Genomic DNA, 72,089 nt, shown 5'->3' with positions numbered 1-72,089 from the left:
TACCTTGCCATTTGTTCACTCTATAAGTAATCCCATCAATACCCTGGTAACTTGTTACATAATAATCAATCAAAATATACTTTGTGTATTCTGTCCCTTGATTTCCCTGTGTTAGCACCATTCGTTCCTATCCTTTTAGCCCATTGCATAAATACTTGGTCATATTTGGAATAAATTAATTAAATTCCCATCTAAAGAGACACACAGCGTGACAGGGTTACACTTGCAAAGTAACCTGTGTCTCAGGCGGCGTTCCTCTTTTCTAGCTATAAAATATAGTTTTGTCATGCAGGCAAACCAATGCTCCTTTTGCTTCTCGATTTATCCGCAGCATTCGACCTGGTGGACCACAACATACTGTGGCTCCATCTTTCTACTGCAGCTAACTTCTCCCCTAAGGCATGTGCATGGACCACATCCTTTCTTCAAGAGAGGGCCATCCATGAAAGTCTTCTCCAACTCAGCATGTACCACACCAAGCCACATCAAATGCGGAGTCCCACAGGGCTCCTGCATTGCGCCCACTCTAACCTCTTCATGAGGCCCCTGTTCAGCATTCTTGATACCCTGTGTATCTCCTATAGCAACCATGCGGATGACACACTGGTGCTTATCCCACTTATTAGTGATTACAATGCAGACATGAACACCCTCACTACTATGTATTCCATGATCCAGTCATGGATGGCAGATAACTGGTTATGCCTTATTAGCAAGAAAACTGAACTTCTGTTAATCGGATCAACCATCATTTTGGGCAATCTTGACAAGTAATACATGTCCTTCACTCTCGATAATATAGCCATCATGGTATCCCATAATGTCAAGACCCTGGGCGTCTACCTCGACTTGGATTTGACTATGGACTTTTTGACTATGGATAGACGGGTCAATGCTATTGCCTCCTCATCGGCCTATTACTCCAATGTACTCAATGCAGCTAGACCCTTCTTATCTGGACAGACTGGCTCACCATTGCTAGGGCAATAATTGGATCAAGATTTGACTGCTGCAATGCCCTCCTTGTAGGGACCTTCCGTAAAAACTTTGCTAAACTCCAACTTGTTCAGAACAACACCTTTAGGGTGGCTACAGGAACATCAAGGAAAGACCACATCTCTGAAGTGAGAAGGCAGGATCACTGGCTCCCCGTCAAAGAGAGAATTGTTTTTAAAACCTTATCCATCACGCGTGAATACGCTATACAAATAAATAAATAGATAAATACATACATTTTATCTATTTATGTAAAACTTATCATTTCCTTTCCAAACCGATTTTTCCTGTCCACTGCCCTCATTTAAAACCACATTTCCTTTCCCATTGAGAATCACATCCTGTCATTCATTTAGAGCCACCCTTTCACTTTCTTATTATTCCTGTGATGTGTATCTGTCCCTTAGCATAAAAACCGCATTCCGATTTTGTTTGTTGAACCGTTTTTCAAGCTGTTTTGACATTTAAACTCGTGAAAATAAGAAAATTCAATTTCTCCACGTGCAAATTGGCTGCACTGTGTTCTTCCTACCCAAGTCGATTGTCTGAACTATATGCCCGTTGTTAAGACATTGCTTGGTAGTTTTTTAGTGTTCTTACATCTCTGATACTGTTATATTCATTCGTGCCTTTCCATTCCTGTTTTGCTGAGTCTTCAGGGGAGCTAAATCCTATTCAGTGGGGGTAAGTCAAATTATAATTCCGATTGTTGCATAGTGTACCTGACTCCTTGCCACACCTCCCCATCCACGCACAGATTGATTAATAGGGGTTTGAGGGAGTGTTGCAGGGGGAATGATTAACTGTGATACCATTTAAAATTTCACTCAAAAGTAAATTTTGCTTTCTTTCAAGTGTGTAATATTTATCTGACTTGAAAAGATCAAACTAAGTGTATTCCATCAATGTACTGTGTAATTATCAACCCACTGGTGATTGCTGCCCACTATTAAATGTGTGTGATTTAATTTGGATTTTAAAATAAATAAATATTGCATTACCACCACCAGCCTGGTTAATGGTCCTTTGTGGCCCGGGTATTTGTAAAAGTGAGTGTGAGACGACGGGTTGGGTCCCATGTTAATCTGAATTCTTAGTAAATAAAGTAAAAGTGTTTTAATTGTGCGCTGCATCCTAGGCCAGTAGTCGAGGTGTGGTGCGACTTTCTTTACTCCATATTTCAGCGTATCATTTGTTGTTCGTACCTAGCTGTGATTATTTCGCAGTGAAAGGGGCAGCTTCAGTATTCAGTATTCTGGCACAGTCTTGTGACACGCCAGTTCCATCGTATCACCTCACTTCTTTGTTCTTTGTCTCAGAGCAGACAACCTTTTCGCTCTTACAATTCAGGATTTCATGGCAATTCTTATTTGCCGTAGTTATGTTTCCAGACCACAGATCTTTTCAAAAGTGTAGTCTTCATGTCACCGGCGTATTCCCACAGCGGCAGTCTCATTTTGCTTTGCAGATGCACCAATTTCAGCATTCATATGCCGCAGGATGTTGACGGATCAGTAGGATACACAACGGGACACGACTTATCCCATGGCTCCCTAGCCACTCCCCCACGTGTGTATCAATAGTGCCATCCCCTTGCATAGGAAAAATAACACCACCGTTCCTGGAGAGGCCAGTTTCAGAGTCCGACCTTAACTGAGTTTCATGAAGGAATGCCACATTTACACCATGACTTTTCATCTAAAGCAGAGCGTTTCTCACTTTAATCATTGTAACATCCTGGATTATTCAGGGCATACCATACCTGATCAAAGCATTTCTACAGCTCATCGTACCGCCAATTCAAATATTGTACAACTCTTTCTAAGTGAATTCATTTAACGTCACATAACTCATTCTACTGCATTATATAATATACCTCTACAATGTAGATGTACTTGGGATAATGAACAATATATATAAAGTAAACCTTTCATCATGGCACTGCACTGCACCACAATTTATCTACTGATGCTGTTTCCAATAATAACACATAAACACATTTTGCCATATATGTTGAAATCATTATGTGACAAATGACTAATGTCCTGGAGGGGTACAAGTATATGTAGTGCCTAAACCACCTATTCAGTCCTACATTTCTATAAAACAGGAATCCCAGTCATAAAGGTGAAACAGGTAGAGATGAGAGATATACCTCCTTTGCCTTTTGTGGTAACGTTGGACAAGCAAAGGCTATACTCTTAAGAGGGGTGTGAATATGTAACAGTAGGAACTCAAAGAGCAATAGCACAACAGTCCAAAATAAAGGAAAGTTCACTCAAGAGTCTATAAAATATGCATACTTCATTTAAACACACCAATATGAAATAGAAACGGCACTAGAAAAAGCTAACAAAAACCCATCCCTGTAAAGGAAGACAGAGAAATTCCAACCCTATAAAGGAAGACATAGAAATGCAGAATGCAATGATACAATCACTGTGGATACTTAGAAGGGAGGAATAGGCAATAAATCACTTCAAGGATGGTAAAAGGCATGTCTTTGGGAAAAGGGTGAAAATGGTGGCTTAGCCTGGGTGCCAACAAAAGGACCAGGGGGCTCTGACTTCCAGCAGTGCCTTTCTTATTTCTTTTGCAGTTCGACGGCGCTGTACCAAGCTTCGTATCATTGTGCAGGCAGGTTGAACCCAGCTGCTTTGGTTCTTGAGTTGCTTTGAGTTCCAATCCAGGGGTTCAGGGACAAGATGACTCCTTGTTCTCGTTTTTCTAGGGTGAGGGAGGTTCTGGGTACCAGTGTAAAATACAGAGCGGCAGGTCTTGCTCCTGCAGCAGCTCACCTGCAATGTTCCCTGGGGAAGGTAGAGTGCAGAGATGGACTCTGCACCATAGCACTCCTTCACCTCAACAGCTGAGGACTTTTAGAAAGTTCAGCTCTCACAAAAGAGGTTCAAATGAATTCTTCTTGCAATCCAGGAATGAATCAAAGAAAGAGGGGGAGGCCTCTTCCTTATAAAGTCACACAGAATTGGGTAAAACCAAGCCTTCTTTAAGGGGCCCAATCCTTGTTAAGGGAACAAGTGGTTTTGGCCTTGTTGCATCATACACAAAGGGTTTTGTGCTGCAGAAAGTGGAGGAAGAAAGAAGGAAAGAGAAGTCTAGAAAAAAGCAAGATAGTGGAATCCTTCTTCAACTATGCTGATCTCCCTCTGGCTACACTAACTCCGCCCCTTCCTATGTCCGCAGCATCAAAGGCCTTTTGGTTTTCAACACCCTGGTGTGAGGCTGGCCCTCTTGTTTTGGCTGTGCTCCCTGAAGCCTTCTTACCAGGCTGCTCCTGCTGAGACCTTCTTGGGCTGGAGAGCGAGGCTTAACCACCCTCACAAGGGATCAAAGAATGGCAGCTCCCACTGTCTGTTATCCTGCTGGTTGTAGCAGAGACAGCGAGTCTAGGGAGAATACACACAGCGTGTCAATGGCAGCCCTCGGCTCACATTGTTGACATGTGTATGATACAGATCAGGCTTTAATAATTATGTGAACTACCAGCCAACATGCCACAACACTCAGGTATGGCTTGTGTTTTAAGATTAAACTGCCAGTAGGATGATAGTTCATCATAATTATGTAGAGGTGTCGATTTTAAATCCCGCCTCTGCACTGCAGTGGCTTTGATGTCAGATATAGCACCTGTGACCTCTGATTCTGCTTTGTGCTGCTCGAGTATACTGATGTAGCACGGCACAGGTGTACACTATGCTTTGGCAAGGAGTTTAATTAAAGGGGGGAGTCTGTTTAGCAGACCCCCCTTTCTGAGATGTGTTACCCGCAAAATGTCATTTTTAATGAAAATGAAAAAGCGAAGGTTTCCCTACCCTTGCCAGCTGGCAATCCTTAGCACATGCCCCACCCTCACTGAAAACCCCAAACAGCCATTGCCTATCCCACCTGAAGAATCATGGCTGCACATGAGGAATAGCACATCCCGATCATGTGAACCCAGTTTATGCAAATACACGTATACACTAACACATAAAATCATAGCATAGCATCAAGCCATTGCCTTTTTTGTATTATTTAACATATTTGACCTCGTACACCGTCCCATGCTAAGATGAACCATGTATTACCTACTTCATTCAGTAATGCCCCCTAGACTGGTAAACAGGTTCAGCATCATATCAGAAGCTAGTCTGCAAATACCGATTTTTCCCAAGTGTTAGATCTGAAGAAACATGTCCATTCTCATGCAGTTCTCCTTAAGTCGATCTTGGCGATTTGCATGTGTCAGTGTTTCAAGAAAATCAGTCACCAATTCTGGGGGACTAAACAGGTTTACTTTTCCATCATATAGCACGCTCCGTTTAGCCAGAAGTAGAATTGAAAACCTAATGTTCCGCTTTTGTTCAGTTTGATACTATTAAAGGATCTTCTTGAATCTTGCAACACCTCCAAAAAGTCTGGTAAAATGTGGATTGAATGTCCCTTATGTTGGAGATTTGCATTCTCTCTTACCAATTTCAGAATTACATCTCTAGCTAAAAATGTACCAGCCTGGCAATTATCGGACGGTGCTCGGAGAGGCACCTGGGACGGCCAAGAAGCCGGTGCTCTGTGCACTCTTTCCACAATGAACATGACATGTGTGAGAATGACGCTCTGTCAAAATATCTTGCATTAGTTGTTCAATAAAAGAATCCATGGCACCATGCATACTGGCCCCACCAATCCTAACCAGTGCCCTAAATCCTCATCTTATTTCTTTGGGAGCTACTTTCCAATCCTCATTTTTGGCTGCCTCCATTTTCAGAAGTGTGCACATAGCATTAACACCGAAGACACATTAGACATAGAATTCTTTAGCATGGATATTCTGTCCTCCATGGTATCAGCCGTGACCCATGTGTGTCTAGCCTAGCCTTCAAATGGTCTACTTTGCAGATGAGGGAATCAATGTTAGTGTTTAGCGTAGAAAGCCCAGCCCATAATTGCAATAACATTTCTTTAATTTAAAGATTGCCCTCTACGTTAGCCCCAGTTGCAGTACAGGTCGGATGTGGTTCTCTATTCACTACAAAGGTATTGTTTGCTTCTTAGCAACTCTACAACTTGTGCCAAATGAGAGCTTCTGTTATTTTTTCTTAGATTGGTCTAGGGAAATCTAATCTAAGGAAAAATAACAGAGGGTTTTCTTTCATCAAATATATCCCTCACGTCCTTACTAACCTCACCTATTGGTTAAGATGATTAAATCTAATTTAGACATATTTTTGTCCCATCATCCTCTAAACAACTGATGCTCGTTGGAAATGTCAAATCATGTTTTGTTTTTTAAGATATTTTATTATGTTTTTTGTATATATTTTGTGTATAAAGATTAAAATATGTCAATTTGGAGCATTTTCTGTCTAAATGAAGTATGACAGCTCAGTGTTAAGTGTGGACTTTCACACCTGGCGTATGTGAAGGCATGTAGCTGTATTTTGGAACCTTTGTTGTAAACCTTTAATATAAGCCATACCAGAGTTTAAGGTATGGTGGCTAATATCTCCCATAATTAGTCACATCAAATTGGTATCATACTGATGTCAGCCGTGTGAGTCCAGCCCAGTCATTAACAGGCTATGTGCATTCTCCTGAGACTGGCTGTCTTGCTGCACCCAGCAGGATGGAATCCAGTAGAAGCAGCCTCTCTTTTGATCCGTATTGAGGTCGGTTAACTCCTCTCTCCCGCAAGACATCCCTTCAGCCGGAGAAGACAGCCCTTCAGCCGGAGGTGTCCTGGGAAAATGGAAACAAAGTGCACGCCCTACACAAAAGGACTAGCCTCCCACCAGGATGCTGCATACCATAGGGGCCTTTGATGCTATGGGTCTGAGAAAGGGGTGGAATGTTGTGGAGAGAGCTCAGCACAAGTGGGGAAGGGGTGCACACTCTTCTCTTTCCTTCCTGCCTCTTTCACTTTCTTCAAAACAAAGCAGTTTGGATATGATGTAAGCAGGTAAAGCCAACTTGTCACAAGAACATGAATTGGACCTCTTAATGCAGGCCTGTGGTTGTCCAATCACATATGGATATTTGCATATAAAAGAGGGGGTCTTCCAGTCCTTTGATTCACTTTCAGACTTCAAAACATAAGGGAGAATTAATTTGGACCAGTTTGGAGTGAGTTGCTCTTTTACAATGTCCTCAGCCATTGTGTTGAGAAGGAGTAGTCCAAGACAGAGGCAAGCTCTACTCCTTGCCTACTACCAGAGCACGTTGGGGGTGACTCTTGCTGAGGAGGAAAGTCTGCCACTCTTCACCAAACCTGCCTAGGCTTGGAGAGAGTAACATCAACATACTCATACTGTCCAAGAGCACCCTGCAGACGGTCTGACAGATCAGCCAAAGATCTCTATTCTATCACATCGTACCAGTCAAAATGCATTTGAACCATGTGCACTGCACTTGAAACAGAGGGACTCGTTGGTACTGCTTTTGGCACCCCATTGAACTTTGAACTACTGCTGCATTTCATCTGTTGAACCGGCTCAACGCCTGCTAAGAACAGTACGTCACCTGCTTGGATCGAACAACCTACTCACCACTGTGAACTCAAACTGCTGCTTCTACAAACCCTGCATCAGAGCACCACAGTCACTGGTGTAACAGGGGCCCCTGCAGCCCCTGTGGTACGGGGCCCCGGCAGCACAGGACCTGGGAGGGGGCTCCACTTGAAAAAAAATTATATATTATTTTTCTCAAAAAAAATAAGTTTCTTTTTGAATTCACTCTGCATTCATAAAGAAATTATTTCTGCAACAGAAATCATTTCTTTATGAAGGCAGAGAAACTACAAAAATAAACTTTCTTTTGAAGTCAGAGGGCTCCCCTGACCCCATGACATGGAAGACCCTAGGCTGGAGGCCTCCATCTCATGGGGTGAAGGGTGAGCCCAATGACTTCAAAAATAAAGTTTATTTTTGAAGTCACTCTGCCTTCATAAAGAAATGATTTCCATTATGGTTCGGTCCTTAACTGAATAATTTCTTATTGAATTTAGAGTGACTTCAAAAAGAAACAATGGGGCTCATTCTGACCATGCCAGTCTGGAAACAAAGGTGCTGGTAAGCTTACCGGCACAGTTGTTTCCGGACCGGTACATTACAGGTCTACCTGCTGGGGCCACCGTGCCCAATAGGTCTTACCCTGCCAAGCACAGCGGCCACGGTCGGCAGACCCGTCACGGAAGCACTGTCACCGTTAACAGAGCCGGTGCTTCTGTATCCCTATGGGACTTCATAGGAATGGGGATTACCGAAATTACTAGCGCCTGACTTCCCGGTGTCACCAAGCTATCCCAGTAATTTTTTACGACTCCAGCAGCAACCCGCTGGTAGCACCGGCACGGTTACCGCCAGACCCGTAATGAGCCCCAATTTCTTTTTGAAGTAATAGGGCTTCCCTCAACCCGATGACGTGTGCGTGTATGAGTGTATGGTGAAAGTGTGCACACTTAAATGTATAGGTGGCTGCCTGTGTGACCGTATGGTGAAAGGGTGCACACTTAAATGTACAGGTGGCTGCCTGGGTGGGGTGTGCCTGTATGGTGAAAGAGTGCACACTTAAATGTATGGATCCACAGTCGTGGCATGAAACCACTGGACATCGAACCGCTGGAGCATCACATCACACACCACGCTGAAATAGCGTTTACCTTTCAAATAGATTTGTCTCCTGATCCCACCCTGGTGAGCCATCTCCACTACAAAACTCAAATGCCACACTCAAACCGCACCAAGCTCCCGATTCAAACCAACTAGATGCCAGCTTCCTGCTTCAGCCAGCACAACTCGCCCAACCTGAACGTGCTTACGACCCGCACCAATGCACAGTTCGAAACCTGGTTTGATGCCGTTGAAGCACCTACGAATAGCAGATAGGTACTGTTGATCCATAAATCCCCCTAGTCTCTCAGTCCACTAGAACCAAAGAGTGCCTGGAAATAATGTACAAAGTGGACCTATGTTACACCCAACCCTTTTCCAATGAGAAAATATGGAAATAACATAGGTTATCACACAAAAAAAGCCCAGGGAACGAACACCTACTGGAAAATCTCCAGAGTTCGTTATAGGCCATTCCATCCCTGCTCCAGTCCATCTGTAGGCCCTAGAGACGGGTTAGGTCACTTCTGATCCCTTTCCTCGCTACAGACCTATCCTTTTAAATTCATTGTGGTTGCTTATTGTCTTGTCACCCCTGTTTCATTACCCAGAATGCTGCATTTATCTTTCATTTGCATATTCTGTCTTCTCTCTACAGTGGTGAGTAAATGTATTGTTTTTATAGTTCTTTGTATATTGGTGCGTTCAATTAAAGTTTATATGTTTTTATAGAACCTTGATTGGACATTCCCTTATTTTGGACTGTTGTACTTTGCTGTTTGGGAACTACTGGATTACAACCAGACCCCTTCTGAGAGTGTAGCCTGCCCTCAGCCCACATTACCACACAAGGCAAAGGAGGTATATCTCTTATCTCTCCCTGCTTTATCTTTATGATTGGGACCACTTTTGACTTTTGAAGTCTGGGGGCTGAGTAGGCGGTTTAGCCACTACTCATCCATATGCTCCTGCAGAGTAGAAGTCATTTTGTCACGCTTTACCTCCCATGCTCCTTTTGGGCTACGCTCCATGCAGATTCCCTCCACAATCAGAGGTATGCTTACAAGCCCTGGAGCCAACAGGCAAAGGAGGACAGCACCCCTGTGCTTGAGGGCCCCCGAGATCAGTGACAGGCAGCTGCACCAGCAGCTACTGCAGCAATATCCACACTCCCCCTGTTTCCTCCGTGGATGCAAGGGATCTTCATAAGGATCAACACCACTCCTGTGTAGTCTAATTAGCCACCTGCATGCGTTCCACCTCTCACAGTTCCTGGCCAGGCCGCCACACACCAAACAGCCCCCCGGTCTCTGGAGAAATCTCACAACTTCTAGTTCATTGCTTGTCCCCTATGCACATGATCACAAAAAGATACTTAGGATTTATTAACAGAAATGGGTGCAACAGAGCTAAAACAAGAGCAGCCATCTTGTCCGGGTGCACAAGCACCCCCCCACCAGAGATGTTGCTTAATGTGCCAGATATTCTTCCTCATTCCCACTAACTTTACTTCCTGTTCAGTAACCGTGACGGTACAATCAGCAGTTCATGACCTATTTCCAACTCCATTTCCAACTTCAGGCTCCTAAGCATGCAATTGAATGTTGTTTGCCGGGTTAGGAGGGTGTAGCATTCCATGCTATGTATTCAACAATCCATGTGAGGTCAGCATGGAGTGTGTAATGCAGAGCATGGAATGTAACTGGAATGATGCACGGAGGATACCGTTGGCGTATTAGAAGAGAGGCATATGAAGGAGTCCGTGGGATAAGAGAGAAATTACCAAATAAAGAAGGTTTATACTTCACCTGCCTCAGAGTATCATTTCAATGGCGACGAGGAATCAGAGCGGCAGCCCATCGAGTAGCCACTTTGAGCCAATCCTGATATCTGCATTCTGAAGGAGAGCTGCAGCAGCAGACACCTGACCCTTGCACCTCAAAGGAGCTAAGGAATCGCAGCGGTTCAACCAGGAACAAAAGAGAGCACCCCAGTGGGTGGGGCTGCCAGCATTCCAGCGTGACCGACATTTCGGGGAGAGAGAGCAGTCCAGTTCCTGACATAGAGCAAGTGGCAGGTGAGAGGCGCTTCTTCCCTGCATCTGCCCCAGCATCCAGGTGGAATCAGCAGGGGGCCACCTGGTACAGAGGGGCGCATCCCAGCAGGCACGAGAGCAACCTGTTACGAAAACAGGTGCGAGCCACCACCTCATCCCTGTCGGTACAAACCGGCACCAGAGAAAGAAACTAGAGTGAGTGCACCTGCCCCCATTAGAGGAAAGGACCTACTCGCATCATGTTACGTGCCACCATTTTGGTTTCCGTGGAAACCATCATCAACTAAATAGTATGCGAGTAACAAGATAACAACGCTATTGACTTCAAAGCAAACAGCACTGCAATAGGCAATACAACACATTTACAGTGAGAGACAGCCACAAAGACTGTAAACGGTCACACACATGTGAAATTAGGTGTGTCACTTTGAAACAGAATAAGACAACACCAGTATACAATTCAAAAGGAAAATAAACTACAAGTACAGGAAATGCAAGGCATACCTCCTCTTAACTACTTTTTAGATATAATAGGTGAACCAAATATGCCATGGAAACCCTGGACAAAATGTTGTGATCGTTATGTGTTCACAGTGCACGGCATGAACTTTTGCAAGTGAAAGAAAAAAATGTTTACTTATGCATTGTTTAGGCAATTATGGACAGGAACAATCTGAAAATCTTCCACAATTTTCAGATGAAGAATCAACAACCCTCACAGAGTATGAAAAATGTATCAAGATGCTCGACAAACACTATGATGACTCCATTAGTATAATATTAGAGAGACATCATTTTGGAAAAAGGAAACAGGAGAATGGAGAGACAGTTGAACAATGTATCACAGCTTTGAGTGGTCTATCTGCCTCATGTGAGTTTGGTACCACTCTTAATGAAAGATTATGGGATCAATTGATTAGTTTTTTGTGCTGGTCTTCTGGAGGGATTGTGGAAATTTCTTTTCTTTTCTGTTGTCTTTTCTTTGAAACAAAAGTTTGAATTGTGTTCAAACTGTAGATTATTTCAAATAAAAAATACAAAAATTAAAAAGAATTATGTTAGAATGCAGTGATGGGGAAAGTAAGAGAAGCCTTATGGTCAAAAAACAATCCATCTATTGACAAAGTAATCAAGGTTGTGAAGGAGGTTGAACATATAAACAGGTGCGTGAAAGAATTAGAGAAAAGAACTGAACCAGAAACGAGGAAGGAAGAAATTACACAAGTAATGGGAGTTTTGGCAATACAAGGCAAGAACATTGTAAAAAAGAAGCAAGGAACAAGGAAGGAAAGTACTGTAAAAAAGAAAACAAGAAGGTTCAGGAAAGGAAGAGATGAGAACGAAAGGAGAAAATACTTTTGTTGTAATAGCTTATATCACTTAGCTAGCAGAGACAAATATCCTGTAGTTAAAGTGATGTGCAAGAGATGCAATGAAAGAGGTCACTTCATCAACTGTTGCAAGACAAAAATTGAAAATAATGATTGTGTCAAAGAATTGTATGAAGAATTGGAATAATATACGTATACCATCGACAGCAGGAGTAATGAAATAAACAACATAGAGGAGGATGATGTTGATGTTGAGAAACCCATGTCGAACATAAGATTGGAGATATAAATATGTAATCGACTCTGGAGCCAAGTATACGTTACTACCCAGAGCAATTTTTGTGGCAAAAAAAAAACCATTGAATGCAGTAGATGTCAAGCCAGTGGCGTATGTAGGTAAACACATGGATTTGGAAGGTTGGTTCTGGTCTACCATGAGTTTCAAAGACAGATCAGCAAAAGGAAAAGTCTATGTAACAAGCAAAGGTACATATCCACTTCTCAGTTGGTCACATCAAACGACACTTAAAATAAAACCTGCCCCCAATGCTGAGGAAGCATTCTATGCTGTGGATGGGGATAAAGCACAAGAACTGATTACTCAACATATGGTGTTCCATGAGCAACTAGGACATTTGAAGGGATTTACGCACAAGATCGGATTAAAGGCAGACACCATTCCGGTGGTGCACAAAGTGAGGCCAGTACCGTTAGCCATCAGAACTGCTGTGAAAAATGAACTTGATCAAATGCAGAGACGGGGTGTGATAGAACGAATTGAATCATCTGAGGGGGTTTCATCATTAGTTGTGGTGCACAAACCCAATGGAAACTCAGATTATGCATAGATATAAGATCTGTAAATAAATGTGTCATACCAGATGGGCATCTGTTACCTCGCATAACGGAAATGCTGGGCACTATTAATGGAGCAAAAGTATTGAGAACTCTAGACTTGAAGACTACGTACCACCAAATTGTTTTGCACCCATCCTCAAGCAATCAACAGCTCCAGAAGGGTTATTCCAATGTAATTGCATGCCTTTTGGTCTGGTGTCCGCAGCAGCAGTTTTCCAACACATTATGTATCAGCTATTTCACTATATGGAAGGGGCTTTGTGTTTTCAAGATGATGTGTTAGTTTATGGGTTTCATTGTAAAAGCACCCATTTTGAAGGCCACATGTGTGGTACACTTGTCCCGTATAGCAATCCAATCATATCGCCATAGCTTCAGTTTCGCGTTGTTAGGGTTCTCTAAATGTAAAGCTCTTGATTATGTCAGCTTTTTGTAATGTTTGAAGGCAAACTTGCTTCCAATCTTTAAGAGGACCTGAATAAGGAGTTTCGAGTAGGGTTTTGAGAGCTGGAAATAGGTTCCACGAGGTGGTTGTAGAGAGTCAGCATTTCCTGTATGTGGATAGCATTAACCAGGATACTGAGGCAGAGAGTGAGATCAAGCCAAGCTTGAATCTACTTAATGAAATTGGGGTGTTTAGAGGAACTTACAGAATTGCTTTCAATATATTCCCTCTACAATGTCCCACCTAACAGATTTAGGGGATGTTTTCGTTTGACTGCCATAAGTGATTATCGGGATGACTTTCTGCATGAGACCACATCTCCCAACCCTTAAGACTCTGCGCTGGCTTCCAGTTGCCCGAAGGGTGACTTTCAAAACCCTATGCATCTGCCATTGAGCATTGCATAAAACCGGACCTCAATATATTCAAGACAAGCTATAACCCTACCACCCTCCTCGCACTCTAAGATCAAGCTCAGCCGGCCTCCTAGTCATACCCAAGAAAAACCCAGTCAGGTTAGGCGGATCATCTTTCTCAGCCTGGGCCCCCACACTGTGGAACACACACACCAAACATCCACCTAACTGAAGATCTAATGTCTTTCCGCAAACTACTGAAAACCTGGCTCTTCCCCTAAAACCAACCCGTACGCAAACTAACCCAAACAGAACAGCATCACAAATAACAGAATCATTGTACACATTTATGAACTCCAGTTTGTAAGTGTGGCGCTTGCTCCGTGTCTGACCTCACCCGCTTCCCCCTATACCTTTATATAGTTTCCATAGTGGGCCCAACTCTCCCAACCTTTGTGCCTGAGCCTATCCTGCCCATGCAGGTGTCCGTGGGTGGGGAGAGTGCTGTTTTTCTTGGGGAAGCTGAGCCTTAGTTGTTACCACCAGACGCAAACTAACCCAAACAAAATAACAGCATCTCAAATTACACCAATCCAACAAACTACTAGATGCGAGAAATTAACATCTAATAACCCCTAATATAAAATAAAAGAACAAACGGAATAGAATGAGTAAAATAGATCAAAGCAGTGAAATGGATAAAAAGAATAAAACGTACAAAAAAGGTAACAAAATTTAAATTAATGAAATGCATGATGAATGAACAAAGTGAATGGAGTAGATGAAACCGTTAGAATGGATGAAACGTGTGGAACAGATGAATGCGCTGAGCGGATGAATGCGTTGAGCAGATGAGTGTGTAGATCGGAAGAGTGTAGATCAAATGAGTGTATAGAACGGATGTGTATGTTGAGCGGATGAATGTGTAGAGCAGGATGAGTATGTAGAGCAGATGAGTGCGTAAGTACAGTGAAGTGTGTAGAATGCAGGAGTGCGTAGAGCAAATGAATCTGCAGAACGAATGAGTGTAGAACGGATGAGTATGTAGAGCGGATGAGGGTATAGAGCGGATGAATACGGAAGTGCAGTAGAATGTGTAGAACGCTGGAGCAGATGAATGTACAGACCGGATGAGTGTATAGAGTGGATGAGTGTATAGAGCGGATGAGTGTATAGAGCGGATGAGTTTATAGAGCAGATGAATGTTTAGAGCAGATGAGTGTATAGAGCATATGACTGCATATGAGCGAGCGACTTTGTAGAGCTGATGAGTGCATATAGCAGATGAATGAGTCCAAAGATTGAGTGCGGGGAGCGGATGGGTGCGGGGAGCGGATGAGTGCGGGGAGCGGATGGGTGAACAAAGTGTGATGGGTGAGCAGAACGGGAGAGTGCGCCGAGCGGAAGAGTGCGCCGAGCGGAAGAGTGCGTAGAGCGGATGTTTGCATAGAACAGACTAGTGGATAGAGCCAACGAGTGCGTATGAGCGATTGAGTGCGAAAAAAAAGAGGTGTGTGAGTGCGTGCGTAGAGCAGGTGAGTGGGTAGAGCGTGGTGAGTGCGTAGAGCATGGTGAGTGCATAGAGCGGGTGAGTGAGTAGAGCAGGTGAATACATAGAGCGTGCAAGGGCATAAAGCAGACGAGTGCCTAGAGCGGACAAGTGGCATAGAGCGGACGAGTTGCATAGAGCGGACGAGTTGCGTAGAGCGGATGGGTGCCTAGAACGGATGGGTGCGAAGTGCATGTAAAGCAGATGAGTGTCTAGAGTGAAAGAATGTGTAGAGCGGATGATTGCGTAGAGCGGATGAGTACGTAGAGCCGCTGAATGCATAGAGCGGACGGAATGGATGACGTATGCAGATCAAACAGGTGACGTATGTGGTTGAAACGGGTGATGTATGTGGATGGAACTGGCAACGTATGTGGATGGAACGGGTGAAAAATATCGATGGAACAAATTAAGTATGTAGATGGTACTGGTGAAATATGTGGATGAAGTCCATAAAACAACTTAGACTAAACAGAACAGATCAGATTAAATAGTACAGATTTGAATGCCTGAAATGGATTGGGGTGCGTGGGGCGGACTGGAGTGCGTGGGGCGGACTGGAGTGCGTGGGGCGGACTGGAGTGCATAGAATTGCGTGACTTACATGGAATGTTTGGAAGTGCATAGAACGTTTGAAAGAGCATATAACCCATCATATCACATCACCACGGTTACTCTCTTCTTTACACCACCGTTCAAGTAGAACACAGAGGTACTATGACACCATTCGGTATATCTGTTCACTGCTGGTTAAACACCCCCCAGCCAAGCGTTCTCCTCAGGCCTAACGCAGCCACATTCGGACTGGATAAATCCTGCCAGAACGAACACATACCTATGATCTCTCAACCACCACACCTACCGCTAAGAAGCAGCTATTATACGAATGCCACACCAGCTGCGCACATAACCGGTGCTCACGCGCACCTTTGACTCTCTACTCTCTCTACTGACTAGAACTCCAGTAAAATACTCTTGCTGGTAATATTGAGAACCTCCCATATTTCCTCTGTAGTGCTTTGCATTGGATGGCTAACAATCTCATTCTTGCACTAAGTTCATTTTTGTAAGGTTGGTCCGATGAGTGTGAGTTAGTATTTGCTCCAAGGTATTTATATTGGTTGTATTTGGGAAAGTGAGATCTTGAATAGAGACCAATTGAATTTATATCCCGATTTCCTGGTGCGATGATGGAAGACTAAAATATTAGATTTACTTGTGTTTATCACGAGATTGTTAGCTTCAGCATAGAGAGTTAAGGCTGTGAGCTTCCTTTTGCACCCAATGGGCGTTCTGTATAGAAGTACCAAGTCATCCGCGTACAGAAGATACAATATCTTAGTACTTCCTATTCTTGGGGGAAATGAACGAACAGAGTTAAAAATGCGATAAATATTGTTAATAAAAAAGTTTAAAAGAATCAAAGCAAAGGGGCAGCCTTGTCCTAGTCCGGTGTTTGTTTCTATAGGTTTTGATAAAAGGCTGCCCATCATGAGTTTATTATGTTTATTTTGCTTGTTATTTATTATGTTTATTTTAACAGAAGTGCTAGAGTAAAACTGGTAAATCAGAAAGCTAATGTATGAGGGGCAATTGGAATTAAAAAGATTGGTCCATAAAATCTGGCGTGGGACGGAATCAAAAGCCTGTTTAAAGTCAATTAAAGTGATAAAAACGGGCTTTTTTAATTGAAAGGCTTGAAGTTTTATTGGAGCGAGCATTGGGAGATTTAGTGCAGGGCCAATACCAGATACAAATCCGGATTGCTGTATGTCCAACCAATTGTTTTCTGTAAGCCATTTTAAGAAATCACGTATTAGCAGTCTAGCTAAAAAAATTCCCGGAGCATCTAAGTGTGTGGTGGGACGGTAGTTATCTGGATTGGACTGGTCTCCTTTCTTATAAATTGGAATTAGTATTGCTTCTTGCTATGTTGGTGGAATTATTCTTGTTATCAAAATCTTTTTAAATATTATGTCTAGAAGGTCCGCCCAGGCCTCTGGATTGGATTTGAAAATTGCATTGGATAAATCATCAGGACCAGGTTCTCTGGACAAGCTCAATTTTTTGATTATTATCAAGATGTCCAGAGCATCGAGTTTAAATTTGTTTAGATCAGGTGTCCCCATGAATGGGAGAATTGGTGGTATTCCTGGTTTCATAAGAAATAACTGGTCCAGGTTGTTTCCGCTTTTATGTTTATCTGAAGCGATTTGTGGGCATTAGAGGGGATATTGTTAATAACGTGCCATATTTCGCCTGGCGATTTGTATAAAAGGGCTTTTTGCACCGTCTCAGCTTCCGCTTGTCTTTGGAGCATCAGAATTTGTTTAATCTTTTTTCTATATCTTGTTTTCAGTGAAGATCTTTTAATACTAGGCAATGTGGTTGGAAGAGCTCTCAAAACTCGGCATAGTACGCATTTAAGATTTTGTTTACTGGGTTCGAAAGAAAACTTGTGCGCAAATACCGGTCGAGTCAAAGCAATGTTTGTTTGTTTGATCATCTGAATGCAATCACTGTAAAATATTTGGGAGGTTCCCTCATTGTTTTGATTGGTTTCAATAAGCTTCTGCTTCAAGATAGCTATTAATTGAGGATTCCATTTAAGTCGATTTCTGGAGTTGTTTAGCTCAAGAGCGCATTTGTAGTATTGCGAGTTTCCCAGGTTATGTAGTGGCCATCGTGTTTCTAATCTATTGTGATCACAAGCAGAGGTTAGAGTTACTTGGAAGGTGGCTATGTATTTGTTTGCATTAGACGAAATGAATACACAGTCTAGTATAGAGGAGCTCGCAGCTCTAGACCATGTAGCATTCAGTGGAAAGTCCTTGTCGGTGGAACCGTTTAACATAGAGAACTGTCTAATTTTCATCAGTGCAAGCCACTTTGACACCCAAGAATTGTTACTGCATTTGGGGGTAGGAAACAATTCATGTTAAAATCCCCTGCAGTAATGGTCGTCATGATGGCCGGTTCCAATAGGATCTGGTCTAATAATGTTTTCATTTTGTCCATGAACTGGCCTTCCGTGGGAGAGGCCAGGTTCCAGTAGATATTTATTATTGCTGTAGTTGGGAAGAAGGGATGATTTCTGTTTGTAGTGGAGATTTTAACTGCTTGGATACCTGGATCAGGTGATAACCATGGTTCGAAATCTAGCTCGGAATCGTTTCTAGCAGCCATCAGTAAACCTGCAGCCATCCTCTGGCGGCCTTTGAGGCCGTAATCATGGCAACTTGGTGATCAGGCCAGACGGAGGTGGTCATCATCCAGTTTTCTTTTAATAATACTAGTTTGAAGTTATTTACAGTTGTGGTTATTTTTGTTAATAAATGGGAAAACCCTCTTGTATTCCATGAGACTAGAGAACAAGCATGAGTACTAGTTGGGCAATTATGCTAATGTGCAGTAAGAATAAGTCCATTGTCTCTTGCTTGTGTGACCCAAGTTCATTTATATTCAGGTATCTGAACGTGTCTGAGGGTCATTTTTACAATTACAACAAGTTTGTATATTAGTAGAAGGATTCTGTTGAGTATTTATGTCAAGAGGCCATTGGAGTTGGTTTGCATGTTGGTGGTGATGTTCAATTGGTGGGGGAGGCACTACTGCTTCCAGGAGTAGACCGTTAAGGTGGAGCGAATGTCTTTCTCGCCAGACAAGATTTTTTACAATTAATGAGTCGATTGCAACTTCGAAAATGTCCTGATGGGCTGGGATAGGATACCTCACAGACTGGAAGTCAGACAAATTAATACATTTTAGAGCTGAGATGGCATGAATGACTGTTAGCAGTGTTGAACGGTTAGGAAATGGATCAGAATGCAATCTATCAATCATTGTAATTTGTATAATTTCATCTTGTAGCATCCTAAAATCTAGGGCATAGTTATAAGGATGATTAAGTTTGGCAACAGGTGGTTCTTAGATTTTAGCCTGAGAAATGGGCACAATCGCAGTGGAATCATTACTGTTAGGAACTGCAGTCAGTTGTACGTTAGGAGCAGTGAGCTCAGTCTTAGTGTTCAAGGGTGCAGTGCAACTAGTCGAGCTAGATGCTCCATTCACCCGAGGTGACCCCTTGGCAAGAGAAGCTCGATCAAGTATGTCATTGCATTTTTGATCAAGCGTCCTGAACATTGAAGGATCAATGTTCAGGTTTACACGGAAAGTCGTTTTTTGATTAGGTATGACTGCCTGAGCATTGTGCAGACTATGATGAACTGTTTAAGAAATTGAAATGTTATTAGAAAATACTGACCTATTCATAAGTTCATCATTTGAAATGCTCTTGCCATCAATATTTACATCAGCAATAGAATCTTCAGCAAATGGAATATTGGAAGTAAGAGCTTTTGCAGCTTTCTTACCTTTGGGTGATGCCACGCACGAACCGAGAGGGAGAGTATTTTTGGGAGGCACGCTGGAAATCTTATGTTGCTGGGCACTTGGTTCGCTCTCCACTGGTGACTCACATGTTGGTGAGTGGCTCGAGATGTTTGCTACAAAAGCTTTTGTCTTGGACTTTGCATTTTCTTTTTATTGCCAAAGGGAGATTTTTTTAGTTTTTTGTTCTGTTCATTGATAGTTTGGCTCTGACCCAATTTGGGATGTACATTTTCTTTTTTTTCTTTTTCTTCTTTTATTTTGGGTAACGCGACAAAATACATCATAAAGAGGGATTTGAGCCAAGCTCCTCATCACGGAGGCCTAAGGGAGTAGGTAAACTCGAGTTTTGTTCCGTGATGGATATCACAGGGGTGTTATACCATTGATCGAACCCCCCCTCTCAGTCAGTGGCATCTCCATAGGTAGATCATCAGAAGAGTCATGGATCAACAGGACAGGTTCCTCATTACAACGGGTGCTTTTCAGAAGGCTTGGTAAGTTCCAAACAAGCCAGTCTAATTTGTTAGTCAGTGAATTTAGCAAAGAGGCTTGTATTGAAGCTCTTTGATCAAGAACTTCAAATAATTTAGTCAATGTGAAAATAGTCGTATTGATGGACGTAAGGGCTGAATCCAGCTCAAAAGGTGCCGGATTTGTTATAGACGGAAATCCAAAAGAAGGGCGCGGCCTAGGCTTTGAATAGGAAGCGGCCAAGGATGATTCTAGGTCCGCTGGTGAAATAATATTGTTTGGACTGTCAGTGGGATATAATTTAGGTGAGTTAGAAAGTCTGGATTGGTAGCCCGTTCCGGACCATGTTGAGTAGATTTAGCATGCACGGAGTTAGCATGGAGCTCAGTTTCGAGTGGGGGTGAAGTTTGAGTCGAGTGTGTGGGTGGTGTGGGGAAGCTAGTAGTCATGTTAAGCATTCTTACATTCAGATTTGTTGCAAATAATTGAGCTTCACTTAGCTTTGGCTGGTATTGCACTACTTGAGAATTGAATAGATGATCTCGGTGTCCATGGGGTGACTTGGGGCAGGAGCCCACGCGTCATACAGCTTTGCAGGATAATAACTTGGCGTATGGAAAGAGTCCGGGTCTAGGGCGAGAGCGGGCGCTGTAGCACACTCTTGAATAGTAGTTCTGTCTGAAAGAAAAGGGGCTGAGCAGGTTTCGGTATGACCAGGGGGTTTAGTACAAACGGTAATCTTGCCTGGTCGTAGCCGACCGGCATGTTTGGAATTCCAGGAGCCGGCCCCTGAGCCTCCTCATTGATAATTAAGAACTTCCAGATGTTGGGCTTTGGAGGCGGGGGCCTCGAAGCCGCAGAAGCCAGCGAAGTAGGTTGAGGGAGAACATTAGAAGAACACAATAACAGGTTAAAAAGGGTGCTTAAAACTTTCAAAGAGGCAGGTTGACCCTGAGTAAGGACAAATACACATTTCATAAAGCAACCATACAATATTTAGTTAGTGAGAAATCAAAGCAGGGTATCGGACCAAAGGAAGATTTGGTTAATACCATCATAAACTTACCCAGTCCCAACAACAAAGAAAACGTTATTTCTTTCTTAGGTATGGCAGAGTATTATGCCAAATTTGTCCCGGATCTAGCAAGTCAAACCTTTAACATGAAAAAACTTGTTAAGAAAGGAGTATGGTTTCAATGGAATGATGATTGTGAATTTGATTAGATAAAAAGAGCATTGGTGGGAGCTTCCTTTTTGAAAAATTTCGATCCTAATAGGAAAAGCATTCTCACAACCGATGCGAGTAATCATGGGTTGGGTGCAGTGCTTTCCCAAAGAGAGGATCCCATTACATTTGCATCTAGGGTTTTGAGAAAAGTGGAACATAATTATTCCATCATTGAAAAAGAGCTATTAGCTGTCAGATGTGCTATTTGACTAGTTCAGACCTTTTCTTTGGGCTGTGAGATTTACAGTTAGGTCCGATCACAGGCCTTTAAAAGAACTTTTGATGACAAATGGTCTAGATAAAGTATCCTCAAGAATATGCAAGTGGGTGGCAGGTTTACAAGACTATAATTGGGAAATAGAATATGTATCAGGAGTAAAGAATAAGGCAGCTGATTGCCTTTCCAGATTAACAAATGTAGTAGAAGATGAGGTTGATAAATGTAATGAAGAACATCAGATTTGAAATATTAGTCAAGGAATTGTATCATAAAAAGAGTGGGAGGAAGCCATGCTGGCAGATGAACTACTTAGTGATGTCAAAGAGTGTCTTGAAAGTGGGGTCAAAAGGGGTGAGATCAAGAAAGGAACGATGCCTGATGCAGTGAGAAATGTATTTGATGAATTACTCCTAAACTAAAGTATGATTTTGAGGGGAGATAAAGTGTTTCCATCCTCAGGAGTGAGAGAAAATATTTTAGATATAGCTTATGGGGGCATCAAGGAATGACCAGGACTAAACAGCTCATAAAACACTACTGGTGGCCTGGCATGGACTTGCAAGTAGAGCGGTTAATTAGAGATTGCCACATATATGAAGATTCTTCAAAAGGGTGTGTTTCGAGAGTAGAACCTATGACTGTTATGTCCATAACATCCATACCCTGGGAGAGAGTGGGTTTAGACATTGTAGGACCCATGAGGAGTCAAGGGACCTTAAGGTATGATATCATTTTAATGGATATGTTATCCCGATGGGTAGAGATTTCGTGGGTGCAGAATATATCTTCTAAAGATATTATTACATTTTTGGAGGACATTGTTAAGAGGGAAGGTTATTTGACAACAATAGTGACAGATAATGGAGTGCAATTGCTGTCTGAAGAGATGGAAGCATTTCTTAAATTCAATTTATCATTCTGATACCTGTTGAGAGGTTCAATAGGGTCATTAAGAATAGCATCAATAGTGCCATCTCAGAGAATGTCGATCAGAGGACGCAGCAGAAGAGACAGTGGTGGCGCATAGGTTTACCCCTTCTGCCCCCCTATGCCACTAGACGTGTGTCTCCTTTTGAGATGTTAATTGGAAGGAAACCTAACACTAGAGTCTGTCCACCTTGGTTAGGCAGTGCCTGAGAGAAGGGTTTTGATTATGATATTGTCAAAGAGAATATCACCAAGAGACAAGAATGTACTAAATCTCATTTTGACGTGAGGAAAGCTGCAAAGAAATGTCTAGTTGAAAAGGGTGACTGGGTATGAATAAAGGCTCCTCATGTCAGAGCGGAAAAAAGGGTGTTAGTTGGTCAGAACCTATGAAAGTTATGGAAAGATTTCATGGAGTGGTGAAATATTCAGATGGGAGGGTGTGGAATGTTAATAGGGTTTTCAATTGTATGAATTATAAACAGAAAGAGACCGGTTCATTAAATAAAGAGATAAATAAGGAAGGAAGATGCTGTAAGGAAAATAGTCCAGGAAGGAGTCGGAGGTTGACTTGCAGTTGACGTGTGTGTAGAAAACCATCTTATTTGAGAGATTATGTAGATTGAAAGCAACTCTCAATGTCTACCAGTCATTTCGCTAACTACAACCATATCTGATGTTTCATAAGTATCATCAGTTACTTATAACTGCATCAACTTTGTGTTACAATGTAAATGTTTTGTTAGCACTGTTTCTTTTATCTTTATAACTGCATTACCTTTGTGTTAAAATTGAAATGTTTTCTTAGTGAAGTTTCCTTTCATCTTTAGAATGTATATAAGCACTTTGTGAACATTTGTTAAATCAATACAGTAAGAAAGGGATATGTATAGCATTCCATGCTATGTATTCAAAATTCCATGTGAGGTCAGCATGGAGTGTGGAATGCACAGCATGGAATGTAAGTTGAATGATGCACCAAGGATACGGTTGGGGCATTTGAAGAAAGCCAAATGAAGGAGCCGGTTGGCTAAGAGAGAACTTGACAAATAAAGAAGGTTTATACCTCACCTATCATTTCAGAGGACACTAATCAGGTACTGCTTTATCAGCAGAAAACACGAGATATTAAATAGCTTGTCCTTACCTTTTACTACACAACTGCAGATGTTTGGGTCACAGTTGTAATAGCAACTGCACATGCACTTGGACTTGAAGCTCCCCCTCTGTGTTTGTGAGAGATTGGGCAATATTTGTGTCAATGGGATGAGCCATTGGAGGCTATCCGCTCACTCTCACCTGTTTTTGTACTACTGTCTCTCTGCACCCCTGGCTGGTGGACAACTATAGCAGTACATACATAAGAATATACATGTGCAGCATTTAAGAACCGGAGAGAGGGAGAAACATAAAACAAAATAAGATTTATTTTTTTATTACAAATGTCATTGTAAAGTGGACGTCAGTAAATGCAACTAGAAGTGCCAGCCCGTAGACCCCGACAGGAAGGCATGGCTGTGGTTTCCATTTATTTTGGGGGCATTTTCTCAAAGTATGCATGGCATACGCAGGATAAAGCAGCCACAAAGATCATGAACTCGTTGAAGTCGACTTCACTGTCGCCATTTTCGTCCAGATCTTTCAATAGTTTATCCACGGCATCCTTGTCTTTTGCGTTCTAAGGAAAAAGAGAGAAAGAGAAGGAATAACTAAAAGGGTGGAATTGTTTATGTTAATGTAACTAAGTCTTGAAGCGCGCACTGTTTCCACTTGCGTGGTCTCTTGGCGTTCTGGCGGTTCTGCATTGGAAGGAGGGTTGCGTTTGTTACTGGGATTAAGAGGGAGAAGAGTAAGAGAGCCTTGATGTGCTGTTGGCAGCTTCAGTTCAGAGAAACTGTTCACTAACCGTTGGTGTGTTTTCTGGTTGGTAGCCATCATGTGGTGATGAGGTATGGTTGTGCATGGTTTGGTTTCATGTTGGGTGTGGCGAAGTGTGTGAAGTAGATGTATTGCTGTGTTTAGTTCAGTTTGAGGGTGAGCATGCAGAATAGTCCGTTTTTAGAATGGTTAGTTAAGAGCAATGCATTTCCTACATCCAACAATCCAACCAAGTGCGATACATTTCCTACCCTAACAATCCATCTAAGTGCAATATATTTCCTACCCCCAACAATCCAACTAAGTGCGATACATTTCAGGCTAGATGCAAACTATGGCTAACTGGCACAATTAGGCTGGATGCATGTGGTATAAGACATTAGTTAATAAGAGTGGTGGGGTTTTACTGGAGAGCAGTAATGGCTGGCTGTACTCTCCGCCCACACCACACTTACCATATCAGTTGCTGTAGGTGCTCTGCATCAGGTGCTCCAGGTGAACACAAGCAAACACTGAGTGGAGCTGCTCAGTAGGGAGCTGCCCTTATGATGCAGTTACATCTTGTAAGGAGAAAACAGAGTCTACACATGTATCACCCCTTACCACTGGCTTACCATTTGGTTTCCCTGGAACTGCTCCTATTACATCTGGGTCAGAGGTCCCAGTGGCAGTACCAGGAAGAGAAAGAAAACAAAGTATTCTCCGAGTCATGCTTACTTTCTGCTTTTCCAGTGCCTTCCCCCTTCCATTCACAACCAGCAGCAAACAGAAGGCCACTGAAAAGGTAACTCCGGGTACCTGACCCATTATCTTCCATATGATCAAAACAGGCAATAGGACATTAAGTGACATAATATGCCATTATAGGTTCATGTGATGCTGCTCTGAACATAGTACAGTAGCAACTGGACAAATGAGGTTGTACCCACCCATGATGACCCATGGTATAAGTCATGGATTCATATAAGATGGCTGTACTGGGCCTTTTGAGGCTGCACCTGTGAGATGATGGAATTGTCTGCACATATGGTGATGTATCTTACATTTTGTGACTATACAATGCATTAACTGGTATAAGATGTCATTACTGGGGTCTTAACAGCACCTATATTTATTTGTTATTTATTTGAAGAACAGGGATGTCAATTTTAATCAGAAATTACATATAACACTTGTACAGAAGGTGGAGGCATTCCTATGATGGTTGCCTGTACAATCGCACAAACATGAGAACAAGTGATGACGAGTTTATGAGGGTGTAAAAATGTTGGTCATATACGAAGGACAAAACAAACAGAATTATTTTTTATATAAGACAACAGTTGTCTTGCAAAAGCAACATGAACCCAAGGAGATCAGTGCATCAAACTAAAGAGTACTATTTAAATATACAGAATTACATTATTAAGCATCACTGGAAGCAGTGGCGGGGTCAGGTACGGAGGATGCAGGAGAGGATAGGGGGTGCTCACTCTTTAGCAAGTAAATTATGCCATAGACATATTGCCTATGCCAGACATATAAGACATTTACTGCCATAAAACAGCATTACTGTTTCCTCTGAAGCTGTATGTATGAACGAAGCACGAGAGGAGGGTAAGTGCAAGTTTAGTTTTATTTTTCAGGCTCCCTCAGACCTGCTCCACCAACGCCCTCCTCCAACCACCTCACCTCTACCTCGCGCCCGCAGTCACTAGAATGTAAACACAGACGCGAGGCAGACGTGAGACGGAAGTACATGACAATCTATTTCATGCCCCACATGAAAACAACTTCACTACATATCTCCCCCCTATAAAAGAAGCAAAAAACATATTATTATAACAATTTCTAGGGAATAAAACCCCAACACAAACTATATACACACAACTCAAACTATGGTAAAATAAGAACTCAATGCACATAGTCTCCCAGCCATACTGGTTCTTTGGTTACCCTTCCTTTTGTGGTAACACTCTCATTATGCACACCAGGTTCCTCGTCTACACCAGCACGATTAAGTTTTTGACTGCTCTCATTATCATCCATTGGTTGGTCTTTTGCGCTACCGCCTTGTACTTCATTGGCTTTTGCCAGCCTCCCTTTTGACCACACTTCACCTCCCTCTAGAACAACAACTGCATTCCTGACAGCATACATCTTCTTTGGTCCAAGAAATTTAATTCGCTCTCTGTCCACTTCTCCACTAACCGGGGATTCTTTATAAAGACTTCCTCACCCACACTCCATTCACATACTTTCACATTCTTCCTGGTATCAAAGTGCTCTTTATTCTTCACTTGCCCTTCTTCAATCAACCTCATTATCTCTTACCTATCCACATCAACAGCCTTTGCCATCCTGGGCAAAGTTTGGTGCCAGATTCTCTCCCTTTAACAGACACAAACGGAGCAATACCCGTTAATGAATGTGGAGTCGTCGCATAGCTCCAAGTTACATGTTTCAACACCTCTCTCCATGGTTGTCCCATCTGAAACACCATCTGGATCCCTCCTTTTAAGTACCTGTTCACTCTTTCTACTAAGCCATTCGCTCTGGGATGGTATAGTGCTGTTCTTGTGTGCCTATACCATAACTCGCCAAAAATGTTTTCATTCTTGCTGACACAAACTGCACTCATTTGTTCGTTACTATCTCAGATGGAACGCCTTCTCTCATAAAAACTCCCTCCAAAAACTGAATCAAGTCATTTGCAGTCACTTCTCTCACTGATTCCCACTCTATCCGTTTAGAATGGTAGTCTACCAACACCAGCAGGTATTTAAAACTTTCTCCTAACCCTGCAATGGGGCCCATTATGTCTACCGCTAATTTCACCCATGGTTGACCCGGAATGGTGTTAGGAATCATGGGAGTTTCACATACTACCTTACACTTACCACTGGACTAGCACATTATACAATTTTTCACCTTAATTTCTGCCATTTTGTCTATTCCCGGCCACCAATAACTTTGCCTCAACTTCCTCTTCATAGCTCCTTCACTTGGATAACCCTGGTGTCCCAACTCTACCAACATGGCTCGAGTTCCCTCTGGCGGTACACAGAACTGTCCTCTCCACAACTTACCATTAGTAAGATACAATTCGTCTTTGACTTCCCACCATACCTGGAAGTTTTTATCTAGATTTTTCTTTTCTGGCCACCCTTCCACAGTCCATAGTTTTAACAATTTCATGATGTAATTGTTTTGCTCTTCTTGTAACCGCGCGTCCTGTGCAACTGCACACTCTACTTCTGCTACTACACCTTCATCCAAAACATCTTCAACCTCTTCCTCTTTTTCTACAGGTAGTCTGCACAAATAATCTGCCACTAAATTCTTCTTTCCAGGCAGGTAACTCACCTCGAAGTTGTACATCTGCAATCCTAAGCCCCACCTGTTGATTCTTGGAGATCCCATTGCCCACCTAGAACTCTCAAACAGTTGAACCACGGGCTTGTGGTCAGACCTCACTACACATTTTCTCCCCCACAAGAAATACTTAAAGTGATGGATAGGCCAAAACATCGCTAGTGTTTCTCTCTCAATGACGGAATAGTTGGCCTCAGCACCTCTTAGGGAACGGGAAGCAAATGCAATTACTCTTTCTACATTACTCTTGTTATAATGTACTAGGGTTGCACCCAACCCAATACTACTGGCATCCACCACTAGAACACACTTGTCATAAGTCATGAATTTTCCAATTGAGGGTGCACTTATTATTGCTTCCTTGACGCTATTGAGTACCTCCTCACATTCTGAGTTCCATACAAACTTCACCCCCTTTCCCAGTAGTACTCTCAAAGGTGTTGACAGACTAGCAAAATCTTTGACAAATTTGTGATAGTATTCTGATATCCCTAGGACTGATCTTACTTGTTCCTTATTTTCCGGTCGGGGTGCATTCTTAATCGCCTCCACCAAACTTTCTTTAGGCTTCACACCATTTTTGTCTACAACATGCCCCAAGAATTCCACATACTCTACTTTTATTCTGCATTTGTTCCTTCTCACAGTCAACCCAGCTTCATCCAACCTTTTAAACACTTTCGAAAGAATCACATCCTGCTCCTTTTCGGAGTTAGCATGGACCAAAATATCATCCTGGAAGATTTCTACATTTTGTACCCCCTCCAACACAGTCTCCATTACTCTTTGAAATACAGCTGCCACTGACGCCAGCCCAAATGGCATTCTGCAGTACTTAAATGTTTCCAGTAGGGTTACAAATGCCGTCAATTGTTGGCTCTCTTCAAGTAATGGCACCTGGTGGTATGCCTGTGATAAGTCTATCACAGAAAAGATACTGGCCCCTTCGAGTGTTGTCAGATTCTCTGCGATGTTGGGGAGGGGGTGCCTTTCAACCAGGATGTTTCCGTTCAGGTCTCTTAGATCCACACATAGTCTGATTTCACCGTTGGAATTTGCTGCTACTACCACCGGTGAAAGCCATTCAGAGCGTTCTACTCTCTCTGATACCTCCTTGCAACAGTTTTTGTATTTCCCGTTTCACCTTCTCATGCGAGTGGTGCGGTACGGGCCTGACGTTATGCACCTTTGGCACAGCCTCCGTCCTGAGAACGATTTCATGCTCGAATTCTTTCAGCATTCCCAAATCTTCTGAAAATGCTCTGGGATATTCTTGTTCCCATTTATCTTTCACTTCAGCAACAGATATGGGACATTCAGCGATGGCCTGTATCCTTATTCCCAGTTTTCTTTGTTCCGCCCACCCTAATAGGGAGGACCCTTCTTGTGTTACGTACACATCAGCATCACAACTGCGACCTTTGTATTTTATGGATGCTTGGAACTTTCCCAGTACCTTGATGTTTACGTCCCCATAGGCATATGTTATGTTATGTTACTTTGCATTTATATATCGCCTTATGTACCATTGGTATGGTCTGAAGGCGCTGGTAGGTTGAACGCCATTGGGAACCGAAGTTCAAGTCAGTAGAGGGAGTAGAGCGGCATAGCTGCGTGTGATCACCGGATATGTGTACAGCTGGTGTGGCAATCGTGTAATCGCCACTTCTTAGCGGTACGTATTGCGGTTGAGAGATCAAGAGGATGTGTTCGTCTGGCAGGATTTATCCAGACCGATTGTGGCTGGGTTAGGCCTGCGGAGAATGCCTGACTGGGGGGTGTGTAACCAGCAGTGTTTAATTAGAGTGATGGGAAGTATGCAGCAGATGTTGGTATGAGAACAGCTATACTGAATGGTGTCATAGTACCTCTGTGTTCTAATTGAGTGATGGTGTAAGTAAGAGAGTAAGCGTGGTGATGTGATATGATGGGTTACATGCACTTTCCAACGTTCCATGCACTCCAAACCATTCCATGTAAGCCGCGCAATTCTATGCACTTCAATCTGCTCCACGCACTCCAATCCGCTCCACGCATTCGAATCCGCTCCATGTACTCCAATCCGTTCCGTGTATTTCAAAGTTGTTTTATGCACTCCATCCACGCATTTCACCCATACCATCCACATACTTCTTCACATACCTTTCGCATATTATCCTTATTCCATCCACATACTTCACCTGTTCTACCCACCTATGTCACCCATTCCATCCACATACTTCACCCGTTCCACCCACCTATGTCACCCATTCCATCCACATACTTCACCCGTTCCACCCACCTATGTCACCCATTCCATCCACATACTTCACCCGTTCTGTATGCTCTAGGCACTCATCCGCTCTAGGCACTCATCCTCTCCGCACACTCATCCGCTCCGCACACTCATCCAAGTAAGCCTTCCTAACAGCGCCACAATGCCCAAGGGCAGTGGGCGCTTTACAAATACAAATAAATGCAAAGCAACACAGGTGGGAAGTCCCGGAGAGGCAGAGAACGTATATAGAATCACTGTGAGGAACAGAGGAAGAGTGGGAACACGGAGGGCGGTCACACTTTCGCCGTGAAGGGACATTCTGCAGTTACCAAGAGTTTAGGGATTCTGGTGTTGACTCTGGTTATTACAAATGTGGGAGGAGGCCAGTACTCTAAGCTTCCCGATACCTGGATCCAATGGCCGTCGAACTCCTGCAGCGGTTGCATCCGCAGCCTGCACAGGCGCACGAGGTATATGCACGACAAAATCATGGCGAGGGACTTTATGTGTTCATCTAGTTGTTCCACCTTTCCTTGTACACATCCTTCAAATGTCTTCCTTGATATGATATGAGAGTCCACAGTGAACAACTATCAACCTTCATGGTCACAACCCTGCCTTCGATCAAGAAAACGTCTGTTGGTCCTTTCCCTATGGGATATAGCTCGGCAACTTCCGATACATGTTTGCCTTGGAAGGGAAAAGTATGAATATCTTCTTGTTCGGGAACTCCTACTTCTACACTGTTAACCTGCCCAGCCTCCTTGCAGACTCTCACAAAATGTCCCCTCTTCTTACACTTCAAACAATTTATATTCCTTGCTGGGCAAAACATACTCGAGGCAACATGACGATCGCTGCCGCACTTGAAGCACTTCATTTCCCTGAAGGTATTGGGCCTCCTTGAGTTTGAATTTTTGACTGCTGCAACTTCACATCCTGACTTATCTGTCCTCATGTTCAACATATACTTGTTTGTTTGTTCCATGCTTCGTGCCATCTCCACTGCCGCTTCCAGCGGAAGATCACTGGATAACAACCTTTCTTGAATCTTGAGACTATTTGTGCAACAAACCAATTGATCTCGTATCAGTGAGTCAGTGAGCGGACCAAAATCACAAGAATGACTCAAGGTCCTCAGTGCAGCTATGAAATTTTCAACGGACTCTTGGGGTTCTTGTACTCTTTTGACGAACTTGTGTCTCTCAAACGTAGTATTCTTTTTAGGCTCAGTGAATTGTCAACTTTCTTTCAGCTATGCTAAATGAGTCAGTTTCACCTCGACCTTCTTGCGGTGGCTTGGGCAAACGATTGTACACACTGCGGCCTTCAGCGCCCAAGTTGTGCAAAAGAATAGCTTCCTTCCTGGCAGGAGCAAATTTCTCCCCTCCTATTGCAACAAGATACATGTCAAACAGTTTCTTCCACCTATCCCACCTGACGATAGGTGTGCCAGCTTCCGGTAAGAATGGTGGAGGCACTGCCATGCTTGCTGCAGCCATGTTGAAGATTATGTGCTAGCACCTGACAACAAAATGATAAAAATGTACTTGACTGAATATATAAAGTCTTGTTGGATGTCACTTCTGGCTTTCAAAGGTGTGTAAACACCACTAGCATTAAGTGCCTTTCGAACTGTAATGCACTGTTTGCTTTGTTGAAGATCTTATTCTTTGTGTGGGCTCCTGAGATCCTTACTGTCTCACAGAGACCTTGTGTTGGGAAAAGATTTGGCAAGAATAGTAAGTCTGGGTGCTGAACATCTATATTCACAGTGTTTGTTTGTGTTAAAAGCCTTGTAGAAAGTTTTCTCGTGGCTAGCTTAGTTTAGTCAGTGACTCCACTGGTTGGTGAGGTCTTCAAGGGTTAACACTCAGAGAGCCTGTGGTACGTGGCGTGAATTTCGCTCTGCGTGAATTTTGTTCTTCCTTTTCCCTCCCCCTCGCCTCCTCACCTCTGTTTGGAGCGCAGAGAAAAATGGGGGGCGGGACCAGATGCTGGAGCCGCCCACACGCCGGCAGTACCTCCCTGCTATCCTTCGCAGGGGGAGGACGCCGTCACAACACGGCTGTTTCTCTTAGCCGGCGCTGCCGCCAGCCCGTTTGAGACCTGGGAAGAGCGGCTGACGAGTGCCGACAGGTCCGCACACATGTCTCCGGGAGTTGGGCAGGAGTCCACGCAGTGTCTTATCGTCTGGCGGGCCTGTAGCTAAGTACTCGATCCCATCCTCATCGCCATTGTAGGAACGAAGCACGAGAGGAGGGTAAAAACCAGAACAAAATGTATCCAACTCAATACTAACTCAATCTGTGGGTTTAAAGGACAAGAGAAAAGAACCATGTCACCTGGTACATTTAAAACAACTGGTGAGCATGTTGTTTTAGAGGGTATAGCCATGACTAGTCCAATAAGGTAGAACTCACTCGTGTGGCTGTAAAGTGGTCACATCAGTACAGCGAAAACTTTAGGGCTGGGGATGCCGTAAACAGCGTAATTTGAAGACTTCTATATATTCATACGAATTCGTTGTTGAGAGCAGACTCTAGAGACAGGGGTAAGCAAGTATGTGCTATTTAGTATCAATCAGGCATAAAACAGTAAAAGAATAATGAAATCTATATTCATGTAGTGTACCTGGCGCAGGCTAAATTGTACTTGTGTAGTGCATCGGCACCGAGTGTGTAGGTAGCTGCAGAGCTGACAATGGAAAATGTCAATCGTAAGTAGAAATGGCGATCGCTGTCATACCGGTGAGTCTATCGCTGTAATCCAGAGTATCTTAAACCGTGTCTGTAATGTTAAAAAAGAAGGGGGGGGGGGATTGGAGTTGTAGGGTTCGCAAATGGAATGCCTCCGGATGATGTCTCTAGATAGAACGAGTACCTGTCTGTGAACAGCGTACGCTGTGTCTGGTCGAGCTGCACTCTAGAGAGAGCGTGGCGGTTGCCACAGTGATGGGAGTGAATGCATCTCTTGTTAGCCGCCATATTAGAATGGTGATATAAATGACTGGGAAGGTCATAGAAACTAAGAACGGACTAAGCCCTATGCGTGTCTACAGTGGGCTCCATATTGGAGTGAATGTTCAAGGATAAGTATCAATGCGAAGTCTAGTGAATCCGCACTAGTGTTCTCAATTGGTGTGAAGTGGGTGCCCTTTTACATTTTAATGATGTTTTCATGTCATCTATTGTGTCTTTGTATGCAATGTCACATAGAGATAATCTAACAGTGGGGATATTACCTAATATTACCTAATTCCATATAGGGTCAACATCAGTTCAAGATAATAACTCATACCTTACCATGGTAATTATTATAATAAAATCAACATATCCAACTATACAGGTGTAACAAAAAACATTGTTGTATCTCGTTGTTGGTCATTCATGAACATTGATTGAAACAAGAAAAACCCACTTCAAGACTGTGGCCCTCATTACAAGTCCGGTGCTGACGATTTTAATGAGTTGGGCATGTTTGTGGTCTGTCCTGAGGTTGTTTGTTTGAAAAATGTTATGTTCAGGTTTGTTTCGTGTCGGCAGAATAGCAGCGGTTAAACGGCACCTTTCGTAGCTGCAGTCCTAAATCCACCAATAGGAGCTTGTGTATTTTGGTGGGTTACCATAACCCATGGACGTTATTTGGAGGTTGCTAGGGGTCGCAATTGTGACTTCCCTTGCTGTCCCCTTTGCTACCGCTGGCACGCCCTTTGAATTTTACTTTTTTGAAGCATCAGCTTTGCTAAAGCTGAGGGCTGCATTCTCTCTGAGCTATTAGTCCACAACGTCTATACAAAGAATGAGTCATACACGCTGTGCAGTGTACCGCAACCAGCTTGCACCAGTTCAACTTTCAACTTGCTGGGGCAGGCTTGGGCAAGTTCGGCAGACCCACATGCGGTGCCAGGAAGCCTGAACAACGCAGTGTAACACACAGTCAGCCACGACCCAAAGTTCCCTCGATACCACATGGTGCTGAAGTAAACCAATCCTACATTGCTGGACACCTCACCTAGAACCCTCACGTTCCGGTTAGGAGCTCACGGGAATTGAAATGTGTACCTCCAAATATAAAGTGAAGTCAGAAGTAGTGTGACGCACACAGCGTGTGAGTCAAACGTGGGCTGCTTCAAATTAAAAACGCAGCATTGTTTGTCCTAACTATTCCAGATCTCTGCAGCTTAGTACGCGTACATGGAGAGGAAGGACGCCTTCCCTCTGGCATCCGTTTATGGGAAAAAACGTCTTGTGATAGAAGTGGCTTTGAATCCCCATAATGACTAGTTGGAAGAGGCATTCTGGGGCTGATCGGGAACTACAGGAAAGGGGTAGATATCAAGACACTGGGGCAGACATCGGGTTGAACAAGAGGGAGATGAAACAAAGAAAGCAAGGTTGCTGTATTCGTTTGCCCTACTCCTACAGCCTTTTTTTGCCTTTCACTAATAAATGTGTATTTTTTATATGCAATGCTCAGCACAGAGGCGAGCATAATCAACTAAATCAGAAGGCCATGTTTGTATACACATATCTGTGTGTTTTGCTTTTGGGAGCAAGCTCTTGAAGGCACTCACACATGTCTCCGCCAATGTCCTCTGTCATTTGCATCGGAGATGACATGATAAACTCTTTGCTGGTAGACCCATTGTAAGGGAGGCCTTTTTCTGAACCTAATAATAAAAAAATCAGTGATTTTCAAATTGTTCACATAGTTTAACCACCGAAAAAGATCTAATTTGCAGCTACTTCTTCCATGAAAAGACTGGCCTGAGGCTATCTCGGCGCTCTGACATCAGAACTGAAAGCTCACAACGGACGTGATGAAGGTGCGAGTATCAAAAGCTTTTTTTTCCTTACAGAGCTGTAAAAATACAAGGCTATTGTAAAAAAGAGTTGCATTGACTTAAATCATTATTTCAGATATTCACACGGTCTCTGTGGGTTCAATATTTTTTCCATCAATTGGATGTGTGCACCTTAAACAACCTTTCTCGTTCATTTGTGTTCCTTGTGGCTCCCTTCCTTGGTTCTGTGGGACACTGACCATCGCCAGCTCCTAACACGAACCGCCAGTGTGAATCAGACAAAAAGCTGTGCGCACAAAGGTATTTTTAAAGCATCGAGACAGAAGACTTGCTCCCTCCCATACTCTCTTTGGCCTCGTTTATTCCGTTTTTATTGTCAGAAGCCCAAGCCCAAATGGAACATGTTCACTTGTGTGCTTTATCATATTTGTTCTCAGACTGCCCTACCCTCACTCATTCTAGACTCTTTCTCTCCAGTCTGTTTTTAAATGTTTTTTAGAAACTCCAACACTTAACATGTAAGAGTTTTGAATCCCTAAAAGAGAGTTTAGTAGGACAATGCACTTATTGTAGGCACCTGTTATAACTTTCAGCTCCCTCTCCCACCAAATCTCCCCCTCATCCCCATTTTCCCCTAACGTTCTGCCTCTTCCCTCCCTCGCTCCCACTTCCTCTTTCCTGCACCCTCCTTGCCTCTCACTCATGCTTAAACGCAGGGAATCCCCCGGCCTGGACTTATTTTTACCCAATGGTATTTAATGGCCACTCTTTTTACGTCCTTACATGGTGCCTTGTTCCTCTGTGAAAGGGCAGAACCTTATATATATATGTATATATATGCTGCATAGCTGGTGTCGGAAAGAGCATAGAAAGTGTTTTTCACATGTATTCTCTGCAGTTCATATTTTGCGGCCATATTTTATGCTTCCCCCAAACGTAATGTTTGGTGCATTGCCCATTTACAGACAGAAGCAGGTGCAGCATGTAAGTTGGTTGAGGAACTGGGTTGTGTAGCCTTCTGATGAAGGAAGGCTTTCAGGGTCTAACCCTGCACTACAGTAATGCTCAAAATCGCGTTTACCACATAGTAGCTGTACGTGCCATGCGTGTTCCTGGGGGAAGGCTGCCCTATATTAGTTGTTGGGAGAACATGTTCTGCACGGCAATCCTGACATGTTTTGTTACACAGGCATTGTGATTTTTCTTTGCGTTCAGCCAGAATATGTATATGTTTTGTAGCTGTTTTCAGCCGTTCCATTTTTTATTTATCTGTTGCGTTGGAGTACAGCTAGGATGGGGATGGGAATGATGAACGACCTACAACTTGTGGGTGTTGTATGGGTATTTATCCGCCCATTGACTGCCCCTCGCCATGCTAATCTCTATGACCATTCCCACCCACTACCATCCCTTGCCTGCCCAAAACACATTCTCCTTGGATCTCCTTGAGATAGCTCTGTCGGGCAGTAACACATGACTTTGGCCTACCAGTGTTATTTCTAATCAGCCTGCTACGAGCTATTGGCTTAATTTCAACCATACATTCACTACTAATGTAATATCAATGAATAACCATGTGTGCCATGTGTGTCCTCAAATATGCTCCTTGAACTGAAATAATGCAATCATGTAGAAAACAACCATTGACAAAGCCAAGAGTTTTGGCTTGTGAATATTTGTTTTAGCTGCACAGCTGTCATGGCTGATTAACTGGTGAAGATGCCTCCTGGCCCATTGCTAGAGAGGTTGGGGGTCTGTGTTGACAGCTCGTACCCAGTCAGACCCTAGCAGTAGTCTAACAAGAAATTGCATTTTTAATGGAAAAGCCAAAGTATCATTACTGGCATTAAAGTCAGCATGAGTATGTTCTTATTTGGCACATATCCGTGCAGCCACCATGGACCACAAACTGCTAGTGAGGAATGCAGGCGTGTTGACAGGCCTTGGGGGAAATTAATGAGGATCTTTCTGCGTTCCTTGTCACACGCAATATGTGAAAACTGCCTAACAAATGAAAATGCTTCAGAAATATTCCAACACCTGTAAATACATTTAACCTTCTACAATCTTTTGTTGTGTGTGTGTGTATATCCTGATAGGGGCTCACTGTAGATTTGCTGGGTTCTCGCTGAGTTGTTAAGGGTTGAATTTGTTGACACACCTTCTTTCATTTCATGCAACAGCCACATGTTTTTTCTTTCCACATTCACAGTAACTTGTTAAAATTGACTTCTACACACTGATATTAACGCTAAATATGGTTAACCATTCATGTATGAAATGCCTATCATATTACAGTGATATCGTAACCATATTTTTCTTAGTTTACTGAGGAACAATGCTATGCGATTCTATTTCCTGTTTTGTCACGGGATGGAAGGCTCTGTGTCCTCACAGAACCGCATATATATATATATATATATATATATATATATATATATATATATATATATATATATGCTGCATAGTGTAAGGTGTGAAAGGCAACTTTGTCTATCTGCCTCTCAATTTGCAAGAAAATAAACACTCTGGAAGTGAAATGTGACATTTATGATTCTTTGTTTTTGTGAATGGTGTTGCTGCAAAGGACAAACATTTTTGGCAACAGCTTAAATCTATCACTAAGGTAAAGGGAGCTTTAGAGTATCTAGAGAAAGTAGAGAATCACAATTAACCGTATAAAGGCAGTCATGAGACTTGTCTATACTTGATGATGGGTTAACAAACAAGAACAATAAAGATCAGTTTATTTTTGCCAAAGGTAACAGTTTGCATGAGCATTACAGTATTCATCCTCTACTCCTTTACCTTAACGAGAAGTGATGTGTAATACTCTTGAATTATATCAAATGAAACAAGCAAAAGTTGCACCAGTCAGTGTCTGGGAAAAACGTTAGACGTTTGTCGTTTCCCTATACTCTTCCCACTGTAAAAGGTGGCAGATTGGTTTATCAGAAAGTCCTAATTTTGTCCTCAGATTACCGTTGTATGTGTATGTATTCTAAAGATTCCAGATTCTGCATCAATATCGAATATATTTTACACTTAATATGTAAAATTTGATTTTCAACACTGTGCTATTCTGTTCTTCATCCACTTCAAATGGGAACTAGATTTCAAAGTGTTTCTGCAAATGAGATGCTTCAACAGGTAAAACAAAAGAACGAAGTTCTAGAAGGGAATATTACCAATATCCTTGCCACTGTGAGAGGATTTAAAGAATATTGGTATAGAAGACATTCTGAGGTTAGATGCATGCTCCGAAACCTGGATCCTCCAACTTGGTTTGGACTTTAAGTTGTGCCGAGTATGGCTGGGATGATCTTGCAGAGTGGATTTGAGAAATCAATCCAACTAAAGAAGGTATATTGCACGTGTCATCAGAATAATTGTGTGCCATGGACCTTGTTAGTGTATCTCGATTCATCGATCACTGATTTTTAGCAATGTTACATTTTATATGTAAGAAAGCTAATGGTGCACAAGGGACTGTGGAACATTACTTTTGGAGGATAGAGTACCAAGCACGTGGAGCGCCACATATACATATGCTTCTGCGGCTTAACTATGCCCCACAATTTGGTACAAAAGTGATAGCTATGTCATGCAATCTATTGATAAAATATTACTTTTTCAATACCTGCTCGGCATGTCAATGCTGTTCTAGGAAAAACGTGGAAAGGTTTCAAATGCACATGTGTGAAGTATTGTCAAACAAAATGTAAAAGTAAGGACAAGTACTACACTAAGTGCAGATTTGGATTTCCTAGGCCTGTTTCCCCAGTTGGTCAAGCAAATAGTGTTCTTACATCTGTTCAGTACCATGGACTGATACATCGCCTAATAATACGTTTCATGTAAAAAGAGACAAGGAATGCCAATCTGTAAATGATTACAATCCCGTCATTGCTCAGCTTTGGAATGCTAATACTGATGTATAGAATATTGCTGATAACACAACAGCTGTTGCTCGTTATGTTATAGCATTCTTGACAAAAGCTGAAAAGAGCAACGCAACTGAAGTGTGGGCTAATTTATCTACTCTTACAGCCTGATTTACAAAAATGTTTTTAAATGGGAAATCACGCCCCAAGTCAGAAACTACTGAAATTTGATATCAAAATGCTCTCTGACAAGGAGAGTGTGCAAGCTACAAGGCTGCAGATCGGCTAACTAGTTTGCCTCTGTCTGGATGTAGCCTCAACGTACTTTGGCTAGTTCTTGGTCCTGCAATTAGCAGAAAGCGTGCACTAAAGCCTATGCCTGAAATTGGCCAATTAGCTGAAAGAGTACCTTATAGTACAGAAATTTTGAAAACACTTTTCATTGATACTCATTATCCAAATAGGTCTACACATTTAGAAAACATTTGCTTGTATGAAGTAGCAAAATGCTAGCCATACTGAAATATGGAAGCAAACAATGACAGAATGGTTTAAAGGGCATGGGTGTACTGATTGTCTGTTGCGACATGAAAAGCCAAGTCTCATCAAACACATGAAACTATCTTGCCAAACTTCAGTGAATAAGGAATTGTTTTTTCCCTTTTCCAGTTGTTCTTGCCATGGCATGCAAAGAGTGATCTGCTTGGAAGTTGTGAAACGTTCAAACTGTCGTTTCTTGCAAATAAAGTATATATCATGTACCCAAAGTTTGAACAGTACTTAGACCTACTGGAAAAAGAAATCCGCTAAGAAGAACTTTTGGCAGCTGAATTGGCAAAGGAGACTCCTGAGGGCAGTCAGGAATATGCTCAAAGAAGTGAAAGTGTTTTAGGAGATCCAATTATTCAAGCAGATGTTGAACTTGCCATGGAAGAAGCCGAAAGTGCAATGGAACAAATAAAACATTCACGTACAAATGTGCAGACGTTAGTAAAGAGAAAAAGGAAATTTATGACAAAATGAAAGAGAGGTTTTTCATGGTCTTAAACATAAGCATGAATGTTCCTGTGCCCACTACAACCCTTTATTGATGTATGTTAGTGGACAGGCGGGTACGGGAGGATCTTTTCTAATTTATGCATTAAGAGCAATAATACAACACGTGACCAATTGCTCTGTGCCATGTTTTGTGACTGCTCCCACATCATGGGTGGTGTTACGTTACATTGATGATTGATGCTACTAGTGGGGCATGACAATTCACTTGAACACCAGAAACTTGCATCAAATGCAGCACAAGAAGTATGGCGAGTTCTGAGAAAATGGATTGTCTTGATTGTGGATGAAGTGGGTATGGTGTCTAACTTGATGCTAGCTTTATTTCAATTGCGAATGCAAGAGGTCTTGAGGAAATACTATGATGTTGTGTTTGGAGGCAAACATGTCTGTGTTTTTGGAGATTTGTTACAGTTAACTCCTGTGAAGGGTCAACCAGTCTTCAAGCTTCAATCAAAGGATAGTAAAAAGAAACTATAGGTAGCATTGGTAATGTGAACCATTGTAATTATTTTGAATATATGGAGCTTACCATTAATATGAGGCAGTCTGCAGATTTAGAGTATGCAGAAATGTTACAAAACATTTGTTTAGGTTTGCTAGATGATAAGAAAACTGTCTTCAAAGGTAGACTGGTTTCTAACATGTTTCATGCAGGTTGTACTAGACCTGATCTCATGGAGCATGTCCAAGCAAATAACATTCCTTGTGTTGTCTTGATGTGTACACTTGCAGAGCATGACAAGTTCAACTCTATAATGATGCACTATGAGAATCAAACAATTATAGAGATACGATTGTGCAATGTTCTAGGTGGGCACCTTGGGCCACTAGAACTACATTAATTAACTGAATCAGACACATTAATTTACAAACAGCAGGTCTAGAGTCGGTTTTAAAACTGTGCACGGGTTATGTTAAAGCAGAACCTGAATGTTGAAATTGGTCTGGTGAATGGAGCAATGGGGAGAGGAGATGCATTTATCACTTTTCCACATAGTACAAGTACAAATAAAGAATCTATTTGGTTAGGTTTGTGTAGAGGAACCCCACTTAATTTGCCGTATTGCATGCTTCATGATGTGTAAAGATATGTTTGTGAAAAGAACACAATTTCCATTGTCCTCTGCATATGCAATACCTGTGCATATATCACAAAGATTGACTTTAGAAGCTGCACTGATAGAAATAGGTCCAACAGTGTTTAAAGAATGAATGTCATATGTATTACTGTTATGAGTAAATAATAACAAAGGATTGATTGTTATTAAACTTTGATGAGACAGAAGTGACAGCTGACATTTCATATATTCAAGAGTACAATAGGTTACATGTACTATATGCTCCTCTTCTTGGCTTATTACCAACTCCTGTAACACTTATTTCAACCAAAAATAAGCAACAGGTAAAGATACATTCAAAGAAAATAGTTCTGATACATTCTGTAAAGGAGAGCAATATAACAGCGTTGGAAGGTAAAGTAGATTTGCAATACTTCCATTGTAGCTTTAGTAATGATACAGGAGTTGATTGATACTCAAATCTAAAATGCAGCTTTGTGTATGTTGTTTCAAAGCATGCAAATAGTAGCTTCAACAGTGGACAAAATCTATGTGAGGAACTTTCAAGTGTTAAACTGTCGGTAGATAAAAGACCACAAGACATACATTCGGCAATGTCAATTCAACATGTAGTAAATGCAGAAACGGGAAGAGACAATTTTTCTGAAAATACTCAACAAGATATGCAAGAAATTGCAGTGATTATTTTTGAGGTGTTATTTGATAGGAATCTCTTATGAGTGGAACCATGAGTGCCCACAATGTCATGAACAAGAAATATGTTGCGATCCTCTGGAAAGGTTTTTATATCTTCCAGTACCTGATCAGATAAGTGCACATTTTGCTGATCTGGTAATAAAAGCTTATCGTGATATGAGGTGTGATATCCAATCATCACTTCAAAATTGATACTATAATAATTACCTTTTAGTAATGTTACAGAAATACAGAATGGATGGAAGGAAAATAATACTCCCATTTTTAACTTTGTAAATGCTCAGGTATCAATTTTCAAGAAAACATTTAAAACATGTGCAATTAACTTTCAAGTGGGTGCATCCATTCATAGCGGACATTTCACAATGTGGTTGCACAGAGAAGTAGATTGGCTTGTGTGCAATGACTTTACAGTATCGCACAAAGCTAGATTGCCAAAGGGTTTAAAGAATGCCTATTTAATATGATTAGAACTCAGGTTTTAAAGTATTTGAAAGCTGAAATTACAATGTAAATACAAATTAAATAGGTCTATGAAGGACAAATGTATTATTTTTAGGGATTACTGTCTACACATTTAGTAATTCTTAATATGGTATCAATAAAACACATTTTTTAAAGCAGATGGTCAATATGCTAGAAATTATAACAGCGAGGATTGTGCAATCTTATATCTGTTTTATTGATGTATATTTGATGTATATTTTTATGTGTAATAGTGTTTCCTATAATCACTAGGTTGTATAGGTGGGTTCCATGTACATTATTGTGAATGTTAGGGAGTGTAGTTTGAGATAACTGCATATGAAACAAAAAAAACACAGTTGTAAAAAGAGCTATAAAGAAAGGTCACAGTATTAAAAGTATTAAACTAGAAGACTGGTATAAAGAAAGATTGTATTGTGAGGTATACATTGTAGAATATTGTCATTATGTGTGTAGGTGGCCAGAATAAGGACACACACAGATTTTACAAGAAGTATTCTAATGACAATTAAAACAGATTCAGGATGTGCTCTATGTATTTAGTGATAGTGTATATTGCATTTGTCTTGCTATTGTTTTATATAATAGTATGACTTTACAATAAAATGTTTCCACCCAAAATAATGATACAATGTTGCCATTGCTTTATATATTTGGTAAAACTGATGACATAGTTAGGTTATGGGTCTTGGTTTCCTTACTAAGGTTACATAAACAATTCTGCAAATCCCATATATCGTAAAGTGAAATATAGTTTGTACAAACATTAAACGTAAGCTTTTTGTATATAGTTACTTATTGTTATGATGTTGTTAGTGTATAATTTTGTGTACATACAATTTTATTTTGTTTTTAGTGTAAAATTATGTTAGGAATAACTTTCTGAAATGTTTTTAGAGTCATTATTTTCATTTGTGTGTGTTTTTGTAGAAAGTAAAATCACTTATAGAAAACTAATGTATTGGCAGTGTGTACATTAAATAGTAATGATGTTTTGTAGAAACAGCTAAATGACACAGACATTAGTATTAGTATACATTTAATACTTTAAGACGATTACTATCAAACTAAGAATATGTCACACATGTTAGTTTACTGAGACTAAAAGTAGAGTTTTTTTTTTCTCTGGAACAAGATGTTTTTTCCTCTACAGCAACATGATTAATAGTCACAACCTTAATTGGTTGAGTACTAAGAATACATTGAGTATTCCTACAGAAGTATTATGAAAAAAATTTGACCAGTCTACTTTTTATTTCCATTATAAAATGTTACATTATCTTTGACAGATTTCATGTTGATTAAACTACTAGAATTAAGAGAAGAGGTCAGGTAAGCAAAAATTACGACTGTTGATGTTTTATATGTTTTTTAAAATATTATTTGTAGTAAATAAGTGGTTTTGTAATTTGTTTACATAGCTTTATTTATTGTAGAAAATGTATAAACTGTAGAATAATGACATCTTTGAAAAATAACTGGAAAATGTTTTAGTTTGGAAACAGTTCAGGTGAGGAATACATCGTAGCAAAACATTTGAAATTCAGGGAAAAAAATTGTTGCAGCAATGTTAAGGTGAGCAATACACTGTAACAAAACCTTTCAAATTCAGGGAAAACACTTTAGTTGAAGGAATGTTAAGGTGAACATTTGACGCTCCAAACCCCCTGGAAGTCGGCAGACAATTCGAGCAAAGCCACCTTAACTTCACGCCCCCTGTTGAGCAGCATATGACCATAATGATGACATTGTTGTGTTACAATTTCAACTTAACATCCCTGCAACTAAAGTGTTTTCCATGTATGTATATATATATATATATACATATACATATATACATACACACACACATATAGGTATGTGAACAAGCTACTTGTGTGTAGTGAAACGTGTATTACGAGTGTTTCCTTACCCTGGGCTCAGGGCATTTATTAGAGTACCCAGTGTACCAACTTTTTGGATTTGCATTTTGCTTTTTTCCAATTGTGGGACTGGCAGCGGAGTGCATGTCATGCTGCTGTGCCGCATACCTTTCAAGCTTTTATATATATATATACACACACAAACTGGTGTTATCTCTTGAGCGGTATTCATTCAAATACTTATTATTCTCCATAGTCACTATTTTAGTGGCATTATATCGATTTACTAATCAATCAGATGTTAATAGCAGTCTTATTGGATTTGAAAAAGTGCAGTCTTTCTTTCATTCCAATTATTATCAGGATGCCCGTCTAATTTGTATTTTCATTTGTATTTATTGAATGAGTGCGGGAAATATGGTAGGAAGAAGAATGAATAGTGAGGGGAAGATACTTCCAATGAAATGGAGCAAAAAGAATAAAAGAACGAAAGCGAGAAGAGGCACAAGGGGGTTGGGAACAATAAGACGATAAGTGGTTTTAGAGCGTAAAGCTTGTGTAGGGGAGTAGACGGAAATATGAGAGGCAAAAGATAAGGTGGAGCAACCATGGAGACATTTAAAAACTATAGAAAGAAAATGAAACTGGAGACGATATTCAAATGGTAGAACAGAGGCATGAAGGAGTGATGAGGAAATTGAAGAACGGAAGGACATACCAATGAGAAGGCAGATAGCAGAGCTATAGATAGAACGTAGAGGGGTAAGATGAGAGATCCAGCAAGTACAATCAAGAGAGAAGACCAGTAGTCGATACGAGAAAAAGATTAAAGCAGAAATAAGAAGTTTAGTAGCATGAAAAGAAAGAAAAGGACAAGCACTATGAAGATTGAAAAGGAGAGGACGGCAGGAGATATGAGAAGAATAAGAGCGGGAGGAATCAAAGAGGATGCAAAGATTCTGAGCAGAGAAAGAAAAGGGGAGCTGAAAAGGCGGCAATGAAAGAAAAAAGGAGAAGGAAGAGGCGTAGAGGAGGAGGGGGAAGAAAAGGACTTCTGTCTTAGCTCGGTTAAGATGAAGGAAGTGAGATCTCATCCAAGATTGGGTGGAAGAAAGACAGGCAGAGACTTGAGAATGCAGAGAGTCAGAGAAATCAGAAAAAGAGAAAAAGATTTGGGAGTCTTCTGCGTAGTAATGGCGGGAGAGATTGGAGGAAGAGATGAGAGAAAAAAGGGGGATGGTATACAGTGAAAACAAAAGATGACCAAAGACAGAACCGTGGTGGATGGACACCATATATAGGTGGGCGTGGGGAAGAGAGCTGAAGCTCATGATACAAAATAAGATAAGATTTATAAACAAGAAAGAGAGGAAAGTAAAGTAGGGTGATCGACGAAATCAAAGCTGCAGATAGATGGAGTAAATCAGCATAGAAGAAAGCTTATTATGACATGCAGAAATTAGAAAATCACACATGCAAGAGAGCCGTTTCTGTAGAATGAGCAAGTGTGAATCCATACTAAAGAGGGGGAAGAAGAGAACGGGGATCAAGATAAGCTGGCATTTGTGATTAACCGATATGCTCCAATAGCTTAGATAGAAAAGGAAGAAGAGAAATGGGCGGAAAATTAGCAGGAGGTGAAGGGCCAAGTGAGGGTTTCTTTAAAATAGGAATAACAGTAGATTGTTTAAATGAATCAGGAAAAACAGAAGAGAAAAGAGAAATATTAATAAGAATAGTAAGATAAGAAAGAAGCTGATAAGTTGAGGGGATAAGAGTAGATGGGATAGGGTCAAATATGGAAGCGGTAGGATGAGCATGAGAAAGAAAGCCAGCAGAATCAGAATCAGTGAGAAGGCAAAAAGCAGAAAGGCTGTAGGAGGAAGCAGCACAAGGAACAGAGGAGAAGATGAGATCAAGAGACTATCCGGAGGAATGTGATGGGGGCATCAAGAGCAAAAAGATTATAGGAATCGAGAAGAGGCACATCACATTATTTGTGTGGCCTTAAATGCATCTATGTATGAATGCTGAAATAATAATTGATCTCACCACAAACCAGATATCAATATGAGATAATTATATCCATCCCATATGCCCTGCGTACATGAACTATGCCCAACTCTACAGTGATGTATGCCCCACTCTTCTCTAGGGTGCCCACATCAGGTGGTGCGCTGATAAATGTTTAGTGTAGTTTACTTTACATGACGTTGTGCTATTTTTTAAGCACACATCCACCACAATGCGATTCCTTGGTGTTGATACCTAATCGAGGCAGATGAAGTGGAGTGCCTAGACGCCTTCGGGCCGTAGTCTGCGCTTTATAAATCTTAAAATAATAATAATAACAATGGACAACTGGGGATCAGTGCTGGAGAGGCGGCGGGCCATATCTTCAGAGAACGAGGGACGATGTGGGAAGAAGGGCTGCCGGGTGAAGATAGTCAGTGTGTTCTAGAGCGTGGGGGCACAGAAGGAGAAAGCACAGCCTCCGATGTGGCCGTGTGCGATACAGGAGACATGGAGAAGTGAGTAGGTGGACGAGTGGAGGTGGCAGCGAGGAGAATAGAGACAGAGACAAGAAGAGAGAAAACCAGGCTCGCGGCAGTAAAGAACAATACACTGTGCAAACGGACTTAGACTCTGCCCGCTGTTTACTATGAGGCTAATGAAGTTTCTCCGGATAGGTTGAGATGCGGCCAGTACTTTACAGACCGGAAATAAGACGCAAAGCTGCTTTTTAAAGAACTTTGATTCAGAGGATACGAAAAGCTGGAACATCAAGAAAAAGCATGTTAGAGCTGTCAAGGTGGGCCTGAATGATGGCAGAGGTGGCAGAAATATGGGCTGAGAATGTAAGAAAAGGGACAATCTGCTGAAGAAATCCAAGATAGTAGTGGCAGGAAAAAGGAAGATGCTAAATGTATGGTTGTAGAGATATTTGTCAGTCATGCTTGATGCTACATTCTTTTGCGGAGGCAGCCTGGGCAGGACAAAGCCCCAAAGACTGCGGTCATAGTCATTCCAAGTATCTGCGGGCTACCGAAGACTGCAACCTTTCATTGGTCGGAGTTGGGCTTCAAAGAGTTCAAAGGCATGAAAGAAGCAATAACTGACAAAGGGGAACCTGGATAAGGTGGCACCAGCTCAGTGTCACCAGCGCAGGTGTAAATAATTAAACTGCAAGAAACAATGAATACATCAACAGGTTTAAGCAGTAGTGTGGCCAGAATTTCTTGGCGTGGTGGGCCTGCACCACATTCCCACTCTCCTTCTAACCAGGTGGTTATGTGAGCTTTTAAAGGGTATTTTCACAGCTTTGTTTTGAAGTGTACAAGACAAAATTCAGCCAAATATCCCTGCATCTTACTCTTCAATATTGCACTGTACATATTTTCCATTTTTTCTTTTTAAAAGGTAGGTTTTTAAAAATAATTTTATAGCAAGAGATACTACATAAGGAAATTGCTGTTTGCCCTTTTTGTATATTATCCCTAAAACACCATATGTGCTTGGCATATAATAAGAAAGCCAGAACATGTGAGGGTACACCTTACACATAGTGACTGTAGAAGGCATATGATTGCATTTTTGAAGAATCTGAAGGTGAACTTGGCACATCATTGCTGCAACTGAGCATGTAAGTCCATACCTTATATAGGGCAAATGTACCACCCAATGATGGCATTATTGGCACATGACAAGAGATCCAATTGGGCTACAGCTTACATGTGCTGCTGATACCGGACATATGACAGCAGTGCCTGCAAATGACAATGTAAGACAATGACAGTGCCAGGGACACGGCAGAAAACAGTGCCTTGCAGTGCCTACCAAATGCCTATCCATTGCCTACATATGACCCAACACCTTTGGCTTTTCCGATGCGGCGATGGCTGTTTCTAAAGTGCACTTTGTCAACTACGTCACTTCTAGGCTGCTGACCCATCCATATCTTTTCAACATACATGGAAAGTGAGGAACTCTAAGGTAACCTAATGTGCCGAGGGCCAGACATTACGTTAAATGGCAAAGGCATGATTTGATGCCAGGTCCCCAGTACAGCACAAACATAGCCTTTTCTAGTGTTTCAACATGTTTTGTGGACAGTTTTCTTAATTAAATGTAACATACAAAATACACAGCCTGCATGATAAATGACCACAGCTATTTGGCACTATAGAAACATCTTAGGCAACACTAGCACGGCGCAACCTGAAGGAGGGTAGGATGATGACGGAGAAAGAGTACCTTTTATGCAATTACTTGGCGCTGCGAAGAATTAACACACCTAATTGATAAGAGGCTGCCACACTGTTTTCCTTCCACATTTTAATGGAGGGAATACATTAGGGGTGCCGAGGTCATGATGGGGAAACATGGCGTAGCCCGTGCCCTGAGGGGAAGCCATTGACCGAGTCACGTGGCCCGTCAGGGGAGTTTGGCTATTTTAGTTATCAAGCTTCCTGTCTCACCCACTCACACTCACTATGTGTGTGGGAGACGGCTCAGGGGTTACCGAGACTGGCCCTGACAGACAGCAGAAGCTCCGCACACAGGCTAAATTTCAGTCAGTGGAAGTTCTTGTTAATTAACTCACAGGCCCAGAACAGATTCCCGCCAGAGTCCAATTTGAACACCCTGCGATGATGGCCGCACCGGCGCAACAGGGTGCACTCTGCCCTGAGGAGGATGCCTGCTGCTGAGGCCTTTCATCGCGGATTGTGGCCCCCCTTCTCTTCTTCTTCTTAATTATCGGAGGCGTGGGCGGACCCACGCAGGCGCTTCCCCATCCTATAGGATGATGTGCACCGTACCCACTAATTATTATTTAGCTCCATTTAAGCTCACAACTCCTCCCACCTCCCCGTCTGCCTCACAAAATCCAACATCACACTACTCCTCCTCCTGCCTCTCTCTCCATCACCTCCCAGTAAAGTCCTTTTCGGGGCCTGGCCTGGGCCACGACGACGAGCAGCAACACAGCAGGTGCCTTTGTCACTGTCGGTGTCAAAAGTTAACCTTTACAACTGTTGAGATGTTCACCCTGGCGGTGGCACACGCAGAGCTGCGAGACCCTCACCTCACCTCATCCCTTGATCCAGAGACCAGATGCAGAAAGTAAGAGTTAAATGCAGACTCTGAACTCTGACTGGTAGTATTCTTAACACTGTGAAAAATGTACTTTATGAGGACCTGAAATGTATTAGGAGTATCAAAAAGGAAAACATGTAATGAAGATATTTTGTGAACAGAGTGACTGTGCTTTCTGATATTGGGAAAGGTATCTCGGACTTGGTGGGAAACTTGCCTTATATCAGTACGTGGGGTTTCACAGCTATGCTCCTTATCTTTCCTCAGCCAAGAGCACAAACGACTTGGAATTGTAGCCCCGTATTTCAACATCTTTCCAGATCAATATTCACGTGAGGTTTAGGTGGATCTCTTCCCTACACAAGAAATGTCACTGTGAAGTAAGCAGATATGGCGGGATGTGTCGTTTCTTCGATTCTACGAGGAATGGAAAGAATTGAAGCTATGAAACATCTGTTCATTTTTTGTAATGCACTGTATGCACCTCACACTTTTCACTTTAATGATATGGTCCATAGCCAAAGATATATGATATGATATGATAGGTTATTTATAACGCGCTTAATACCCAGAGGTTTCTAAGCGCGGACCCGGGGATCGAACCTGTGCTGCTCCGTGACGTCTCGCTTCCAAGGCGAGCACGTTCACCATTTATTGATTGTAAGAATCCTTGGCTGCGTCATTTGGGGCGGTCACCCTACCTCGGTGGCATTGACCTTGCTTGTTTTAAAAAAAAGTTTGATATTGGCCGATCCCCAGGAAGGCATGGTATGATTTTAACTTGAATTGTTTTGTTTTCAAATACATTTTTTATTGTACATCAGAAATGGGGTGTTTGTCTCTGTTCTGGGTGTTTTTTTTAATTAAATGGTTAATAATGTTCTTCAAATGTCTAGGTTTTTTTTTTGCTTGGAAGAACTTATTTGTATACTAATTTTTGCTTATTGTAAAAGTTGAACTTTGTTTAACCATATACAATTACGTTTTCTTTTAAAAAGGGTGCTACATTTTTTTTTGAAAAAGGTGCAGAACGTGCCCAGCAGAGGTCCGAGGGTCTGGTTTCCACATCATCACGGTTCGCCGAGAGATGCGCCGGTCCAACTGCAGCAGCTGTGACCATGTCCAGCCATGGACGCTGAGTGCGGGTCGGACCCAGGTGAAACCGGGTGGATCGTGGGCAGTGGCTGCAAACAATTCAAAGGCGTGGGCCAATGGAATGTAATTGTGTGTTTGGGAGGTCCTTGTATTCGGAATTGAGTTACAATTTTGAAATGTGACAATGCTGTATTATTTCGCTTTGTTATTGTGGTAATGGGCGTTCTTGGTGGTGTGAATGTTTTTCTGGTTTTCTTAAAACGGTATTTGGTCTTTTTTGACCGCTTTCTGCTTCCATAGATAAGGGAATATGTTTGCAGTGCCTGTGTTTTGAACTCGGTTAACAGTGGAGAACCGTTTCCTGGCTGCCTACTTTGCAAGCTTTTAGAAAAGTTTAATTTCGATGCTCTCATTGTAGAGTTATTTTGCATTTTTTAGGACATGTCAATTCTAGCATCGATATAATTTCGATTTTTATATGAACTTGCAACAATGCGAATATCGATGTAATATATTGCAGTTTAAATGTAGACTTTATATAAATACAAATCGTGTTGGTTTTGTATTGACATCGCTGATATGAACCAACTACCTTCGTGGTGACGAGAAGCGGAAACTATTGGGAAAAAGTGGAATAGATTTCATACATTTGATGTAAAAAGACTTTACGGAACACGTGATGGAGGAGAGACATTGGGCCTGATTCAGAGCCGTGTGTAATAATGGAAAAGTGCTGTGTCTGAGCTGAAACACACTTTTCCATGAAGGCATGTATTCTGATGTAATACTGGAGTGGTGAAGTCTGCCTCTCCTGCAGAGCTGTGATTTACGGCATGGAAACCGCCTTGCTAACCACCTCACATGCGAGGTGCTGGAAAGGACTGTATTCAGAGGCCAGAACACCCTTCCTGCACCAGCCAAAAGAAGCGTTCATTATCGGTACTGGCGAGGTGCTACAGCACACTTTTTCCTCATTATAAACAGTATTTCGACTGCAGCAGCGCTTTTCTAGTTTAATGAAAGTTTAAGAAAACGTTCTTGAATGAGAAAAGTGGCAGTCGTTTGAGAAATGCTCGCAATGCCACTGGAGAACGTTTCCCCCCCACAAAGAGAGATTTTAGCAGCTCATGATGCTTGAAAGCACGACCTCTCCCCTCCAGTAGTTCCACTCATCTCAGAGTGGTGGTGCTGGAAACTGAAGGGGAGAATGTCAGTTTTCCTCGCTATATTTAGCACAAGCTCAGAATTGGGCCCATAATCGAAGCAGGCTAGCGGTGCCCAGGGCCACAGCATCATCATTTGCCCAGACCATAGGGATCTTAGTCACAACCAGTGGCGCAACACCATTGAGCTCATCAGGCTTCAGCCCCTGACCCCATGAACGTTTGGGCTATATTGACTGGATCTGGCTGACCTGCAGAGCTATGGACGGACAGAACAGGACATAGATATTAACCTACTCCTAGGCTTCGCAGTTAACAAAGCCCTGTCAATTACTAATGTAAAACATTTAATTGTTAGCACCTACATTACTTCATTATTAGGCAATTGGAATCATGCCAGGGGAGGGATTGGAGAGGGAAGAGGAGACCCCTCATTCTCATAACAGGCCTTCAGTGGGTGCTTACAGATTTAAAGGCGAGAGTTAACTGCTTGTAACATTGCAGCTGCACTATAATAGTCTCATTAGAATGTATAAAGAAGTTAGATGCACCCACACAAATACATTTGCACTTCCCAATCGTTTCTGCAGTTAGCGCCTCTCGCAGCATTTGAATGGTTAGCCCTCCCCCGGCACTCCTCATTTTAGGTTTCGTTGCACCCCTGGTCACAACCATAGCTGAAGCAACATCTTACCTCCATGAAGCCTGGCATTTCTTTTTCCATGAGGGTCTTCAGCTCCCCCTTGGTCAGGGTGAACTTGTTGCCCTCCGTCCCAGAGTACTTGTCGAAGACGCCGATGATCATGGCCATTGCCTGCTCCAGTTGAGTCATCTTTGCAGCTGGACAGTGCTCTTGGACCCGGGTATGAGGAGCGTATGCTTAGCAGGCTGTATGCGGACTTAACACTTAAAGCCGTGTGACTTTTATACCAAAGCCAATACCATCCCCACCCTGTTATAAAGGCACCTTTTATCACTAAGCAAACACACCATAACTGGAAGCTCTGTTGGTTATCTTGGTGCAGCCTGGATACAATCAACTGTGTCAAGAGACTTTCGTGCACAGTGCAAACTGTGTGACTACAAAGTCCTTTTTAGAATACCTGATAATATCTCATAAGTTGACTCAGGCGGGATATGCTGTTTTGCCACTCCCTTTGAGATGCTCTCAGCCACTAAGGACCCGCAGGTGTATGTGGACGCTGCTTAATTTCATGTAAACAACGGGAAAGTATAGGGCCTTCACCACTGTTACAGGACCGGCTGTTTCTCTGCCAACATCCGACATCAATGCTCAGTGCCTCTCTTCGCCGACATTGCACCTTGACAATGCTCGTACCAACGGTCAAAGCTTGTTCTCTTACTGTTTTATTTGAACTTGATTGTTGCCCTATTGTGATAGCATTAGACCCTTCTGTGGAGGACTGTACCATGTGCTATCATCGCTTAACCTGGTTATGTCTCGCTTCAGGCCCCTATCTCGAGTCTCGCCCCAAAATAACAGCCTTGCCCCCACTGGGCTATGACGCCACATTAATGACCTATTGTTATCTGGGATTTCTCAGTGGTTGGACTGCGGTTTTCTCCAGATTTCACATTCCTCACCTTTAATCCCAGTGAAATCTACCACCAAGAGCCAGGAAATGACAATACTCTCACTCCACTCCACTCTCAACTAACTCCTCACTACTAATAACTTGGATCCTTACACCTCCCACGCTCCTAGAGATGAACGAAGTCTAGTGTACTGAACATATTCAGACCCTATCCATCTTCTATCAACATGCTGTTAATTCTTGCACTCCAACGATTGGTAACCCTCCCAGTCGGAACCAACCACAAACAACTTAGTGATTTTCATATCCACACAGAGGTAACAGGTACTTCCGACTAGTGCTAAGCAAGAATTCCGCCTGCAAAGGGAAACCGTTTGGAATTCTCACTGCTTTCCGCTTCCGCATGTTCCGCAACATCACCATAACAGTTCTCTGCCACCGGAATTCCATGTCCCAACAGGGTATTAGTCTGTCATGGTTACGCACGGGTTCTCGTGAGTTTCGTGCACTGTTGCCGATATCGCCTGCACAAACCTTTGCACTGGTACAATATGTTTTGCGTGACACTGTCAGATTTCGCCCGCAAGAACCATTCTGCGCTGCTCCAAAACATTTTAGGAAATGCGAGCTGTTTCAGTCTCACAGTGCCAAAATTCAGTGCTAAGCACATGCCCACGATTAGGAAGTGTGCGTCCCACATGGCCAATACCAAAATGGACAGATGCATGCTTGCGTGCGAAAGAATCAAGCGAAATCTGTGATGTACAAGAAATGCAGTGTGTGCACAGGCTTTGTTAGTTTTCCATGGGTTTCACAGTGGTTCAGTTTGTTTGTTTATTTATTTATAATGCACACCAAACCCGTGGGTATGAGGGCGCAGCAATAAGAAGGAGCAAAGCTTAAAAGGTTACAGAATGGTTACAATCAAGTACAATATAAAATATATTTACAGCACAAAAGGTAAGTTACAACATGTTATAAATGGATAATGCAAAAGTCAGGTTGTCGCAAAAGGCAGCAAATGTACAGGTACGCGCCAGATTGGGTTCTTTGGATACTGGCCAAAGAGGGAGTCAGCAGGGCCCTTGGTGCATACTATAGTGGATGTTAGTAGTCAGTTGAATTGAGCCACTTAATGTAATTCTTTCTGAAGTGTGTATAGGGTTGGTCTGCTCTAAGCTCGTGGGGTAGAGAGTTCCAAATTTTGGCCGCTTCTACAGGAAAACTGTTGCCGCCAATTTTGGAGAGCTTAAATCTGGGTACCAGAAGGCAGTTTGTATTGTTAATTCTTGTCGGTCTATTGGCGGTTCTTCTGGTTAGTCTGTATGTAAGGTAGCTCGGGCCGCATTGTTTAGTCCTTTATAGGTAAGGGAGATCATTTTTAACAATATTTTGTTATGTGTCGACAGCCAGTTATGCTGACATCTGATGGATGAAATGTGTACTCTCTTATGTAGGCCTAATGCAGCTCGTAAGGCATTATTTTGCAGGATTTGAAGTCTTTGGATGATGGCTTTGTTGGCACCACTGTAGAGGGCGTTGCAGTAGTCTAACCTGGAGAGTATTAGTGCTCTCGCCAGGATCAAGCAGCTATCGTTGGAAAGGAATGGCTTACCCGCTCTGATAAGCTTACAAGTATAAGCCGTGGATGAGGCCAAGTATTTTACTTGTTTGTCGAAGGACATCGTTGAGTCAATGTAGAAGCCCAAGGTTTTTACCTCTTTTGTGACTCTGATGGTGTTATTATCGATGATGAATGAGGAATATTCTTGACCTGGTTTGTTGATATTAGTATGAGTACCCAAGATTAACAATTCAGTCTTATCGTTCAGGCATAGACCGTGGGTGGCCACCCAAGCCTGGACGATGAAATGGACCGTATTCACCAATGCCAGATCCGCGCTATGATCCCCTGAAAGAGGGAGGAGAATCTGTGTATCATCTGCATAGTTAGTGTAGGTGATACCCAGAAGGTCCAGATCATCTAATAGTGGTTTGGTGAATATATTGTAAAGGGTGGGGGAGACACAGGACCCTTGTGGTTCAGTGGTGGTTCAGCAGGTTCAACTGTAAGGGGATTAAAGTAGCGGTGCTTGACAGAGAATACTTGGCATTTCACGACCCGTGGAAGAGTGCATACATTTCAGACAAATTCATGGGTGTGGCAGAAAGGCTAGATGGGTGAAGCAGATCAAAATCAGAGAGATTTCGTTTCTGTGGTTGGTGCAGTGGAACCTAGCAATTTTGCACACCAAAGTTTTCTGCATCTGCCTTCCCGCTATCTGACTGACACACCCTGCCCTTCTTTCTTACTGAGCCATGCACTGTGAGGCTAACATTATTGCTAGAAGAGTGCCTTATAAGACCACTTTACATCTCTATATATAAAACAGAAACTATGTTAGTTTCTTCCACACTGTTCCAACAAACTGCACCACATTTTGCATAGTTACCCGTTAGGACCCTATGGACATTACTGGCTAAATGACATTTGGACACCCAAACCCTTTCCCTGGATTTAAGCCCCTTCACCCATGAGATGGTTGCCTGAAATCAGCAAAATGTCAATGTGGTCGTAGAAGCACTGGACAAAGTCCATTTTAAGCGTCCCGACGCGAGGAAAAAAACTTTCTTGAAAACCATGTTTCAAAGCCTTAAAATGCACTGTTGCAAAGTTTCGCCTTCAGTTTGGCATATACCTTAATGCTATTTCCTTAATCAATTTCTGCCATCTAGTACTAGCTCGATATGAAATCACGACCCCGTTTTTGTTCGAATGTCCTGCTCTATTCAATGTGTTATACAACATTTCTCAGCTTGGGAGTGATGATTTCCCACTCCTAATCAATAGATTAAACTAGAGCTTGGTCAGGTGGAAATATTTGTTCCCCGAAGATAACTGCCATTTTGACTCCTTCTCTGGCAGTGGAGCCACTTTTGCTGTCTGTAGGCCGAAAGTGGTGCCATTCTTTTGTTGATGGTATCCTAGCCAGCTGCCCAGTTTATTACCTTATGTTAAGACCAGCGAATGACGTGCGAGGAACAATGGGCAGGACGTTGGGAGGCTCTATGAACTGGATGTATTCTGATTTTAGATGTTGTCTTTTGTGGCAGGGTGAGACTGCGAATGGGTTCTTATTTTCTCATAAGAACTTTGAAATGTGTCATTAGGAGACTTGTCCTGCCAGAATTTTTTGGTGTGTACAAATGAATGATCGAAACGAAACGTGTATATTTGGGTAGCAATGCACTGCACCATACCAGGGTGAGGCGACAGGTGGGGAGAGAGCACAGATGGTCCCTGTACGCTGCAGCACGCCAACTCTCGCCTCCCCTCCACATCTTTTCTGGGGTATGTCAGCCAGCCAACCGCGCACGCACATTATCAGTGCAGTTTATTTCAGAGTGCAAAGTAGATCAAGCCATAAGCGACTCAGAACTGCAAATCGTGCAAGTAAAAGTACAGAAAATCTGCTTTTTATATTTGCTTGATGTACACCAGCACAAATTATGGTTTAGAAAGCCCTGCTGCATATTCTTTGTCTGGGAAGCGCCAGAACAATACTGCATGATTGGCTTTCGGGAATCTTATCGCTGCTGAATGTGCATTTTACAAAGGGCCCGCCATTGTGAAACAACTACAAATACAAATCATTATATCCCTGTACGAGAAATAAGCATGAAAGGGTATAGAAATGCTCCTAGAATTCGTTGATCTCTTTTCTATATATTTACGGATTTATGAATGTGGGATCATTTTGAAATATGCCCAAACCCCTTCTGAGTTGCATAATACTTAAATGGGGTGAATTTTGGGCAACTTCTTTGGGCACAAGCGAAGATAAGCTAGCTCACCCCATGACTTGCTCCAAAAAATGCTTTCATAATCGCCTCCTAAGTGTGATTCAAAAAAGCCATAATAATTCTGGTATTCCTTCCAAGAAGCAGTGAATACTCAGGGGCAGCTTAAGTGCGGGGAAGAGGGTAGGGGAGAAGTGCCATGGGGGAGGGAAAGATGGAAGTGCAGTTAACTCACGAGTGCAGCCAGTGGGTGGCTCATAAGTGCAGAGAGAAGGCACTGTAGGGTTACAGATACCGACCCTTAAGTGGTGGGGAGCCCAAAGGCAGTGCCAGGGCAACTGGACATGTTTTGTTGTAGTTCATGCCCCCCTACCTCTATAAGCATGGTCCTTATTGTCCCTGTCCCACATCCCTTTGCTCCTTTGGGGTATGTATTTGTGTTTACCCAACTCCGTATTCTCCGCTGAATGATACTGATCCGTTGCCACTCCGGCTCATTGCGGCTGGTGGGCCTGTCACAGCTTCAAAGATTCTCTCTCTTTGAACTCTATAGATATAGAAATGCAAATTAAAAAGACAATCTTTTGTAAAGACAATTTTTCGAAAATAATTTAGCACCATGGGCAAGAATTGCAATCAAAATACTCTGCCGCCTCGCTGCCGTCAGCACTCCTGTCCATACCTCTATTGAACTTTTGTCCCTCGCCTTTTGTGTTATATTTATAGCATGAAATATTGAAGTCTATCCGGCCCATCATTGCTTCTCGTAGCCAGATTTTCGGTCTATAATATAATAAATAAAAAATGGAATAAATGAAACAAAATTGAATTCAAGCACGAGATAAGGTAAAGCAAATTCAAAAGTCAATTCAGATATAAAAAGCCCTTGATGGCACGTGTCTCAGGAGGGTAGCTCAGGGGCAACGTGCCCGATTTGCAAGCAAGACTACAAAAATCACCACAGGTTTGATCCCCGTGGTCGGACTGGGACAAGAAATAGGCCCGAACACCCAAAAAAAAGTAGCCCGCCCCTCGCCTCACGACCCTTGACCTCTGATGACATGACCTCACCCCAAAGTGACACCCTGGGAGCGATGAAACACGACCTTCCACCCCTTGACAAAACAGAAAGTGGCATCAAATAGCATTGTTCCTAAGGACACTACGAAAAATATGGTTTTGCAAAAAAAAAAAGTTCAATTTTTTTTTAAAATTATTTTTCAAAACTGGCGCAGGCATGGCCAGAAACCGGCCTTCACTCCCCTGGGACGATTTCAGCCGCAACGTTCGGCCCATGGGCCAATACAACCCTGCTCTGTGTATTAATCGCGTTATAAATAACCCATCATATCATAACATATAACCATCATTACATTGCAGCACTATGAGTCTGTTTAGAATCCAAGCCATTGCCAAATAGAGGAGAAGCCTGACCCTAAAGTCAAGCACCCATGCATGCTGCAAGCAAAGAAAACTGCTATGAGTGCAAAGATATACCCTGAGGGAATGACTACAAATTGCAGAGTGCAAAGATACACGGTGAGGAAATGACTACAAATTGCAGAGTGCAAAGATACACGGCGATGAAATGACTACATTTTGCAGAGTACAAAGGGTGAATGTACAAAAAAGCAAGGACATTATTTTTTAGTTCAATCATTTTTATTCAGGAAAATTGCCAAAGTCATACAAACAAGTGAATCTAAACAAGTTGTTTCTGCACCATGTTAAATATCCTATGTACCTTGTGAAGCTTTCATAAAACGTATGTAACGGCGTCACAATGCCCCAGGGCAGCTGCACGCTTTATACATTCAAATAAATAAATAAGTCTATCTTTAAGAAACACATTCACATATGATCCCCTTAGAAAAAGATAGACGCAGAGAGAAACAAAGAAAAAGAGAGACAGAGATGGAGACCTGGGAAATGAATCCCGGAGAGAAAGAGAAACAGAGAGAAGTAGACTAGCAGAGCAGATTCTTCATTGCTAAGTAATCACTGACATTTAGTGGATCCGAACATAACGTATACTTGTTATATACACAATACAGAACAATCCATGTGGTGTAGTGCTAACAAGAATAATACATGTGAAGACGTTCCATTCAGTTACAACTGGATCATCTGCATGCATATGTCGTGTCTGTCACAGTGTCTACTGCTTCGCGTTAACCCAACTGCACCTTAGCGTACTAATTAATTGCTCTAGAGATCCCTGCCCTGTATCTCATAGCAGTAGTCGCCTGCACCCCCACTTCAGTGCGTCCTACCAGCTCCCAGGACCAAGTCGTAACTTTCCCAGATAGCCCTCCAGGAGGGCCCACGCCCCCTGGATCCGCTGATGCCCCCATCCTTCCTCAAAAGAAAATCTTCCATTCAATGGGTGTATGCCACCGGGTTCCACCATCCCAGCATAGACAGAGACTGTAGGGTCTTCCAATTAGACATAATGGCCCTCATTACAACCCCCGGCGCTAAACCATGGCACTATTAGCACCATGGTTGGTGCCGGTGTTGTAACGGGTCGGCCATGGTTCAATGGGGAATTACCACCCCATTCCAAGGTTGGCGGGGCGGTAATTACCCATTGAACCATGGCCCTTCCCCATTCCCATTTTCGCCCCATAGGGCTCAATGGGACTGGGGAAGGCGCTAAGTACGGTGCCGAAAATTGCGGTACCGTACGTAGCACCAAGGTCCCTTTGCGGGTCCCTACTTTAACGGCTGGTCTAGACCAGTCGTTAAGGTCGGGTACCGCAAAGGGACGTTAAGGGTTTAACAGCACTATCAGGCGTTAAGGGTTTAACAACACCAACACCTTTTACGGCGCCGTTAAACCCTTAACGCCAGGGTCGTAATGACCCCCAATGTGTTTGAGGGCAATCACAATTAATGAGTCAAACAAACGACCCTGGGTCTCCCCTCCCCAAAAGTGGGATGAACGCGGCTGCACATTATAGAGGCCAAGGACAGTGACATTTGTGTGTCGTAAACCTTCAATATGTGTGGCCATACCGACTTCCAGTATTTAGATGCATGTTTACACTCATGTATCATGTGCCTCATTATGCCCACAGCTTCCTTACATGACCAACATACCTTATTCTGCACCTCCTTATGAGCCCCCCTCAATTTTGATGGAGTAAAAAGGTGTCTGTTATAGACCATGAATAGGGTTTGAGTAAGCAACGTGGACCCAAATGTGTGTCTGATCTTTGCCCAGATATCTGGCCATCTACCCACTGGGAACTCCCCTCCACATGCCTTCGACCAGACTTCCTTATTCGCTACATTGGCGTATCGTCGAACTTGAGAGGACAGGGTTCTATATACTAGGCTGCAGAGGAGGGTAAAGTATCAAACGTCCCACTCCCATCCAGCGAATCCAGTAGCAGGAACCGCCTACTCCTCTGACGCCAACTGTCCGTCCCCTAAGAACACTCCACTAGGGAGTCCGTACCTGTCCCTTAATGATTGAAAACTGACAATGCCCGCTTCCGTACAAATTTGGTTGGTATACAACAGTCCCGCTTCTTGCCACTCCGGCCTGTAAACAGATTTCCCATCCACCTTAATTTCCTCATTATACCAGAGAGGTTGGTGCTTGAGCCTCCCCAAACATGATCCTGCACCCGTGAACCACACCTGCAGTGCTGCTGGGGTGTAAGAAATAACCAAAATATTTTTAAAATTTTGTTTTTGGTTTATGGATTTTGCATCAAACTTTTTACATCTAATGACAATTCCATCTAATTTTTTACATCGAAAAAATATGCATCAAATGCATTTTGTTTTAGTTGTTTGGGCAGTACCCCCCTAATCCCCCCGTTTTTAACCCTTTAACACCCACCACAATAAAAATTAACCCTGTACCCCCAAAAAACATGCATTCGAGGCATATTGCTTCGATGCAAATCCCTTGATGGAAATGCATTCGATGTAATGGTATTAGATGCAAAGTCCAGATACAATTTTTTTAATTAAAATGTTTTCAGTACACATGGCACTTTTTACATTATATCACGTCACTGAAACTCTCCAGTTAAATAACATGAAGTAAATAAAAAATAAAAATTAGCTCAGTATAGCCCCATCCTAGCAAATCAGCGAATCATTTCCCACACCAATCATCCAGTGAACAAAATACCCTACTACAAATCATCATAGTCCATATCATTTTGCTGCAGCCACACTCGCTTAAACCACCCCACCCCAGTTTTTTTTTACTTCTGCTGCCATTATTACATCATCAATGTTTTTCAAAAATCGCGATCAAAGATTTCACCAAGGCCAGCGTGAGCGAGAGCTGCGGCGTAGTAAGGAGCCTGAGCCACAGATCAGCTGTTATGATGCCTGCTGGTGAGTTTAGAAAGGGACCCAGTAAATGGAGCCTTCTGTCCTTTACCTTTTGGCAGTCCATTACTAGTGGTTTTAGTGACATTTATTCCTACCCAGACTAGCTACAGGCTCTCAACTCCAATGAAATCCCCCACTTGGTCCCCAATAATTCAAGCATTGGGAGACAATTGAGCCTAAACTTTAGATACCAATTTCGAAATTTCGCTGAGGTGAACCGTTTCACATATAATCAAGGTTCCCTCGTCGGTAAGAACACTCCCTCATATCCCTTCTACCTTTTCAGTTGATTTATGATCCTCTAGTCTGCAAGGTTGTCCCATCTTTTTACCCACATCTTTAACCTACAACCCGAAAAAGGTTCTTGAAGTTCTTTCTCATACATGAAATTGACACACTTGTTAAAAAAATGTAGACAGGAAGGTATTTAATCCTTTCTCCATCAAGGCATTTAAGTAATAGTCTACCTGGGGATATTCTGCTTTTTTGAACTTCAAGTACAGAGTAAGACATCACTTCATCAATTGCGCCCACCAAGACACCAGCCCCAGGTCGAGTCTAATCAGGCTGACGAGGACTGAGGTTTGCACCTACCTACCTACCTACCTTCCTTCCTTCCTTCCTTCCTTAGAATTTTCTATTCCTGCCGGTGGATAGCTTGCACCCATACAGAACCACCACAAAATCTTGATAGAACTCTATGAAATAAAGTAACGAGAGTTCACATAGAGTACTCTTGACTCTCTTGGCCATGGATAGACATGCCCCAACCCTACCTTCCATATTGCCTTCCTCAGTTCTCCTTTTACTCTGAAATCATACAGAGAATCCTACGTATTGGAGGCAGTCCACCTTCCTAATCCTCGACTCATTCATTCTCCATGTATAGCTAGATGTTACGTTAGGAGAATTATTAAGCGCACGTTCACCCGTGGGTATCATGCCGCTGGCGAAGGAAAGAGGGCACCTTAGCCCAAAGTCAGCTACTAAAAGAGATAGGTTTTCAAGGCCTTTCTAAAGCTGCCGTAATTTTCCAAGTTTTTCAAAACCAGTGGAAGACCGTTTTACAGCCGAGCTGCGGAAACAGAAAAGGCATGGCACCAATGCGGCAGCGGCGGAATGGAGGAACAACAAGGAGGCCAGCTGAGGCAGAGCGCAGAGAACGTGAGAGAAAGTAGCGAGAGAACTGTTCACAAAGATATTCAGCACCTTGAGCATGCAGGGCGCGATAGACCATGCATAAAGATTTAAAAACAATACGGTGGGCAACCGGCAGCCAGTGTAGTGAGCACAATACCGGAGATATACGTGCACCATAGGGAGAACTGGTGGCGAACCGAGCAGCCATATTTTGAAGACGTTGAAGCCACTGAATAAGACCTTTAGGCTGAGAAAGGTATAAAGAGTTACAATAATCGAGCCGGCTAAGCACAAGAGCCGCCACTACTGGGGAGTGCCGATGATGAGGTAACAAAGGCAACACCTTCCTCAAGATTCGGAGATGGAAGTGCCCTGTTTTACAAACAGTAGCAACTTGAGGTTCCATTGAGAGTGAGGCTGAGATTATAACCCCCATATTCCTCACCTTGTCAGCCAGCACAGGCAGGGAACCAAGAGAAGAAGGCCAGAAAGAAGACACCCAGAGTGAAGAATCGGGGGGGGTAGCCCACCACCAACACCTCCGTCTTATCCCTGTTCAACTTAAGCCAGTTGCGGTTCATCCACTCCCCCATGGCGGCCAGGCACGCCTGCAGGCGCAACGACATCTCAGCCTGTTCAAGATCTAAACGAATCAGGATCTGAGTGTCATCGGCGTACGAGTAGCAGCTGACGTTGAAGGAGCGGCTAAGACTTATGTAAATATTAAAGAGAATCAGGGACAAGGCAAAGCCTTGGGGAACACCACATAGAAGTGAGAAAATAGAAGAAAGAAACGGAGGTAGTGAGAGAGTCTGAGTTCTCTCGGCCAGGAAAGAGGAGAATCAGGTGTGAACCTGACCCAAAATTCCAACTTGGGCCAGCTGGCCAAGGAGGATGGGGTGGTCATATGCTTCTTCCTTCTGCTGCATGAGATTACAATGGATTTATCTGGATTCACCTCAAAGGGGTTCTTCAGCAGATATTGTCCAAGCGCCGTCAAGCAGCGCTGCAATCCAGCCGGAGCATAATCCACCAAGACTAGGTTGTCAGCGTAGGCAATACAGCCGACCCACAAATCCCCACCTTTTGGGGCATAGCCCCCCCGACCCCCAAGTCGACGCTTACCTTCATAAGTCAGCCATATACAGGTTAAAGAGGGTTAGTGCTACTATGCAGCCTTGCCGAGCCCCTTTTGTGACCTCGATATCTCTGGAGAGATCCCCCTACGATTGAGCCCGACTTTGGTCTTGCTGCCAGAGTACAGCATCTGGATCATTGCCAACAAACCTGTGTTGATGCCCCAGACTGATAACTTCTTCCACAGGCATTGCAGATCAACATTGTAAAAGGCTGCCGACAGGTCGACACTAGCTATGTACATATTTGCATGCATAGAGTCCCCTACCTCAGAAAGGTAGGTGTTGAGAATCATACCACTTTGCAGGGTACCCAGCCCTCTTCTAAAGCCTGTCTGTAGTGGGTGTACGTGGTTTGTCTTCTCCAACCAAGTTCAAGCCATTGACAAATGCCGCTGATCTAGGGTGCTGATACAAGGTGAGGATCAGCTTAATGAAGCGCGTATCCAACCCATGTCACTTCAAGGTCTCTGCTAAGTAAGGCCACCCCGCCCTGTCAAAGGCCTTTTCACAGTCTAGCCTTATTGCTGCCCATGGCTATGTGACGATCTCGCCAAGTCGAATACTGTGCACAACAAGTGATTGTTCGCCGCTGCAAGCCTCCCTTTTAAAAACCTGTTTGCTCTTTATGAATCCGTGTCGGCAGAAGTGGCACCAGCCTCAGGGCTAGAATCTTGCCAAATATTTCTGCTTCAGAGTCTATCAAAGATATTGGCTTGTAGTTCTTCACTAGCAAGGGGTCCCTACCCGGCCTCTGTATCACATGTATCATTGCTTCATAAAAGGTCTCCTGAGGATGTTCATCCTTGACATAGCCTTGAAAGAGCTCCACTAATTTAGGGGCTAACAAGCCCACGAATGTGCGAAAAAGTTGACAGGTAACCAGTCTGGTCCCGGTGCTTTCCCAACCTTCAATTTGGTTATAGCCAATTCAGCCTCCTCCCTCGTGACATCCCATCCTAATTCTGCGAATGCGCCCTCAGAGACTTTGTATCTAATCGGTCGTGGAGTATCACTCATATAACTAGCAATCTGGTTGTGCGGGGACATGGTTTTGGGGGTGTACAGAGTCATGTAGAAGGTATCAAAGACATGAGAGATCCCCCCCATCATCAGTTTTAGTTCCATGTTCCCCTTCTACAGCTGTGACCCGACAGTTCTGGTGCCATGCCTTCAAATAGTTGGCTAAATGCTTCCCTACCTTGTTTGCTCTGTCATAAAATGTTTAATAATACTGAAGCAGCAGCTCTGCTGCCTTGTAAGAGCACTGTTTATTGTATTCTATTTTGTCCCTTATCAGAGCCATCAGCCTCCCCTGTGAAGGCGATGTTAAATACGCTGCCTCCATTCCTTTAATAGCCTGGATCTTCTTACTGGCCTCAGTTTAGCACATTTATTCTGCCCCTCTAAATGTCCAATAATGTGCCCCCAAAGTACTGCTTTGTATTCATCCCATACTAACCCCACCGAGAGGTCTTCCAGTATATTATGGTGATACAATTCCTCTGTGAAGACTTCAATAGAATGTATAAAGCCAGGGCCAGGGCTCGCTAATGGGTCTGTGTTAAGCCGCCATCTATTACTCCACACTCCCAGTAAGGATTGGGGATATATCGGAACCCTGCACATGTGACATCGGGCCATTGCACACAAAAATGTAGTCAATCCTAGAGTGGGTGTCATAGGGAGGTGAGAGGAACGTAAATTTGCGTGCTCCTGGGTTATACGTCCTCCACATGTCAACCAAGGCATTGTTAAAAGCTAGCCTCTCAAAAGTATTATGCATCTTGGTCGGCTGCATCAGGTTGCAGGAGTTCCTATCCAACACCAAATCCAATGGCAAGCTACAGTCCCCCGCCATAAGTATTAGCTCTCCCCCTGATTGTTGTAATTCCATGGTCAAAGATGACCAAAACCCACTCTCCTGTTGATTCAGCCCGTATACCTTTACATTGGTGAGCGGGGTACCATTCAACTTCCCCTTACCAATCAACCATTTCTTCTCACTACGTGTGCATGACTCGGCCATTTGAAAATAGCAGCTTTTGTGCACCAATATCACCATCCCTCCTTTACGTGCCGCGCCTCTGGTGCCAGCACCTGCCCAACACATTGTTTCCTAAGCAAATTACAACCAGTGCTTGAGAGGTGGGTCTCCTGTATAAGGGCCACCAAGGCACCCAATCCCTTCAGGTGAGTCAGTACCTTTTGCCTTTTAATCGGCAAACGGCGTCTGTTCACATTCCATGTTATGAACTTCCCCATGGCCCAACCAAAGCATTATGTCATGTAAGCCTTACCAATGCCCCCTGGCATATTTTGAGAAATTCAACTGTTCACCTGAGGAAAGAAACATCGTCCTCACTCAACCAACCCCAACCTGCATGCATACAAGCGTTGCCATCGTCCCTTCCCGCCCTAGATATATGAGCAAAGCATCTGAGAAGAGAGGAAAACAGAAAAAGAAAAAAAAAAGTTTGGATTGTTCCCATTGCAGAAGTCGGGGCAGAATAAAATGAATGCATTTATGCTGATTAGTTTGTAATCCATTGTGAATAAATCGAGGCATCGACGTAGTGTCCATAGATGGAGGAAACATATATTGACTACTTTGTTGATTTAGGCTTTGAATATTAGGTTTGAGGCAAAATATCTCAAGTCCCAGAACTTCTGTACCAGATTGGAGCAGGGGACAGGCGTCTGGTGCAAGATGTATGAGTCACATGGTGAAGGCCGGGGTTGAAGGCATTCATCGCGGTTTTGGTCGGTTTGAATTGTATTCTGTTTGTGTAATGTGTGTCTTGTAATTGTAGAAGTTAACTTCACACAAATCAGCAACTGCTTTCAGTAGAAATTGGTCTGGGTCCAGCCCAAGCAAAAGAATCTGCAGTATGCCCTTATTCACATAATGGGGAGCGCCCATCTCAAATCAATGACAGCTGATTAGGGGCATTGGTTTTTCCAGTTGCGCCGAATTGGCCGCTTGCCAGTAAAGGTTTAAAAGCCTGTTCCACTGTACCGGTCACCGGCCTGAAACCTGCCCAAAATCTTGGCAATAACTGCAGACAGTCTTCCATTAGCTATTTTCTAAATTGGATGTTGCTTAGAAGCCAACTTGCTTGCAATGCTGGAACTACTCTTCTAAAATGGTCCCTGCTCGCGCTTTATGTCCTATTACAGGGTCTCTGTTTATAATGATCCTTCCGTTGCCAGATCACTCCGCTGGAGTGCAGGATCTTCTGGCATGTTTCTGGTCCCATTAAAGTGCTGCTGAGATCCTGCTGGAGTCTGCTGTGCTCATGTACTTCACGTCCAGAATACAATGTTATTTGTTAAATATCCCATAAGTTGACTCAGGCAGTACATCCCGTGTTGCCTCTCCCTTCGAGATGCACACAGCCATTAAACAACTGCAGCCTTTCTCGCCATCATTCCTAATATATTTACTAGTCAGGCTGCAAGGACATGCTTTTCTTTGCTTTGTTTGTGCGCTCTTTATGGGTATGGGATCTGAGTTATTCTCATTACTTTAGGGAGGAACTTGTTCACGCTTTGTTAGCATAAAGCTACATTTATAAAACTCGGGCACAACAAATAGTAAAGCAAATTAATGAGTCGATTTGCATATTTATTTAATTTTGTATGTATTTATTGTTGCTTGTTAGGTGCTTATACAGGAAGTAAATACTGTTTCAAAGCACCCACGGAGCAACAGGGGATGAGAAACAATTAAAAACATAACAAATATTAAATACAGTGGGGGGTGGGACAAACCTACTATGCCTTGTGAGCGTTCAGAACGTGCAAGTGCAGAAGGGAGGGGGAATGGGATAGATGCTTATGGGTGAGCGGTGAAGTGCAATGAAGGTAAGTGCGAGTCTCAAGGGTGGAGGGTGAGCCGAGGCAAGTGCTGAGGATAGACAGAAGCTGGGGGCGATTCTGTGTGGGAGGACAGGGCCCGAGATGCATAAGGGCCCTGAACACCAAACAAGCAACTGTGATATTAGCAGGGGAGAGAGGTGGGGAGGAGGAGGTAAAGAGGAACGTCTTTAGGAGTAAGACAAAGAGGGAGGGTGAGGCTGTTCCGAAGAAGGGAGCCAGCTGAGGAAAGCGATCAGCCTCCTGCCCTCTGTTTAGCGAAACGCCTTACACTCAAAGCGTTGGTGCCAGATGAACGCACATGTGTAGAGGGGGAATATTTAGTAAGCGCGAATTGCAGATAGTGTGGTCCCCTGGCCCAGACAGCCTTGTGGATGATGTAGAGGGATTTGAATTTAATCTATGAAGCAACAAGGAGCCAATGAAGACTTTTTAGGGCAGGAGAGGTGCAGTCCCTGGGCTTGAGGCCAAGCATAAGTCTTGCTGCCCTATTCTGGATTAGCTGGAGGGGTCGCAGAGTGGAAGACGGTAGATTTAGGAGGAGGCTATTGCAATAGTCACGCCTACAGAGAACCAGGGCTCGGGTGACGTTGAGCTTCTGGGGGAAAGTGAAAAAGGTAGAGTATCTTTGGGTGCCCAGTTAGAAATATGTTCTTAATTAGGATGCATCGACGAGCAAGTCGTTTGTTTGAAACATGATAAGTGAGTGGATTTACTGCAGTCAGAAGCCTGTTACCAGACAGTGCAGCCCCTCCTAAAGGCCATTATAGCCATTAGCAAACATAAAGGTTTCAAAAAGGTAAAGACAATTAACAAAAGTGGTTTTAGTGCACGCCAACTGCGCTTTCTGTGCATGTCCTGTGGCGGCCACAATGAGGTGAGGTGGGTTGAACATTGTGCTGTAGAATGTTGGGTCTGTGTGCGGGGCCTTGTTAGCGTGGTTGGCAGGACCAGTCAAAAAATTGCCATGCCAACCATAGACGCTAGAAGGATGGCGTGATGCCACTGACGTGAATGAACTGGGAATCATGAAGGGCTGGTTCTGCTAAACTGGTATTTGAACTTATCAAAGGCAGGCTTTTGCCAGCAATTGCTTCCTGGGGTATCCTCTAGGGTTGACAGACTTAACTTGATGTCAACACCTCAGATGTATCTTTTCTTATTTATTATTATTCACACTTACAGCACTAACCTCAATGAAGTCCATGGACTCTAAATATGATAATCATCAGACTAAGGGCCTGATTTACAAAGTGTTTTTAAAGGGGTTTTCATAATGAAAAAAGGTTTTGTAAATCAGCCCCTAAATCGGCTGTAATACAATGTACAATAGTAAATATTTTATGTATTAATGAATTCTAGATGTGTATTTTTAATATTGGATTTGTTTTATGGTCCCTATTCAATGGAATTGACTTCAGAGCACTTTTCTTTCAAGGGTGCCCAGTAGCCTCTTTCTCATATGAGGAGTGTAGGATTGGCTACATTCAGGTGTATAGCATTTATGATTAAGTTAAGCCATATTTCCTTAGAAAGGGCTTATTTTTTGATCCATGTTTTGCATATCTCCACCCGAGTTAGTAAGATAATCAACCCAAATACGATTTTCAAATGCCAAACCACATTTATTTGTTCCAAGGAAATATTTATTGTATTTTATATTTGTACCCATAAGATCTTCAAGTCTGGATGCCTTGCAAGCACAAACATTTATTTAGCTGAATGCTCTCCTCACTTTGGGCATGATGCTGTCAATGTATTTGAAAAGGATTCCCTCATTTCGGTCCAGCCTGTTTGAGGTGAAGAAATGACATATTTTAAGATTAAAACGCTTCACAATAGAATATTGTAAAAAAGTTGGCATCCATCCCTAAAGTACAGTTTCTAAGAATATATTATACCACTGTGATGTTTCCTTGCCTTCTCTGACTGACTCCTATTGGCTGTTTCCATGGTCAGATGACCGTAATACATTGAGGGAGTCTAGTAGGTTCTCACCATCACAGCAGCACGCGCAGCCCATTTCAGCCAGAATCGCAGAGGCGGTAAGACCATTGTGATCCTGCCCATGCTCATTTTGCCTTCAGGCCCACTTTAGGCCTTGTGCTGGCCACCAGCACCCTGTGCCTTCCCTCGCCTGATTTCCCCTCCTGCCTTTCATGGCCATCATTCCCCCTCTCGCCCTCTCACTCCTATTGTCTGTTTCTACAGTCAGATGACCGGAATACAGCTCTTTAACAAGTTCCCCAGGGCAGCCTTGCTCTGGCAGCTGGAAAAGGGCCACAAGGCAAAAGGCAGTACCCTATGGCAGCTCCCATCCCCTTTTTGCCCAGCTCGCCCCCGACACCTGATGGAACACGCTACAGCTACAACCAGGGAGGTGGTATGAGCGTGGAGCTTAGCCATTACCGTGCTCTGGTTAAACCCTGCCACTCCTAAATTTCTACCACCTACTCTAAACATTGTGTAGATCTGCACTGTGCTCTTTAGTTTGCCTTGTGTTGTCAAGGTAGTGCACTTAGAAATTCTTGAGGCTAGCCAGTGTATTGCACTTGGAAATTGTGAGGGCTAGCAAATTAATTGCACTTAGGTGTGAAGGCTAGACAATGTATTGCACTTGGAAATTGTGACGGTTAGCCAATGTAATGAACTGTGAAATTGAGGTTAGCCAATGTATTGCCCTATGGTCCCACCTCTGACAATTTAGCCACTAGCAATTGTTGAAAATTGTATTTTGTGCACTCCGTGCCACGCCCAGTCTGCCGACAACTGTGCTGCTGCCTCATTGTGAAAACTGCATCTCGTGCTCAACCATTGCCGCGGCAAGACAGCTCGCCTAGCTGCACAGATCTCCCCACTGTCATTGCTGCCATATCGTATGCTCACCTCCGATCATCAATACACCACCCGCCAAACAACATTTGCCCCACCTTCTGCATACCAATGTATCCCAATATGCAATCTCTGCCCTCTCATATGCTTACACATCAGTACACTCCCTATACCACTCTAACCTAGCACTTTCTCATTGCATTAGTACTCACACTAGCCACACACTTGCACTCTGATCCAGCCATAATGCCGACTTCCAACATATACCTTTCCCCCCACACTCCCCATCAGCTCGCAAGCTTAGCCAACACTGACTGCCTCTATGAGCAATCTTACAGCCCCTCTAGGCTCTCAAACCCACATAGTATCTAGGATCTCTACGCTTACGTCATGCACCGAGCCCTCACTATACCCCAGCCTACCTAACCCATCGGCTAGGAGAAATCTCAAATTGGGCTCTCGCACTCTTATCACATATGCATCCTCATACAACAACACAGACAATTCTCTCACGTCCTGCCCGCTCCATCACGCCTGGCACCACCCCAAAGGACCCTCGACCTACCTGCACACTCATACCTCAAACTACCAAAGAAATCCATTCTACCCCCTCCTTTGTCACCCCCCTCCTTTGCGCCTCTAGTTGTCTGCATCCCACTTCCTTCTCTAAAAAGAACATTCCCTCCCATGCTCTCAAATGTGCCCTTATTAATGCTCACTCTCTCTCCGCCAATGCTCTCGAGATTAACAACCTCATCACCACTCATAATTTAGACCTACTTGCCATTACGGAAACCTGGCTCCATGAGGCATCCAGCCCAGCAATCTCTCTTGCCCTCCCCCAGGGATACTCCATCCTCGGACAAGACAGACCGCTCTTGAAAGGTGGAGGTGTAGCTCTCCTATCCAAGGATGCGCTCTCCATCAGGCTTTGCAACCACCCATGGGATAGTAACACCAACCTCCTCCTAGCCAAACTGTCCTTGTCCCCTAATTGTACTATACATTTACACATTATATACAGGCCCCAGGCACAACCCCGGACATCCAAGGGCACCTCCTCTATGTTCTAAGTAACAATTTAAAAAGTTCCACAAAAACCATCTTAATCAGAGACCTCAATCTGGGTCTTAGTGACCCCAAGGACAAAGCAGCTTCAGCCCTAGAGAAGGAACTCCTAGACCTTGGCTTCTTACAAAAAGTTACATGCCCAACTCATTGTAAAGGCTGCACCCTCGACTGTGTGGCAGACCTCAACTGCTCATCCACCATCCTCTCCAACTCGGCTTACCCGTGGACGGATCACAACTGCATCCAATTCACCGTTCACACCGAACCTACCACTAAAGTACTCTCCTATGCCCACCAGCTAAGGTTAGAAGCTCCAAAAAACGAACAAAGTATAACCTTCTTCCCTTCCTGGATGTCCCGGAAGTTAAACCCCCCTTCGCAAGTTACCCCAGCTCCCTTGCTGACATCTACTCTCACACCCTCACCAGAGCCATTGACGCCATATCAAATAAAGAGAAAAAATCCTTGCACACTAATTCTTGGTTCACAGAAGACTTACTAGCCCTTTGTACCAGCAAACGCATTGCTCTAGCCAACTGGCAGTCTAAGCCTAGTGATTCCACCAAGGAAGACTTCAAAAGGCTATGAACACAATATAAAGAAGCTATATTCAAAGCCAAGTCTAACTCCTTCAACCTACGGATTTTCCAACACCAAATCTAAGGAAATGTTCTCAATTTTTAAAGACCTCATAACCCCATCCACCAGCCCCGATGAGATCATTAAAGATGAATCCTGGTGCTCCAGCACACAAGCTGCCCTGTTCAACAAAATGAAACTTCTCCAGGATAATATACAAGCACAACACAAAGCACACCCAAAGTCCGACCTTCATGCTGTGCCCAGTATCCCTCCTCATAAGCCATGTGCCCCTCTCTTCTCTTTCAGAGAAGTCTCAGAATCGAAGTCATAGATCTCCTCCAACATCTTAAACCATCCATGCGTAAAGGAGACATCTGTCCACCTAACATTATTAAAGATTGCGCTGACTCCCTGTCTCCTCTCATTATGGTATTCATCAGTGCCTCATTTACCACAGGCACTGTCCCGTCCAGACTAAAAGAAGCTTGGGTCAGCCCCCTTCTTAAAAAAAACCTCACTAGATACTCCCTCCCCCAACAACTACCATCCTATCACCACCGTCCCATTTCTCCTTAAAATC

The 72,089-nt window shown here is 43.0% G+C and overlaps 1 protein-coding gene across 1 annotated transcript; it reads right to left on the bottom strand.

The window, feature by feature from the left end:
* Window positions 1-23,845: 23,845 nt before the first annotated feature.
* Window positions 23,846-52,060, bottom strand: LOC138516686 (protein S100-P-like). Its single transcript, XM_069631992.1, has 2 exons — window positions 51,848-52,060; window positions 23,846-24,114 (listed from the first exon to the last, which is right to left on the bottom strand). Exons 1-2 carry the CDS (start codon window positions 51,983-51,985, stop codon window positions 23,965-23,967), a joined length of 288 nt encoding a protein of 95 aa, XP_069488093.1. The 5' UTR covers window positions 51,986-52,060; the 3' UTR covers window positions 23,846-23,964.
* Window positions 52,061-72,089: the final 20,029 nt, after the last annotated feature.

Source organism: Ambystoma mexicanum, chromosome 6q (genome assembly GCF_040938575.1).
Source record: "Ambystoma mexicanum isolate Mex_15411 chromosome 6q, UKY_AmexF1_1, whole genome shotgun sequence".
Taxonomy (NCBI): domain Eukaryota; kingdom Metazoa; phylum Chordata; class Amphibia; order Caudata; family Ambystomatidae; genus Ambystoma; species Ambystoma mexicanum.
Note: the sequence above shows the minus strand (reverse complement) of the source record. Positions and strands in the feature narration are given on the sequence as shown.

Bases quoted from the DNA above. Each gene is read 5' to 3' on its own strand.
- LOC138516686 (XM_069631992.1), bottom strand. From the start codon at position 51,985: ATGACTCAACTGGAGCAGGCAATGGCCATGATCATCGGCGTCTTCGAC. The intron at 24,115-51,847 runs GTAAGATGTTGC...CTTTTTCCTTAG, and splicing joins AAATGCCAGGCTTCATGGAG to AACGCAAAAGACAAGGATGC.